Source organism: Enhydra lutris, unplaced genomic scaffold (genome assembly GCF_002288905.1).
Source record: "Enhydra lutris kenyoni isolate GAN:26980312 unplaced genomic scaffold, ASM228890v2 scaffoldscaffold95, whole genome shotgun sequence".
Classification (NCBI taxonomy): Eukaryota; Metazoa; Chordata; class Mammalia; order Carnivora; family Mustelidae; genus Enhydra; species Enhydra lutris.
In genome coordinates this window covers 2,110,466-2,180,225 of record NW_019154179.1, presented here as the reverse complement: position 1 = coordinate 2,180,225, position 69,760 = coordinate 2,110,466, and the positions used below count along the sequence as shown (strand labels likewise).

At 41.3% G+C, this 69,760-nt stretch overlaps 2 protein-coding genes across 5 annotated transcripts in view; both read left to right on the top strand.

Annotated features, from left to right (window-relative positions):
- Positions 1-25,347: 25,347 nt before the first annotated feature.
- Positions 25,348-37,791, top strand: LOC111139101 (AhpC/TSA antioxidant enzyme domain containing 1). Of its 2 annotated transcripts, none has more exons than XM_022491249.1 (6): positions 25,348-25,557; positions 25,984-26,052; positions 26,937-26,990; positions 27,152-27,257; positions 34,770-34,901; positions 37,221-37,537. In XM_022491249.1, exons 1-6 carry the CDS (start codon positions 25,348-25,350, stop codon positions 37,346-37,348), a joined length of 699 nt encoding a protein of 232 aa, XP_022346957.1. In that variant the 3' UTR covers positions 37,349-37,537. The 2 variants fall into 2 exon arrangements, with proteins under 2 accessions (XP_022346957.1, XP_022346956.1); XM_022491248.1 differs by lacking the exons at positions 25,348-25,557; positions 25,984-26,052; positions 26,937-26,990; positions 27,152-27,257 and adding exons at positions 29,007-29,216; positions 29,643-29,711; positions 30,596-30,649; positions 30,811-30,916 and having other exon boundaries at positions 37,221-37,791.
- A 24,307-nt stretch (positions 37,792-62,098) lies between these two features.
- Positions 62,099-69,760, top strand: part of LOC111139089 (cell division cycle 14B) — a 101,504-nt gene continuing 93,842 nt past the window's right edge. For 2 of the 3 annotated variants that reach the window (XM_022491231.1, XM_022491233.1), the window contains exon 1: positions 62,099-62,258. In XM_022491231.1, the coding sequence (XP_022346939.1) occupies positions 62,099-62,258 (160 nt within the window). Of the gene's footprint in view, positions 62,259-69,467; positions 69,495-69,760 lie in introns of all 3 variants that reach the window. The other variant, XM_022491237.1, reaches the window with a different exon arrangement.

The following is a 69,760-nucleotide window of genomic DNA, read 5'->3' as shown; positions in this document are numbered from 1 at the left end:
ATGGGGCGCCTGGGTGGCTCAGTGGGTAAGCCGCTGCCTTCGGCTCAGGTCATGATCTCAGGGTCCTGGGATCGAGTCCCGCATCGGGCTCTTTGCTCAGCAGGGAGCCTGCTTCCCTCTCTCCCTCTCTGCCTGCCTCTTTGTCTACTTGTGATCTCTCTCTGTCAAATAAATAAATAAAATCTTAAAAAAAAAAAAAGAGTATGAGATAATGGTGGAAGATTGGATCAGCTAAACTGATTAATATGGGCCCACTAAGAAAAGATCCCAGATTTAATATTGCTGCTCAAGGGGTTCAAAATACCTCCAATAGTATGTTTGGTTGTTTGGACCAAAAATATGATGAAAAATACCTCCAATAGTATGTTTGGTTGTTTGGATCAAAAATGCTAAATGAGATAAAAATACCAGAACTTCCTTGGTATACTTAGAGAAAGAAATCCAAAGCCTAAGGCAATTGGGGTGTTAGAGTACATTTATCATTTAAATCCGGCTCACCTACCCTGGGAGCATACAGAAGATATACACCTTTCACTATGAGAAATAAAATTTGTGAGAGGGAGCTCCAGCTCTTCTCTGTAGGTTAGAAATTACAGTAAGGAACTGCTACCACTAATTTGGGAAATCCAAAAGCAATGGGAGTATTGGATCCCGAGGGGGCAAGGATCAAATGGTGGCACTGAATCACCAAAGGCAAGGTAGGCATGGTTGCTGTAATGGACAACAGAGTCAAAGCAGCAATTGAAATACCCTGATCCGCAGAGACTCTGATCTGCAGAGACTTAATGGCATTAACTAGTTGACCATGGTGTCACTATACATGAAATAGATGGGCAATCTATTAAACTCTTACTTAGGCTGTATAAGTAAAAGTGTTCCAGGTCAAATGAAAAACAGCTTAATGGGAGTAGTCATGGTTCTTCAACCAATTCCCCAGACTTGAGCCAGTTTACTCAGAACCCCTTGAATGAAGAAGAGGCCAAGTCCCCTTCAGGAAGGACCTTAGTATACTGATAAAAATTTATACTGTTCATCTCTTTCCTGGCTTTCCTCAAAGAGGCCAGTGGCCTGTCTCCAGAGTGACTGCACTAGGAGAAAGGAAATAATCAGACTTTTTGTGGATTGGACACCAGCTCTAAACTTAAAATGATTCCAAGCGACCCAAAATATCTCTGTGGTGTACTACCTGGAGGTCAGGTGATTTTTAAAAAGTTTTTATTTTAATACTGGTTAGTTAACATACAGTGGTATATTAGTTTCAGGTGTACGATATAGTGATTCAACATCTCCATACATCACCTGGTGCTCATCACGACACCAGCAGTCCTTAATCCCCATCACATATTTCTTTTTTTTTTTAAAGACTTTTTAAAATTTATTTATTTGAGAGACAGAGATCACAAGTAGGCAGAGAAGCAGGCAGACAGAGAGAGGGGGAAGCAGGCTCCCTGCTGAGCAGAGAGCCTGATGCAGGGCTCCATCCCAGGACCCTAGGATCATGACCTGAGGCAAAGGCAGAGGCCTTAACCCACTGAGTCACCCAGGTTCCCTACATATTTCTTTTTTTTTTTTTTTTTAAGATTTTATTTATTTATTTGACAGAGAGACACAGCAAGAGAAGGAACACAGCAGGGGGGTGGGAGAGGGAAAAGCAGGCTTCCCACTGAGCAGGCAGCTTGATGCAGGACTCCTGGGATCATGACCTGAGTGGAAGGCAGCCCCTTAATGACTGAGCCACTCAGGTGCTCCCCTCCCCCATCACATATTTCATCCATCTACCCACCCACCTCCCCTGGTAATGATCAGTTTGTTCTTTATAGTTAAGAGTCTGTCTCTTGGTTTGTCTATCTCTCTTTGCTTGTTTGTTTTGTTTCTAAAACTCCAGATATGAGTGAAATCATATGGTATTTGTCTTCTCTGGTCAGCTTATTTTACTTAGCATTATACTCCCTAGCTCCGTCCGTGTTGTTAAAAGTGGCAAGATTTCATTCTTTTTATGGTTGAATAATATTCCATGGTATACATATACCTACCACATCTTCTTTATCTATTCATTAACCAATGGACACTTGGGCTGCTTCCATATCTTGACCATCATAAATAATGCTGCTATAAATATAAGGATGCATTTATCCCTTTGAATTAGTGTATTGTATTCTATTGAATAGTGTATTGTATTCTTTGGTTAAATATCCAGGAGTTCAATTGCTGGATCTTAGGGTAGTTCTATTTTTAACTTTTTGTGGAACCTCCATACTATTTTCCACAGTGGCTGTGCTGGTTTGCATTTCCAGCAACATTGCAAGGGGGTTCCTTTTTTTTTTTTTTTTTTTAAGTTTATGTATGTATGTATGTATTTACTTATGAGAGAGAGAGAGCACAAGCAGGGGAAAGGGGCAGAAGGAGAGGGAGAAGGGAAAACAGATTCCCAATTGAGCAGGGAGCTTGATGCAGGACTTGACCCCAGGACCCTGGGATCATGACCTGAACCAAAGGCAGATGCTTAACTGACTGAGCCACCCAGGTGCCCCAAAAGGATTCCTTCTTCTCCAGATCCTCATCAATACCTGCTGTTTCTTGTGGGAGATGATTAATGATGTTTTAGTTCAGGTTTGTCTAACTGCGTGGGTCATCAAAACAATGTTGTGGTTATTTTCCCATGTCCAGAATTCCTAATTGGAACAGACACACTTAGCGATTGGCAGAATTCCCACTTTGGTTCTCAGACCTGTGGAATGAGGTCCATGATGTTGGGAAAGGCAAGTGGAAACCACAAGAACTGTCTCTGCTTAGCAAAATGAAAACCCAAAGCAATACTGCTTTTCTGAAGGTATCACAGAGATTAATGCCAACACCACGGACTTCGAGCATGCAAGGATGGCGATTCTTACCACATTCTCATTCGACTCACATATTTGGCCTATGCAGAAAATATATGGATCCTGAAGAATGACAGTGAATTATCATGAACTTAACCAAAAGTGAGTCCAGATGCAACTGCTGTATGAGTTATGATTTCATGGCTTCAGCAAATTAATAAGTATATCCCTGTTACCTGCTATGCAGCTATTGATCTGGTAAATGCCTTTTTTCTCAGTACCTATTAGAAAAGACCACCAGAAGCAGTTTGCCTTCATCTGGCAAAGCCAACGATTTAACTTCAATGCTTCAATGTCTTACCTCAGGGATATGATAATTATCCAGCCCTGTGTCATGGTAGTCCACATGGGTCATGATTGCCTTTCCTTGCCATAAGACATCCCAGTGGTCCATCACACTGACATAAGGCTGATTGGATCCAGGGAGTGAGAAGTGGTAACTATCCTAGACTTATTGGTAGGACATTTGCATGTCAGAGCGTGGCGCAAAAAATCCAAAATTTACAGACCTTCTACCTCCTTGAAGTTCTAGGGGCTCAGTGATGTGGGGCATGTCATGATATCTCTTCCAAAATGGGGAATAAATTGTTGCATTTGGCCCCTCTTACAACCTAAAAAGAGGCACAACACCTGTGGGACTCTTTGGATTTCAGACAAAGCGTTTTCATCATTTGAGTGTGCTTTTCTGGACCCATTTACCAAGTAACTTGAAATCTACTGTTTTGAGTGGGGACTAGACAAGATAAGGCTTTGCAATAGATCCAGGCTGCTGTGTAAGTTGCTCTGCCACTTAGCCATGTGATCCAGGAGATCCAATGGTGCTTGAAGTGGTAGTGGCTAGTAGAGATGCTGTTGGGAGCCCTTAGCAGTTCTTTATAGGTGAATCGCAGTGCAGAATCTTAGGGTTTTGGAACAAAACCATACCTTCCACTGTGGTTAATTTTTCATTTTGAGAAACAGCTTTTGGCCTTTTGGTACCAGGCATTAGTGGAGACTGAACACTTAATCAGAGACCACCAAGTTACCATGCACCTGAGCTGCCCATCATGAACTTGATATTATTTGACCCACAAAGCCATAAAATTGGACACTCCAACAGCAAATGGAAGCAGCATATATGAGATTGGGCTTGCCCAGGCTCTGAAGGCACAAAAGTTACAAAAAGAAGTAGCCCAAATGTCCGTGGACCCCATTCCTGTTAGATAATCTTCTTCTATCTCCCAACCTACTCTGATGGACTCATGGGGAGTTCCCTACAATCAGGTGACAAAGGAAAAGAAAACTCAGGCCTGGTTTATGGTTGGTTTTGCCCAGTGTGTAGGCACCACCCAAGAAGTGGACAGCTGCAACACCACAGCCCCTTTCTGGAATATTCCTGAAAGACAGTGCTGAAGGGAAATCCTCCAGGGGCAGAACTTTGAGCAGTGCATCAGGTTGTTCATTTGCTTGTAAGGGAAAATGACAAGATGTGCAATTATATGAATGAATTATGCATGAATTATGCAATTCATGAACTCTGGCCAATGGTTTGATTAGATGGCCAGACTTGGAAGGCACATGATTGGAAAGTTGGTGTCAGGGGCACCTGGGTGGCTTGGTGGGTTAAGCCTCTGCCTTTGGCTCAGGTAATGATGGAGCCCCGCATCAGGCTCTCTGCTTGGGAGCCTGTTTCCCCCTCTCTCTCTGCCTGCCTCTCTGCCTATTTGTGATCTCTCTCTCTGTCAAAAAAAGAAAGAAAAGAAGGAAGGAAGGAAGGAAGGAAGGAAGGAAGGAAGGAAGGAAGATAGAGGTGTCAAGAAGGTCTAAGGGGCACCTGGGTGGCTCAGTTGGTTAAGCATCCAATTTTGGCTCATGTCTTGATCTTAGGATCATGAGATTGAGCCCCACATCGGGCTCCACACTAGGCATGGAGTCTGCTTAAGACTCTCTCTCTCCCTCTCCCTCTGCCCCTCCCTGCTACCCTCTCTCTTTCTTAAAAAAAAAAAAAATCTAAGGAAGAGTAAGTGGACTCACCTCTCTGGATGATTAACAAAGATATTTGTGTCCCATGCAAATACTCACCAAAGAGTGACCTCAACAGAGGACGATTTTAACATTCAAGCAAATATAATGACCTCTTTTGTGGACCACTCTGCCTCTTTTCCCAGCCACACCTGTTATTGCTCAATGAGCTCATGAAAAAAGTGGCTATGGTGACAGAGTGGAAGATCATGCATGAGCTCAGCAATAGTCACCATGGCTGACCTGCTTACAGCCACCACTGGAGTGCCCAATTTGCCAGCAGCAGAGACCAACTCTGAGCCCCCAATATGGCACCACTTTCCACTTTGATCAGCTAGCTTCATAGTGGCAGGTTGATTACATTGCACCACTTCTATTGTGGAAACAAAAGCACTTTGTTCTTACTAAAATAAACTCCTATTCTGGATATAGATTTCCTTTCCTTGCATGCAGTGCTTCTGCCAAAACTATCATCCATGGACTTACAGACTACTTTATTTACCATCATGGTATTCCACACAGTATTATTTCTGACCAGGGAGCTTAGTTTACAGAAAATGAAGTGTGCTAACGGGCTGATTCTCATGGACTTGCCATGTTCCACCCTACCTTTAAAGCCGCTGGTTTCACAGAATAGTAGAATGACGTTTTGAAAATCTAATTACAAGAAGAAGAAGAAGAAAAGGAAGGAGGAGGAGGAGGAGAAGAGGAAGAAGGCAGAGGGGGAGGAGGAAAGGAAATCTAATTACAATGCCAGTTAGAGGGCAATACTTTGCAGAGCTGGGGCAAGGTTTTCCAGGAGACTGTATATGTCCTAAATCAGCATCCAACATGTGGTCTTTCTCCCATAGCCATCACCCATCATCAAGGGGTGGAAACAGGCGTGGCACTAACTCACTATTACCCCTTGCAGGCCCACTAGCATAATTTTTGCTCCATCCCCATGACCTTATGGTCTGCTAGTCTAAAAGGAAGAATACTTCCACCAGGAGACACAACAGTAATTCCACTGAATGGGAATTTAAGAGTGCCAGCTGGTTATTTTAAGCTCCTGATGCCTCTGAAACAACAGGTAAAGAAGGGAGTTATTGTTTTGGCTGGACTGATTAGTTCTGATTATCAAGAAGAAATTGTGCTGCTTTTCCACAATGGAAGTAAGGCAGAGTATATGTGGAATATAGGAGATTTCTTAGGGCATCTAAAAAGAAAATTATTTTTTTCTCTACTCACACTTCTGACACCAAATGCATGGATTTTCCACACAAAACAATACTGACACTAACTACCCACAGTTAGTGCAGACCCCACAGATTAAACTCAGTCACACAAGACCATCCCCCACACACATTCAGATGCCAGTTTTAAGTCCCAGGTTGTTTCCTATTCTTTTGACCAACTGAATATAAGTCAAGGATTCCTAAAACACCCTCCTCCTCAGTTTTGATAATTTGCTAGAACAGCTCACAGAACTTAGTAAAACAGGTCACTTACTACTGCTGGTTTATTATAAAGGAAACAACTCAGGAACAGTCAAATGGAAGAGATGCATAGGGCAAGGTATGGGTGTGGGGGTGGGTAGTGCACTACCTGCCATCTCCAAAAGTATCACCCTCCCAGTACCTCAATGCATTCATTTACCCAGAAGCTCTCCAAGCCCTGTTGTATAGGGGTTTTTGGAGTTTCCACTACATAAGCATTATGAAGTCATTGGCCACTGGTGATTATCTCAATCTCAAGCCCCTCCCCCTTTCCAGAGGTGGAGGGTTGGGGCCAAAACTTCTAACCCCCAATCACAGGGTTGGTTCCTCTGGTTACCAGCCCCCATCCTCCAGGAGTCACTTCATTAGCATAAACTGAATATGCTCATGTTATGCTGTATTACAAACTGTTTCAAAGGGGCTTATTATGAACAAAAAAAAAAGATGCTCCTCTCTTATCATGCAGGAAATTACAAGGGTTTTAGTATCTCTATGCCAGGAATCAAAAATAAAAACCAAAACATTATTATTTATTTATTTCACAATATCACAGTGTCTCTAAGTCTTACCATGCCCTGTGACTGTGTCAATAGAAAACTATAACATCCCAATTCAGATGAGCCACTAATGGCCCAGACCCTTTAGAAATTAAGGTTTCATTTATCCCACCTGATAAAGAGCTACAACAAGCTGCTGAGGATAAAAGGAATATGAAATGTGTAGTGAAAGGAGGTATTTGTAAAGGCCAGCTACAAACAGTGACAGCTTGTAGAAATGAGGATGGTAGTTGTTATAACTATCTTCTTTATTCTGTTATCAATGTTTGTGTGTATGTATATAAGAGTAAGTGTGTATGTGTATACATATATGTATGTGTATATCTCTTTGTTTTCTTCCCTCTCTTATCCCCTTAGCATTAATTTTACATAACAGTGTTAAAGGCACAGATATCAAAGAAGAGAGTGAATATCACCCAAGGATGTTGCATTCTTTTCTGGGGAAAGGGTTAGTTTGTTTTCAGCTGTAGATAGAATAATTGTATCATGTTTGGCAGAAGTTTGACTTTGTTAGTGTCTTTATTTGGAGATTAAATATGGTTCCAGGGGAGGTGTACAGGTGCCAAGTCAACAAGAGATAAACTGTGATAGTTGATTTTGTGTGTGAGTTTGGCTAGGCTATGATACCCAGCCACGTGGTCAAATACTAGTCTCAGTGTTGTTTTAAAAGGTATTTTTTAGATATGATTAACACTGAAATTAGCACACTTTGAGTAAACCAGAAACTGTTCATAATGTAGATGGGCCTCATTCAATCAGTTGAAGGCCTTAAGAACAAAGATAGGTTATTTGAAGAAGAAGCACTTCTCCTCAAGACTACAAGATAGACACTCTGCTTGCGTTTCCAGCCTCCTATCCTGCAAAATTCAATTTCAAGACTGCAATATTAACTCTTACCTGAGTTTGCAGTCTGCTGGCATATCTTAAAGATTTCATACTTGCCACCCCCATAATCATGCGTCCATTTATTAAAATAAATCTCTAATTCTTAATATATACAATATATTGATTAATACATTTTAAAAGTTAATGAATCATTCATACCAGCATTATTCACAATAGCCAAAAGGTGAAAGCAACCTAATGTTTATCAACAGATAACTGGATAAATAAAATGTGATATATACATACAATGGAATATCACTTAGACTTAAAAAAGAAAGAAGTCCCATCATATGCTATGACATGGATAAACCTTGAAGAAATTTTGCTAAATGAAATAAGCCAGTCACAAAAGGACAAATACTGTATGATTCCACTTACATGAGAAACCTAGAGTAGTCAAACTCATACAGAAAGTAGAATGGTGGTTGTCAAGGCGCTGGTGAGGGGAGAATGGGGAGTTACTGGTTCACGGGTACAGAGTTTCAGTTTGGGAAGATGAAAAAATCTTGAATGGTGGTGATGGCTGCACAACAATGCAAACATACTTAATGCCATTGAACTCTATACTTAAAAATGTTTTAAACCTTGCATTCAGTGTATTTACAATTTTTAGTAAGGAGAAAAATTAAGGAATTAAAAAATAATTTACACATCCTTTGTGTCATCCCCTTGGAGCTTTATTCTGGGCAATTGAATCTACACTTGGATTTGTCAGAGGATATTTTGGGGCAGGAGGCTTTTCTAGGGCAACAAAATGGTTCATTCTGGTAACCCTATCCACATGCAGCACCGTTTTCCAATTCGTGTTTTTTGGTTCATTTAAAACCATGGACACATGAAGAGCATTTTTCTTAGTTATACCACCATTCTTAAATAACAAGACAGAAATGACAATAGTTCATATTTACACTTCCTTGATCATAGTCTCTAAGGCATTGTGTTAGTCTGGGCCCAATAAGGAGATTGAAACCACAATGTACGTTAAACAGTGGAAGTTTACTATAAAGAAATTATTCAGCTCTGATGAACGTGTGACTAGAAAATATAAGGAAAACATGGCTGAACGATAGTACCCAAGGAAGACACACTTGGAATGGGCCCCTTCCCCAAATCCAGGGCTCAGACCTCCTTGGAGAAGATGCAGTCCAGCCTAGGCTGGGTGTCAGAGGATGTCAGAGATAGCAGGGATATCCAGCACGCTGGATAACAGGGAAAGAAGTTGTCTAGCTCCCCTAGGCCAGTCAACGCCTAAGGTCTGCAGCCCAGGGGCAAGCAGGAAGCAACCCTCCAGAGGACAGGTGGGGCACAGGTGACAATCTGAGACATGAGTGTGCAGGGGTGGCCAGGGCTGCTGGGACCCATGTGCAGGTCTGCAGAAAGAATGGAGACAGGAAAGACAGGAGCTGCCTGTGGTGCAGGTGAGGAATGGGGCCACTGGCGGAGGCAGAAGGGCCTTGGGGCAGTTTCCACATCAGGCACAGTGCAGGAAGGTTATTGCTAGGTCAGGGCATGACTGCAAGATTGCTGAAGCGATGCACACCCTGGGCGCATGACTGGGAAGAGAGCTACACAGTGTCCTCACTGACCCAACAAGCAGCAGCTGGAAACAGCATGAGAACCCCTTCCTCCTGCAACTGCACCCCTCCGCTCCACCCTCTACCGAAGACGCTGAACGTCGTGCTCACCGAAAATGAGAGATGCTAGAAGGAAATCTGTCCAGTATCACAAATCATATATTGAAGGATGGATTTGGAGCTGGGAGACAATAAATTTGTAACTGTCACAGGTGCTTTATCCTTGAGTCTCTAATTCATTCAGTCATGTTCTGATGCTCCCTCCACAATCCTTTCTAACATGGCTACTATCCCTGCTACAGAATTACTTTTTAATGATGTCTGAGTTTATTGTTCTGCTAAAATAACAATGACTAAATCATATGTCTCTTTATATTTGAAAATTAAATTGTCTAATCTGTATTTCTTAATTCTTATCAAATACAACCATAAGAGCAATAATGTCAAAGCAAACTTTAAATCTATTTTTTTTAAGATTTTATTTATTTATTTGACAGAGAGAGTGAGAGCGAGAGAGGGAACACAAGCAGGGGAACTGGGAGAGGGAGAAGTAGGCTTCTTGCTGAGCAGGGAGCCCGATGCAGGGCTCTATCCCAGGACCCTGGGATTGCAACCTGAGCCGAAGGCAGACACTTAACGACTGAGCCACCCAGGTGCCCCTAAATCTATTGATATCAGTAATTAATTAGAATTGTCAAAATAGGGGCACCTGGGTGGCTCAGTCATTAAGCCTTTGCCTTCTGCTTAGGTCATGGTTCCTGGGATCGAGCCCTGCATCAGGCTGCCTGCTCCTCGGGAAGCCTGCTTCTCCCTTTCCCACGATCCCTGCTTGTGTTCCCTTTCCTGTTGTGTCTCTCTCTGTCTAATAAATAAATAAAATATTAAAAAAAAAAATAACTGTCGGGGCACCAGGGTGGCTCAGATCCAGCTCGGGTCCTGATCCTGGGATCGAGGCCCGCATCGGGCTCTCTGCTCAGCAGGGAGCCTGCTTCCTTCTCTCTCTCTGCCTGCCTCTCTGCCTACTTATGATCTCTATCTGTCAAATAAATAAATAAAATCTTTTAAAAAAGCAACAATTTAAAAAAAAAATTGTCAAATAGGAGCAACAGTTTTCTTGTTTGCACATCTATGTCTGCTTACCAGAACACTGCTAGTAATAAATGCACTCACGTCTTTCTCTGGCAACTTTCCTATTGTCAGTGCTATCCTTCAGCCTTTTATTCTCCTCAGGTCATATAGTTAGTACCAGAAATTCAAGCAGCTTCCTCTCTTATAGGCCAGAGGCTTTTGGTACTGAATTCTTCCTGGCTAAAGGTCTTCAATGTAAACATACATTCTCTTTCCTTGATGTCTCAAATTGATGACTCCAAAACAAGAAAGAAGTTGGAGACATCAATTTTAAATCCCACATAAGCCCCAAAGGGAATTAGAAGCTTACAAATAACATGACTCTTCATGAACATTTTAAGTTATTTTAATTTAGTTATTAATTGAGTAATAATGCTGGCTGAGAGGATGGGGAAATAGGAACTCAAGACCACCTCTGCCATGATAAACTTGGCAATAATCTTCATGTAAAATGAGCACATCCTCTCATTCAGAAATTCCACTTCCAGCAATTGATCCTGGACATATACTCTCCCAATTTAAAACTGGTGTTTGCAAAAGGATGTGATCCAAATTGTATTTATTTATTTATTTATTTATTTATTTATTTGGCAGAGTGAGAGCAAGAGAGAGCGAGTGAGCACATAAGCAGGGCAGTGGCAGGCAGAGGGAGAGGGAGAAGCAGGCTCCCTACTGAGCAGAGCACCCTACATGGGGCTCGATCCTAGGACCCTGGGATCATGACCTGAACTGAAGACAGATGTTTAACCTACTGAGCCATCGAGGCACCCCTCAACTGTTATTTCTAATAGCCAAAAGAGAGAGAGAGAGAAAGAAAGAAAAGAGGGAGAAAGAAAGAAAGAAGAAAAAGGAAAGGAAAGGAAAAGAAAGGAAAGGAAAGGAAAGGAAAAAAGGAAGGTAGGAAGGAAGGAAGGGAAAACCACCTACATCTTTAGGAAACCAGTTAACTATATTTCATTTAAGACTGAGGACAAACTATGCAGCAATATTTTAAACTATTATTTTTTTAAAGGTTTATTTATTTCAGAGAAAGCATGTTCAAAGAGGGTAGAGGGAAAGGGAGAGAAGCAGACTCTCCAGGGAATATGGAGCCTGTCTCCGGGCTCGATCTCACAACCCTGAAATCGTGACCAGAGCCAAAATTAAGAGTCGAGCTTAACCAACTGAGCCACCCAGGCACCCAAGTATACAAAATAAAAGAAAGAATAGTATAATGAATCCACATTTAGCCATCATGCACCTTCAAAAATTATCACTATGTAACTGAACCAACACGAATTCATTCACTCTTTGTAAGTCAGAAACTGCACCGGCTAAGTTGTCGCTCAAAGAAAACTTCATTTGCAGCAAATGAGGAGATCACAGGGACTGGCTTCCAAAGCCATGACTCCCCAGGCAAGGGTGGATGCATTCCTTTTATTTAAGGTTAGGATGAATACTTGAATAGGAAAGCCTTGTCATCATATACAGAGGTGAGCATAAGGTCACACATGTGCCTTGAGGAAACAGGGAAACATGCCTATACACACATTGTATGTTATGTAAATGAGGCTTGTGCTCCTCCTTGGGTGGAGATTTTAGTATTACAATGAGATAAATGTAGTTGGCAGTCATTCCAGAGGTCACTCCATTGTCCATCTGTACAAGCATGAGAGAGGGGTTAAGCTCAAACTGATCTGGGTGGTCTGGGCTGCCTGGAGGTCTTGTCAGGGCAGTTGCTACAGCTCGAGGGGCAGTTTCCATTTCCATTTCCCTGAGCTAAGGGATAAACTGGAAAGAAGAGCTTAAGGAAAAATGTAGGACAAGGGTAGTAAGTACCAGCAGGTGGGCAGTAGAGGTCAGTCTTGGGGTCTAGTTGGTTACAGCTAATCATGTTTCATCTTCTCTTTCTTCTTTTCTTTTGGTGGGGGCCTAAAATAGTTTGAAGCAAATAGCAAATTACACCATTATATTGTTTTATCTCTGAACAGTATGATCTCCAACAGAAAAGGACCTTTCAAAACACATAATAACATTGACATTATCACATCTAACAACGGTTACAATAATTCATTGATACCACCTGAAACCCAGTGTATGGTTTCCAGTCGTCTAAAAAATATGGGTTTTTAAAGTTAAATATATTTCACATATAACAATGTGTGAATTGAAGGTATACAGCATGTTGATTGATAGATTTATTATGGCATGATGACTGCCAATGTAATGATAGCTGGTACATCTATCACCTCACATAATGATCACTTCTTCTTTGTGGTAATTGGAATAATTGAGACCTAGTCTCTTAGCAAGTTTGGTGTTTATAATACAATATTGTTATCTATAATCATTATACTGTGCTTTATATCTCTAAGACTTATTTATCAGGGTTATACTCTTAAACAGTCTTTCCCATCTCCATTCTCCAGGCCTTGGTAACTGATGGAACAGGCATTTAGCTATGTAAAAGCAGGGAACAATTGCTTTTGAACAAATGAAAAGGACAGAAATTAAGTTCCAAACAGCCAGGATAGGCTCTGGAAAATATGCGTGCAGTCTTCCCTGTAACAGCTGCCCTACAGTAACCTATAGCTTCATTACAATACATTTACATTGCAATTTTGACCCTCCTACCTCTTTGGGAGAAGGCTGCCATGACAGTTCCAATGAGGACCATTGGAGGGCCAAAAGCTCCCCTCAGATAACTGGAGGCAACGACAGTCAGAGACCACCCTAGCTATAACCTATAACTCATGCAAATATAAAAAAAAACCAAGGTAGCCTTGACTCCCAGTGGAGTTGCCACCTCTGGCCTGCCTGCTCTCCCATCTTGAGAGTATTCTTTCTCTTTAAATATCTTTTGTTTAAGGTTTATTTATTTTAAACAGAGAGAAAGATCATGCACAAGAGTGGAGAGATGGGTAGAAGGAGAGGGAGAGAATCTCAAGCAGACCCCACGCTAACCACAGAGCCTGATGCGGGCCTGGATCTCATAATTGCGCCAACACCAAGAGTCAGATGCTCAACCAACTGAGACACTCATGTGCCCCAAGAGTGTTCTTTCTCTTTAACTCTATTAAACTCTTCCTTACTTGAGAGTTTGACTCCGAATTCTTTCTTTGCTAAATTCTGGAACTGAGGTTGGTGCAGAAGCAGGGAGGGAGCTACAGATGACAATGACCACCATTTTACTCTCTGTTTCTACAAGTTTAGCATTTTTTAGGTTCCACTTATAAGTGATATACAAAATTTATCTTTCTCTATGTGACTTACCTCACTTAGCATAATATCCTCAAGGTCCATCCATGTTGTCACAATGGCAGCATTTCCTTCTTTCTCATGGCTGAATAATACCTCACTGTATGTATATATATATAATATTTTTATCCATTCATCCATTGATGGACATTTAGGTTGTTTCCATATCTTGGCAATTGTAAATAATGGTACAATAAATGTGAAATATCCTGTTTTCATTTTCTTTAGTCATATACCAGAAGTGGAATTGCTGGATCTTATGATAATTCTATTTTTAAATTTTTTAAGGAACCTCCATAACACTTTTTAGAGTGGCTGTGCTAATTTACATTCCCACCAACAGTGATCAGGTGTTCCTCACCAACAGTTGTTATTTCTTGTTTTCTTGATGATATCCATTCTAATGGATGTGAGATGATAGGCTTTGATTTGCATTTCTCTGATGATTAGTGATGTTGAGCATCTTTTCTTGGTGGCCATTTGGATGTCTTCTTTGGAAAACTATTTAGTTCCTCTGCCTATTGGTTTTTAATTGGATTGTCATTTGTTCATGAGTTCTGAGTCCTTTATATATTTTGGATATTTACCCCTTATCCAACATATAGTTTGCAAATATTTTCTCCCATTCTATAGATTGCCTTTTCATTTTGTTGTTTCTATTGCTTTTAAGTTTGATGGAGTCCCACTTACTGATTTTTGCTTTTGTTGTTTGAATCAAGGTTTTCCGTTACTTGAAACCAAAAACATTGTAAATGATAAGTTCTCACTATACTTATTCATATTTCTGCCAAATTATTTATTGCTCTTCATCACAACTATTTTGAGTTTATCTTCCCACCTAGACTATTAGCTCATTGCCTTAGATTTGTCTTGTTTATCTTAATCTTTCTAGTTTCTAACAGTGCCTGACACAGAGAAGTAAATATTTGTTGACTGTGTGATTAGTTCTGCCTGTTGTATCCTGAGCATAGGGATTAAGAACCTTATATGAAATACAGTTTGGGGGCACCTGGGTGGCTCAGTCAGTTAAAGCAGCTACCTTCAGATCTGGTCCTGCGTTGGGCTCCCTGCTCAGCAGGGAGCCTGCTTCTCCTTCTCCCTCTGTCCCCCACTTGTGCATGTGTTCTCTCTCTCTTAAATAAATAAATAAAATCATAAAGGAAAAAAAAGAAACACAGTTTGTATCCTTAAAATGTAAAGGAAACTACTTTGCAGTTAATACTTTGAAAAAAGAAATACATTTGAGAGTAACCACATGAAACATCCAAACCAGAATAAGACATATTCTGCGGTGATCATCTGTGGTTGTATCCAGACTTTTTCCCTGATCACTTAGACTCTAGAATATTTTTTAAGACTTTTCGTTTTGGGATGCCTGGGTGGCTTGGTCAGTTAAGTGTCTGCCTTCGGCTCAGATCATGATTTCAGGGTCCTGGGATCATGTCCCACATTGGGCTCCCTTCAGCGGAGCGCCTGCTTCTCCCTCTGCCTGCCTCTCCCAAATAAATAAATAAAATTTTAAAAAAATAAATAAAACTTGTTTTTATCTAATTTTAGATGTACAGATGAATTGCAAAAACAGTACAGAGTTCCTATTAACCTTTACTCACCTCTGTTAACATCTTACATGACTATGATAAATTTGTTGAAACTAAAATATTAACATTGGTAAAATGCAACTCATTAAACTACAGACTTTATTTGGATTTTCTGTTTTTCTACTAATATCCTCCTTCTGTTCTAGGATCCATTTCAAGATATCATGTTGTCTTTAGCTGTCCTGATTCCTAATCTCTCATCTATGATGGTTTCTTGATCTTTGGCTTTTATGACTTTTAACACCTTTGAAGCATATTGGTCAGGTATTTACGAATGTCCCTCAATTCTTGTTTATCCAGAGATTTATTATTTCAGTTTTTTTCCTTTCCTTCCTGACATCTAAAACTTTCCAGAAATTCTTTTTTATTTTTTATTTTATTTATTTTATTATTTTTTAAAGATTTTATTCATTTATTTGAGAGGGAGAGCACGAGAGAGAGAAAGAGAGAGAGCACAAGCAGGGGGAGCAGCAGAGGCAGAGGGAGAAGCAGACAACCCACTGAGCAGGGAGCCTGATATTGGGCTCTATCCCAGGACCCTGAGGTCAAGACCTGAGCCAAAGGCAGCTGTTTAGCCAACTGAGCCACCCAGGTGCCCCTCAGAGATAGCTTTTTATTGTACTTTCCTCTTTCTTAGAGGCATATAGAAAAAGGAAGCAAAATAAAGCCCTTTACCTTTGCCTTTCTCTGGGCAAGGTCCTCTTCAAAAGGCCAATGGGGTATATTGGCACCAACTTGTCCCATCAGCCTAAATTACTTCTTTTTCTTTCTTTCTTTCTTTCTTTTTTTTTTTAAGATTTTAAAGATTTTATTTATTTGACAGAGAGAGATCACAAGTGGACAGAGAGGCAAGCAGAGAGAGAGAGAGAGAGAGAGAGAGGAGGAAACAGGCTCCCCACGGAGCAGAGAGCCCGATGCGGGACTCGATCCCAGGACCCTGAGATCATGACCCGAGCTGAAAGCAGTGGCTTAACCCACTGAGCCACCCAGGTGCCCCTTTTTTAAGATTTTATTTATTCATTTGTCAGAGAGAGAGAGAGAGAGAGGGAGAACAAGCAGGGGGAGCAATAGACAGAGGGAGAAGCAGGCTCGCTGCTGACCAAGGAGCCTGATGCGGGACGCAATCCCAGGGGTCTGGGATCATGACTTGAGCCAAAGGCAGATGCTTAACTGGCTGAGACACCCAGGCATCCCTCTTTTTTCTTTTTTAAAGTTTTGTGTGTGTGTGTGTCGTTGTTGTTGTTTCGGTAATTTCTACACCCAACATAGGGCTCAAACCAATGACCCCAAAATCAAGAGTTGCAGGCTCTTCCAACTGAGCCAGCCAGGCGCCCCCTGCCTAAGTTACTTCTTAATGAATTAACCTCTTGGGAGCTACGTTCCTTGTTTCTGGAAACCAAGGTGCATTAGTGACAGCAGCAGAGATGAATAAACCAGTAATGCACTATTTTCAGACCAAGGTACAGTTACAGAACTCAGCCAGCTATGTTTGGGGAGAAGAGAGAAGGGAGGCTAGGGAAAGGGGAGAATAGGTATAGGGAGAAGTTAAGTACAAGGGGAAAGCTTAAGGACAAGCAAAAAGAAGTTCACCCATTCATGAATATTTATTGGGTACTTTCTATGTGTAAGGTTTTATAGGAGAGATAAACACGACACCAAGCGAGGTAGGCACAAGGCAAGATTTATTAAAGGCGCCCTCGGGCTAGGTTCCACGACTCCAGAGAGGAGAGTCGGGTTAGTTGTGCTGGGAGGGGGTAGAGTGGGTCTTTTATCTGGGTTAAGACAGGGAATAGGTTCACAGCCATATAAGGTACGGTATTCGGGGATTGGAGGGTTGGGGGAGTCCTGACGTTCTGGTTTCTTGCATAGGTATCGGGTTACTTGTGGAGCCGTGACCTGGGCATACATCCTTATGGCGGGAGAGTCAAGGGTTAGGAAGTGGGGGGGGGCTGGAAGATGGAGGCCCTGTGGTCATTTCTGTTGTTTCTCCTGTATTCCTGGAGCCGCCTACCCAACACTATGTATCAGGCTCTGCGATAGGTTTTGGAGATACACAGAACAGGGTAGACATGGACTTTGTTGTCAGGGAGTTAATAGTCTTCGTAAGAAATGGACAAGAGGGCACCTGGGTGGCTCAGTGGGTTAAGCCTCTGCCTTCCCCTCAGGTCATGATCTCAGGGTCCTGGGATAGAGGCCCGCATCAGGCTCTCTGCTCAGGAGGGAGCCTGCTTCCCCATCTCTCTGCCTGCCTCTCTGCCTATTTGTGATCTTTGTCTCTCTCTCTCTGTCAAATAAATAAAATCTTTAAAAAAAAAAAAAAAAGGAAAGAAATGGACAAGAGGGGTGCCTGGGTGGCTTAGGCCATTAAGCATCTGCTTTGGCTCAGGTCAAGATCCCAGGCTCCTGGGATCAAGTCACACACGGGACTCCTTGCTCAGCGGGGAGCCTGCTTCTCTCTCTGCCTACCACTCCCCCTACTTGGGCACTCATGCTCTCTCTCTTTGACAAATAAATAAAATCTTTTTAAAAAATGGACAAGAGAGGGGCACCTGGGTGGCTTAGTGGATTAAGCCGCTGCCTTCGGCTCAGGTCATGATCTCAGGGTCCTGGGATCGAGTCCCACATCGGGCTCTCTGCTCAGCAGGATGCCTGCTTCCCTCTCTCTCTCTCTCTGCCTGCCTCTCCGTCTACTTGTGATCTCTCTCTGTCAAATAAATAAATAAAATCTTTAAAAAAAAATGGACAAGAGACAAATAATTATTTAATCATAATTGTAACAAATGCTTAAAAATAAAGTGTGCAGTGTACCAAAGAATCAGAAGGTAGCAGGACAGTGCTCTCCAGCTGGGCTAGAATAGTAGCTAATGAATTATTAACAGACCCCTGGGTTCAAACATGCAGTTCTAGAGAGTTTTGACTAGCTGTTGGGAGACCACTGGGAAAACTGTAGTCAGAGTCAGTGGTTAGAAACAAAGCCAAGGAAATCTGAAATTCTACAATTGAGTGAGGCTTGTCTCTGGAATAATCTGAATGGGAATAGAACTGGCTGGGTGTTAGGTCGACGGGTTTCTGTGGACTGGCCAGCCTGCAGTCGGACGTGTCTTCTGAGCTCTGTCCTGCCTGTTTCAACCAGTGGGCTGCCGCTGTCCGGTGAAGCACTCCCACTGCCTGCTCCCATTCATACGGGATCCAGGCTGGCTGTTGAGCACTGTCCCAGCACCACCATTCCTCTCCCATGTATTCCCCAATCAGACACTCTTCACAGAGGCCCAGCATGTGGCAGGCCTCCTACCAGTCTGGGAAGACAGCACAGGGCTGCACAAAGGGAAGGAGCGTACTAGCTCACTTAGAGCTTCCCTAACATTCTCCATTCACAGCACCCTTAGGCCCAAAGAAATCCCTATCTCCCTTTGTTTAGAAGTTAGGTCCATGAGTATTTATATCTGAACAATGTCATAGTTTTCTGGAGATATACCTATAAATTAAAAGAAAATGTCATATTTTTATTTCACTCTAGGATGTGTGTGCCTGCTGGGCACCACACAACTTCTCAAGCCTTGAAATCAGGTTGGACAGCACCCCTCATTTCCTATTCCACAGTGATTTTTGTGTGGTTCTAGCTTTTTATCGCAACTGTTGAAAACCCAGCTTGGCAATGATATGTAGGAGAAAGAAATGTCAAATCTTGAATTATCTCTGCTCACCGATAAGATGTCAGACAGATGAGCTGTTCCCTCAAATATTTAAAATATGCTACTGTAGCTATCCCATAAGGGCACTGTGGTACCCCAACACCCATATCTTGATTTAGTAACACATCTCTGCTTTCAAATGTTCAAACCCACCACAGGGCTTCTCAAACAGCGAGCACTTAAATATGTGTCCAATAACGTATATACCTCCTTGTGCATTTCATGCCAGACGTGAGTCACATGTACTTCCCCAGCACTCTGCCTCTGATGTGGGTGACTCTAAAGGGTTTCAACTAGACAAATACGACAGAGGATCATATTTTCTGAACTGCAAATCCAGATACAAAGGCGGGTGAACTTATAAAGATGAAGACTGTTACAGGGCCCTGCCCTAGGAGTTCTGGACCCCTGGTCACCACCCAAGAAAAACCCAGCACAGCACTTAACCTCCAAGTCCAGAGCCAGCTAGATCTCCTAGAGGCTGCAGAAATTCCTGATTTCCCCCATGCCTGCCGGCAGCCTGCCTTAGGAGAAATTAAGATGGAACCAGAAGCATGCCTAAAAGACTACCTGGCATCAACCTCAAAAATAAAACCAGCAGGGCGCCTGGGTGGCTCAGTGGGTTAAAGCCTCTGCCTTCGGCTCGGGTCATGATCTCAGGGTCCTGGGATCGAACCCCGCGTCCCGGGGAGCCTGCTTCCCTTCCTCTCTCTCTGCCTGCCTCTCTGCCTGCTTGTGATCTCTGTCTGTCAAATAAATAAAATCTAAAAAAAAAATAAATAAATAAAATAAAATAAAACCAGCAGTTATTTTACCAGCAAAGCGAGTTTACTTGGCAATAGCAGAGGAATTGCAATTTGGTACAAATTATGGCAAACCACAGGCAAGTCTAAAGAAACAAAGGGAAGTTCAGCTTTTATTAGGTTTTAGGGAAAATTGGGGAGGTTTGTTTTGAACAAAAGTTCACTGGAGAAGCATTGGGGGTTTGTCATTGGCCTCAAGCCATGGCTAGCACATCGGAAGGGCAGAGAGGGATCTTCCTTTGTCTTAAAAGCTGGAGATAAACTCCTCTGTGAAAAGTGTCCTCTCCTGTCAAGATAATTTTTATCGTCCTTCTTCCTGCAGGTTATACGGGCTTCAAGGAATGGTACCAGCAGGAAAGCTTTCCCTTTCGGGCTTCTGGACTTCATTTTAAATGAGGTGTCCTTTGTAGAGACTTCTACAAAACTCCATTGTCCCTCCCAGGCCACCTTTGACACACACAGGTAATTTATCTCTCTTAAGGAATCTGGCAAATAGCTTTGTTAAAAAACATCTTGGCGGGGGGCGCCTGGGTGGCTCAGTGGGTTAAAGCCTCTGCCTTCGGCTTGGGTCATGATTCCAGGATCCTGGGATCGAGCCCCGCATGGGGCTCTCTGCTCGGTGGGGAGCCTGCTTCCTCCTCTCTCTCTCTCTCTCTCTCTGCTTCTCTGCCTACTTGTGATCTCTGTCTGTCAAAATAAATCAATAAAATCTTAAAAAACAAACAAACAAACAAAAAAAATCTTGGGGGGTGGGGGTAGGGTGCCTGGGTGGCTCAGCCATTAAGAGTCTGTCTTCAGCTCAGGTCATGATCCCAGAGTCCTGGAATCGAGTCCCACATCAGGCTCCCTGCTCTGTGGGAACCCTGCTTCTCCTCCCACTCCCCCTGCTTGTGTTCCCTCTTTCGCTGTGTCTGTCAAATAAATAAATAAAATCTTGGAAAAAAAACCATCTGGGGGAGGGGCGCCTGGGTGCCTCAGTGGGGTAAGCATCTGCTTTTGGCTCAGGTCATGGTCTTAGGGTCCTGGGATCCAGCCCTTCATCTGGCTCTCTTCTCTGCAGGGAGCCTGCTTCCCCCTCTCTCTCTGCCTGCCTCTCTGCCTACTTGTGATCTCTATCTGTCAAATAAATAAAATCTTAAAAAAAAATATATCGGGGAGGGGCACCTAGGAGGCTCCGTTGGTTAAGCATCTGCCTTCAACTCAGGTCATGATCCCAGAGTCCTGGGATTGGGTGGCATCAGGCTCTGTGCTCAGTGGAAAGTCTGCTTCTCTCTCTACCCCCTGCCCCCTCTACCCTGCTCGTGCTCTCTCTCTTGGTCTCTCTCTCTGAAATGAATAAATAAAATATTTTTTAAAATTGGGGGGTGTAGACTCTTGAAACACTTTAGTACATTTCTAAAATAGGTTTATTTATATATTTTAAGTAGGCTCCACACCCAACATGGAGCCCGACATGGGGCTTGGCCTCACGACCCTGCGATCAAGACCTGAGCTGAGATCAAGGGTCTTAAGGTCAACTGACTGAGCCACCCAGGTGCCTCTATAATAGTTTTATTATACTGACTCTTGAAAAATGGAACTGTTAAGCATCCAACTCTTGACTTCATCGCAGGTCATGATCTCAGATTTATGAGATTGAGCCCTACATTGGGGCACGGGGTGGTCCATGCTCAGCAAAGAGTCTGCTTGAGATTCTCTCTCTCCCTCTGCCCCTCCCCCCCTTTCTAATATAAATAAATAAATCTTTAAAAAAATAGAAGTGGAACTGAAGTTGGAAGCAACCTGAGTTCATCAATAGGCAAATGGACGAGGAAAGATGAGGTACACACACACACACACACACACACACACACACACACACACACATGAATATTATGCAGCCATAAAAAAGGAGATCATGCCATTTATGACAACACATAAAGAGTATTGTGCTAAATGAAACAAGTCAGACTAAGACAAATATCATATGATTTTATTCATATGTAGAATCTAAAAAAAATAAAACAATTAGGCAAATAAAAAAGCGGAACCAGACCTGTAAACACAGAGAACAAACTCATGGTTTCCAGAGGGGGTAGGGAGTAGATGGGCAAAATGGGTGAAGGGGAGTGGGAGATACAGGTCTCCAGCTATGAAATGAATAAGTCACAGAAATAAAAGGCGCCACATAAGGAATACAGTCAGTGATATTATAATAGTGTAGTAAGGTGACAGATGGTAGCCACACTTGTGAACACAGCATCTTTAAATTTGTTGAATCACTATGTTGTATACCTGAAACGAGTGTAATATTGTGTGCCAATACAACACTCAAAAACAAAAATTAATAATAAAAAGTTTCATTGTCTTGCCCAAAGAGGTTGAAATTATGCATCTTAGCTTCTTGTTGTCTGTGATACTTCACAAACTGCTGCATTCCTACCTTGTTCTAAGGCTTAATACAAAAATATTTAAATCACTGTCTCTCTCTCTCTCTCTCTGTCTCTCAAACACACACAGAGTGGAACTAAAGGAGTTTTCTTTAGTGATGAAAATGTCCCCTATTTTCTTGAGATGTGAATAACAGAGATGGACAATCAGGAAAAACTCACTCAACTGTGGAGAAATGCATCGAAAAATGACAGAGTAAAAATTATCAGTAGAAACAAAATGGTCAATACCAGAGTGCTCACTGTACAATTCTTTCTATTTGGGGGCATGTTTAAAAATGTCCGATGAGCGCCCGGCTAGCTCAGTCGGTAGAGCACATGAGACTCTTAAAAATGTCCGATGATATGTACACCTGAAACTAATCTAACTACTGGAATTAAAATTAACAACTAAAAAATAAAATGAAAAATAAAAACTCCTTGCTTACTCAAGGTAAAAAAAAAATGCACATCCAGTGACCCATTCATTATTCTCTTGGGCATATACTCAACAGCAATGCATAAACATAAGTCAAGAGACATGTATTTTAGGGGCGCCTGGGTGGCTCAGTGGGTTAAGCCTCTGCCTTCAGCTCAGGTCATGATCCCAAGGTTCTGGGATCTAGCCCCGCATCAGGCTCTCTGCTCAGCAGGGAGCCTGCCTCCACCTCTTTCTCTGCCTGCCTCTCTGCCTACTTGTGATCTCTGTCTGTCAAATAAATAAATAAAATCTTTAAAAAAAAAAAGAGAGACATGTATTTTAAATCTTACAGTGGCATTGTTCATAGTAAGCAGAATTCTATTGGCAAAATGAGTAATAGTTATTCACAGATATAAGAATTGGGAGGAAAAGCTCACTCATATTCTTAAGAAATAAGTGTTAAAGATAATTTTGCTTTTTATGTTTAATAATTGCATATCAAATTATGTAATATTTATGTTTTGATCATTTCCCAATTGAGAAGGAGAGAAATTTTTTTTAAATGTTTATTTATTTATTTGACAGACAGAGATCACAAGGAGGCAGAGGCAGGCAGAGAGAGAGAGGAGGAAGCAGGCTCCCTGCTGAGAAGAGAGCCTGATGTGGGGCTTGATCCCAGGACCCTGGGATCATGACCTGAGCTGAAGGCAGAGGCTTTAACCCACTGAGCCACCCAGGTGCCCCGAGAAGGAGAGAAATTTTTTAAATAAAAAAGTAAAATGTCCATGATAAAATGTTAGAAATTTTTAAATTAAAAAATTAAAGATTTTCAAAATAAAGTTTAACTTTAGCGCCTGGGTGGCTCAATTAAGCCTCTGACTCCTGATTTCAGCTCAGGTCTGGGGTTGGTGAGTGTTAGGTCCGTTATTAAATGAAACGAGACTGAGACAAAGTGAAAGTTATTTAAAGCTTTATTTTATGCCAAGTATTAGAAATCAGACTGATTGGCCAGGGGAACGAGACTGAGACAAGGTGAAAGTTATGCAAAGCTCTATTCTACGCTAAGCATTAGAAGTCAGACTGACCGGCCAGGGCCGTCTCCAAAGAGAGCGACCACCCCCAGCTTACAGGCTCAAGAACTGACTGACTGACTGGTCAGGGCCGCCTCCGAAGACGGTGACCCCTCCCCATCTTACAGACTACCTTTTATAGAGCAAAAGTCTGGCCACACATAGGTGGCCAATGAGATTATAGTCATGTTAGGTCACACACAGGTGGCCAATTGAATTACAATTTACCCTATAGTAGCTGTTTGACCCAACCTATTACTCTGGTCAGAATTAGTGCTCAAGGTTGGCGCCCAAACGGCGGGGTTTACATTCTTTGGTGGTTAGGAAAAAAGTATGTGTGTTTCTTACTGATTGGATGTCTCCACCTGGCCTGACTCGTCCTTGTATTCTGGGCTCTGTTATCAGGAACTGGCCGACCTGGCCTTGTATTCTGGGCTCTGTTATTAGGAACTAGCTGACCATATTTTACTGATTTCCCAGACTTGCTTCTAAGTAAGTTTCTCTGGGGGGGGGGGGGGAGGGTCAGTTTAAGTTTTACTGCACAAACAACAAAATGGCTTTTAACCAAGATGGAGTCGCTCTGGCTAAATGGGTCCTTACAGTGAGTTCAAGCCCTGCATGATGCTGGGGGTGGAGACTACTTTAAAAAAAAAAAAAGTCTGCTACTAGGATGCCAATCCCGGGACCCTGAGATCATGATCTGAGCCAAAGGCAGTCGCTTAAGGACTAAGCCACCCTGGTGTCTGTCCCCCAAAAAGCCTTTTTAAAATTAAACTTTTATTTACTTATTTGAAAGACAGAGAACGCTCACTTGGCCAATGGGAGAGGAAAAGGGGGAGGGAGCGAAAGTCCGAAGTAGACTGTGCTCACGGATTGCTGAGGAGGGGCTCAAACTCACCACCCAGAGATCAGGACCACAGGGAAAATCAAGAATCCAACGTGCTTAGCGGAATGTGCCACCCAGAGCCCCCACCACCACCAAAAAAAGTCTTAAAAATAAATAAATAAATAAATAAAAGTTAATTCCACACGTAAGATGTACATCAACGTTACCTCAAACAAAACAAAAACAAAACAGACCTAAGGAGGGGATGGGTTAAAAACGGAATAGAAGAAAATACAACAAATCTGTTAGCTCACTGATTTGTTTGTTCTGAACACACCCAACCTCTGCGCAGCTGGACGTGTCCCGTCCCGTCCTGTCCCCTCTGTCCCCGCACTGCCCCGACTGCCAGCACCCAGGACCCCGCGCCCCAGCTGCATCAAACCCAGCGAGGTAACGTCCCTTGTCCTCCGCCATGCGCTCCCTTCCCGCCCCTCCCAGGACGGGCTCCACCCCGCCCCTCCCAGGACGGGCTCCACCCCGCCCCTCCCAGGACGGGCTCCGCCCCTCCCGGGTTGCGCCCCACCCCTCCGAGAGGAAGCTCGTCCGGGTCCCTAGGGACCCCACGTAGCCCCGCCCCCTGCATCCCGCCCCGCTCCGCCCTCCGCTCCGCCCCGCCCTGCGTCCAGTGCTCCTCCCGGATTGCTCCGCCCTGAGCCCCGTTCGGCCAACCCGGCTCGCCTAACTTGTGCTGTCGGCTTTGGGGACGGTGGGCTCGTACCCGGGCGCGCAGATGCAGGGCGCAGAGGTCGACCCCGCCCTCGCCGCAGTCACGCGGCAGGTCAGCGGTCATGCCGCCCCAGCCACAGTCCCGAGCGGCCCAGAGTGCGGGCAGCCCCTGGCCGCAGCGGTGGCCGAGCTGCCCGTGCTGGACGCCTCTGGGAGGCAGGTGCCTTTCGGCGCGCTGTTTCGGGAGCGTCGGGCTGTCGTAGTCTTCGTGAGGGTGAGCGCAGACAACGGGGCGGCCCGGAGTAGGGACTTGGCCGGCAGGCTGGGATGGAGGTGGCTTCTACAGCTTCGGCTGGGGGGACATCGGGTTCTTCGAGAGGTTCAAGGCCCGAGAGCGCGGTCCCGCTGGGCCCTGGCCCTTCCCGTCCACTAGAGGCTTCCGGAATGCGAACCGTTTCTCTCGCTTCCTTTATTAGAATGGAAAACCAGCCCTCCAAGCCAAGTCCCTTTTCCCAGCAAACGAGAAGGCCTAGGGGAGTGGGTGCGGCCCAATATTAACGCCTCTCGGGCGCCCTTTGCGCCTTTTTCTACCCGCTGTGAGTAGCGTTAATTAGCGTCACGCGTAACGAAGTACTTGGTCTTTTCTGAATCCTGAGATATTAGTTGCTAACTTGTCCTTTTTGCCGTTTTGGGATTTCAGCATTTCCTGTGTTACATTTGCAAGGAATACGTAGAAGATCTGGCCAAAATCCCCAAGAGTTTTTTACAAGTAAGTTTCCTGAGACTGAGCAGCAGCGTACCTGCTTCAGGGCGACCTTGTCAAAGTCACCTGTCATTTCTAAGAAGCTGGGTGGGGTGAGGTGCAGAGGACAACACCTCTCCAGAACAGACCCCCTTGCAAGCCCAGATTATCACCTTCCCAAACATCTCTCCAACACTTTGAAAAAAAGAGAGACGTTAGAGATCTATTTCTGTCCTGCTTTATTCGCTACTGCCTGCTTATAAATATACTAACTGTAATAATTTCGTTGTTAGTAACCTGTTGGCAAATGTTGATAATGACCAGAAGCACAAACGCTAGAAATTATTTTACTTCCCTTATTTTTTAAGTAAGAACACTCCAAATAGTTCATTACAGGAAAATACAAATATAGCTTAAGGGTTGAAATTTGTATTTGTTAGGATGTGCCTCCCACGTTCCTGTGACAACCACATACATATGTTCTTTGTCAGGCACATATACATTTGTCCCCAGGTGAGCTTTTCAGTGAAGGAATTGGACAACCTTTGTAAAACTAAGATCTGTTTTCATCAGGTGTTATGAATAGGGATGTGAAAAAATAAAACTGTCTGATTAGCCCTACTTCAATAATTTTTATTCTTGTTTAGTGTACGCCTTTGGAGGGAGCATAGATTTTTTTTGAGAATTATTGAGTATATTATTTTGAAGTTCTTAGCAAGAGATTGACTGAATTAACTGAACATTTTAGCATACATTGCTTTGCTTTGACTCACACAATTTTGCTGTTTATTCCATTCTTCTATAAGCCTGTAGGTGGCATTAGAATGGAGCAAAAGAGTTGGACAGGGGGAGGTTTTATAAAACATATATAATTTCTGGTAATATGTACTTGTCCCTTTCCTCTCCTGAAGGAAGCAGATGTCACTCTAATAGTGATTGGACAGTCATCCTATCATCATATTGAGGTAAATATATCAGAAATTGAGAAACTAACAAATCTGTTTCAGACATAAAAATTATTTTATTTGAAACATTAAGTGTAGGTTAAATTTGCTAAAATAAAGGTAGGTTGTCATTACTTTTCTCTCATTTTTACCTAAACAAATTCCAAATACCTTTTTTTTAGCCTTTCTGCAAACTGACTGGGTATTCTCATGAAATCTATGTTGACCCTGAGAGAGAAATTTATAAAAAATTGGGAATGAAAAGGGGTGAAGAAATTGCCTCCTCAGGTAAGACATGACGCGTCTCATCAGAAAACACTGATGGTGCATTTGCACATTTCTGTATGTATGCATAGGGAAACAAATGGTTAATTCATAAATCAGGCTGCTTTTTATGATTCTGGTAAGTGGGCCAGGATACACCAAGCTCTCAAAGATTTATTTCCTGGGTGTAATGACATAGAAATCTATTTGTGAAGTACTAAATGCGTGAAAAAAGCAAGTTGCAGAACAGTGTTTTAGATATGATTCTATTTTTGTGGAAATAAAAATCATTTTCATAAAGATTGAGAGTACATGTGTGTGTAATGAACAAGGTTTTAGAAGATATTGCCATGCTTACCCCAGGTATGGAAGTTAGGAAAGTGGCCTTTGTATTTTTAACAAGTTGTGGCTAATTCAGGCACAGTCTGGGGTGACATGCCAAGGAATTTGGATTTGTTCTGGAGGAGTGGGGATGTCATACAAGCATTTGAAGTGGCGAAATGATAATCCTGTGTCCAATGTAGATGAGTAATTGGAACTCGCCAAATCAGAGCTAGTATACGGTTGTAGTAGGTTGTAGTAATAGGCTAGAAAGAAATGTCAGCAGAGATGGAGAGAAGGGGATGGGTCAGGAGCTATTTATGACATAGAGTTGACATGATCCCTTTACTGATGTTTTTAAGGAAAGCAGCCTAAACTTTATTAAAACTAATGAGCTAGCATAAACACACCGAGTGTGCTCTTTTCTTTTTCTTCCTGGTATAGGAAATTGCAATGTATACTTTGTGAACCTTATTTAATGGTAGACGGTTTCCGTGTTCTAACAGTCCCAGCATGTGCAAGTTGTTTATCATTTAACACTTTAGATCTAAACTGCGAGTTTCACCTTAGTAACACTTCACAGTTCATCGGCTCAATAAAAATACAGAATTGCAAAGAAAACAGTTGAATTCTAAACAAAATATATGCTTATAATTATTAGAGATGGTATAGTCAGATCTTTTAAACTCCTGTGACCTGTGTTCAAGGGCTGTATTTCCAACCAGAAAATATTATTCTCTCATAAAATCATCTTTTAAAAGTTTCTCTCTGGGGCACCTGGGTGGCTCAGTGGGTTAAATCCTCTGCCTTCTGCTCAGGTCATGATCTCAGGGTCTTGGGATCGAGCCCTGCATGGGGCTCTCTGCTCAGCGGGGAGCTTGCTTCTCCCTCTCCCTCTGCCTGCCTCTCTGCCTACTTATGATCTCTCTGTCAAATAAAAAATAAATAAATAATTTTGAAAAAAATAAATAATAAAATAAAAGTTCCTCTCTGAAAGAGCAGAAATTTCAGAATCAGTCTCAGAATAGTCCTACTTAAAAATTAAGACTCTAGGGGCGCCTGGGTGGCTCAGTGGGTTAAGCCTCTGCCTTCAGCTCAGGTCATGATCTCAGGGTCCTGGGATCGAGTCCCTCATCGGGCTCTCTGCCCGCCCCTCCCAGGACGGGCTCCACCCCGCCCCTCCCAGGACGGGCTCCACCCCGCCCCTCCCAGGACGGGCTCCGCCCCTCCCGGGTTGCGCCCCACCCCTCCGAGAGGAAGCTCGTCCGGGTCCCTAGGGACCCCACGTAGCCCCGCCCCCTGCATCCCGCCCCGCTCCGCCCTCCGCTCCGCCCCGCCCTGCGTCCAGTGCTCCTCCCGGATTGCTCCGCCCTGAGCCCCGTTCGGCCAACCCGGCTCGCCTAACTTGTGCTGTCGGCTTTGGGGACGGTGGGCTCGTACCCGGGCGCGCAGATGCAGGGCGCAGAGGTCGACCCCGCCCTCGCCGCAGTCACGCGGCAGGTCAGCGGTCATGCCGCCCCAGCCACAGTCCCGAGCGGCCCAGAGTGCGGGCAGCCCCTGGCCGCAGCGGTGGCCGAGCTGCCCGTGCTGGACGCCTCTGGGAGGCAGGTGCCTTTCGGCGCGCTGTTTCGGGAGCGTCGGGCTGTCGTAGTCTTCGTGAGGGTGAGCGCAGACAACGGGGCGGCCCGGAGTAGGGACTTGGCCGGCAGGCTGGGATGGAGGTGGCTTCTACAGCTTCGGCTGGGGGGACATCGGGTTCTTCGAGAGGTTCAAGGCCCGAGAGCGCGGTCCCGCTGGGCCCTGGCCCTTCCCGTCCACTAGAGGCTTCCGGAATGCGAACCGTTTCTCTCGCTTCCTTTATTAGAATGGAAAACCAGCCCTCCAAGCCAAGTCCCTTTTCCCAGCAAACGAGAAGGCCTAGGGGAGTGGGTGCGGCCCAATATTAACGCCTCTCGGGCGCCCTTTGCGCCTTTTTCTACCCGCTGTGAGTAGCGTTAATTAGCGTCACGCGTAACGAAGTACTTGGTCTTTTCTGAATCCTGAGATATTAGTTGCTAACTTGTCCTTTTTGCCGTTTTGGGATTTCAGCATTTCCTGTGTTACATTTGCAAGGAATACGTAGAAGATCTGGCCAAAATCCCCAAGAGTTTTTTACAAGTAAGTTTCCTGAGACTGAGCAGCAGCGTACCTGCTTCAGGGCGACCTTGTCAAAGTCACCTGTCATTTCTAAGAAGCTGGGTGGGGTGAGGTGCAGAGGACAACACCTCTCCAGAACAGACCCCCTTGCAAGCCCAGATTATCACCTTCCCAAACATCTCTCCAACACTTTGAAAAAAAGAGAGACGTTAGAGATCTATTTCTGTCCTGCTTTATTCGCTACTGCCTGCTTATAAATATACTAACTGTAATAATTTCGTTGTTAGTAACCTGTTGGCAAATGTTGATAATGACCAGAAGCACAAACGCTAGAAATTATTTTACTTCCCTTATTTTTTAAGTAAGAACACTCCAAATAGTTCATTACAGGAAAATACAAATATAGCTTAAGGGTTGAAATTTGTATTTGTTAGGATGTGCCTCCCACGTTCCTGTGACAACCACATACATATGTTCTTTGTCAGGCACATATACATTTGTCCCCAGGTGAGCTTTTCAGTGAAGGAATTGGACAACCTTTGTAAAACTAAGATCTGTTTTCATCAGGTGTTATGAATAGGGATGTGAAAAAATAAAACTGTCTGATTAGCCCTACTTCAATAATTTTTATTCTTGTTTAGTGTACGCCTTTGGAGGGAGCATAGATTTTTTTTGAGAATTATTGAGTATATTATTTTGAAGTTCTTAGCAAGAGATTGACTGAATTAACTGAACATTTTAGCATACATTGCTTTGCTTTGACTCACACAATTTTGCTGTTTATTCCATTCTTCTATAAGCCTGTAGGTGGCATTAGAATGGAGCAAAAGAGTTGGACAGGGGGAGGTTTTATAAAACATATATAATTTCTGGTAATATGTACTTGTCCCTTTCCTCTCCTGAAGGAAGCAGATGTCACTCTAATAGTGATTGGACAGTCATCCTATCATCATATTGAGGTAAATATATCAGAAATTGAGAAACTAACAAATCTGTTTCAGACATAAAAATTATTTTATTTGAAACATTAAGTGTAGGTTAAATTTGCTAAAATAAAGGTAGGTTGTCATTACTTTTCTCTCATTTTTACCTAAACAAATTCCAAATACCTTTTTTTTAGCCTTTCTGCAAACTGACTGGGTATTCTCATGAAATCTATGTTGACCCTGAGAGAGAAATTTATAAAAAATTGGGAATGAAAAGGGGTGAAGAAATTGCCTCCTCAGGTAAGACATGACGCGTCTCATCAGAAAACACTGATGGTGCATTTGCACATTTCTGTATGTATGCATAGGGAAACAAATGGTTAATTCATAAATCAGGCTGCTTTTTATGATTCTGGTAAGTGGGCCAGGATACACCAAGCTCTCAAAGATTTATTTCCTGGGTGTAATGACATAGAAATCTATTTGTGAAGTACTAAATGCGTGAAAAAAGCAAGTTGCAGAACAGTGTTTTAGATATGATTCTATTTTTGTGGAAATAAAAATCATTTTCATAAAGATTGAGAGTACATGTGTGTGTAATGAACAAGGTTTTAGAAGATATTGCCATGCTTACCCCAGGTATGGAAGTTAGGAAAGTGGCCTTTGTATTTTTAACAAGTTGTGGCTAATTCAGGCACAGTCTGGGGTGACATGCCAAGGAATTTGGATTTGTTCTGGAGGAGTGGGGATGTCATACAAGCATTTGAAGTGGCGAAATGATAATCCTGTGTCCAATGTAGATGAGTAATTGGAACTCGCCAAATCAGAGCTAGTATACGGTTGTAGTAGGTTGTAGTAATAGGCTAGAAAGAAATGTCAGCAGAGATGGAGAGAAGGGGATGGGTCAGGAGCTATTTATGACATAGAGTTGACATGATCCCTTTACTGATGTTTTTAAGGAAAGCAGCCTAAACTTTATTAAAACTAATGAGCTAGCATAAACACACCGAGTGTGCTCTTTTCTTTTTCTTCCTGGTATAGGAAATTGCAATGTATACTTTGTGAACCTTATTTAATGGTAGACGGTTTCCGTGTTCTAACAGTCCCAGCATGTGCAAGTTGTTTATCATTTAACACTTTAGATCTAAACTGCGAGTTTCACCTTAGTAACACTTCACAGTTCATCGGCTCAATAAAAATACAGAATTGCAAAGAAAACAGTTGAATTCTAAACAAAATATATGCTTATAATTATTAGAGATGGTATAGTCAGATCTTTTAAACTCCTGTGACCTGTGTTCAAGGGCTGTATTTCCAACCAGAAAATATTATTCTCTCATAAAATCATCTTTTAAAAGTTTCTCTCTGGGGCACCTGGGTGGCTCAGTGGGTTAAATCCTCTGCCTTCTGCTCAGGTCATGATCTCAGGGTCTTGGGATCGAGCCCTGCATGGGGCTCTCTGCTCAGCGGGGAGCTTGCTTCTCCCTCTCCCTCTGCCTGCCTCTCTGCCTACTTATGATCTCTCTGTCAAATAAAAAATAAATAAATAATTTTGAAAAAAATAAATAATAAAATAAAAGTTCCTCTCTGAAAGAGCAGAAATTTCAGAATCAGTCTCAGAATAGTCCTACTTAAAAATTAAGACTCTAGGGGCGCCTGGGTGGCTCAGTGGGTTAAGCCTCTGCCTTCAGCTCAGGTCATGATCTCAGGGTCCTGGGATCGAGTCCCTCATCGGGCTCTCTGCTCAGCGGGGAGCCTGCTTCCTCCTCTCTCTCTGTCTGCCTCTCTGCCTACTTGTGATCCCTGTCTGTCAAATAAATAAATAAAATCTTAAAAAAAAAAAGAAAATTAAGACTCTAAAAAATATAATAATGATTTTAAATTAGTGGACGTTTTATAAAAACAAAGAATAAGAAAATAAAGCCCGTAAATGCCAGGGAGTAATGTGTTTGTAGAAGACTGAAAAACAGGAGTTATAGACATAAGAACTAAATTCAAATGGGCAAAATTAGATTGTGTTTGAAGCAAAGATTGTTAAATTCTAGGTCATGGAATCTCCAATTGAATTTCTAAAATTTTAGAAATATTAAATGACCTCTTTTTTGGATATGAAGAGATAGTTTGGGTTTCTGAATATTTATTTGAGACACAGAATCTTAGAAAACAGGAAAATTTAGTTTTTTACTCATGTCTGTAAGGTAACAGGCCTGTATTTGTTCCTTGGTCAGATAAATGTCCATCATGATAGAAACATGAGAAAAATAGAAGAGAGGAAGGGAAATGATAGGTATCTGGAAATACTAAGGATTCAGGCAGGTTAAAGGCCCCATAACCATCAAAACAAAAAGCCGAAAGCAAGACATAAAAGGCAGGGATAGGAGAAAGATAAGTTACAAGAAGGGTAAAGAGAGTGGGTCCCTTTGCTCAGAGGGAGCAGAAGTGAAGTATTAGTCACTGTGGGAAAGAAGGTGGAAAAACTGACAGCCGAGGAAGATGGACAGGCAGCTGGAGTAGCCGTTGTCACAGACAACTCCCAAAGTCTCAGTGGCACAGCACGGTAGAGGTTAGTTCTTTTTCTGTTCAAGATGGGTGTATCTATTCAGATGTCTTTCCTCCGAGTAGCAGTCCAGGTAGGGACACAGTGGGAAGGACCCAGGCCCCTTTCATCTTGTTGCTCTGTCATTTTCAGCCTAGGGCTTCCAAGAATGTAGAAGGAACATGGAGGTCATAAGAAGCAGGCCTGGAAGTGGCCTGTATCGTTTTACTCACGTGTTAGAACATAGTCACATGGCCATAACAAATTGCCAGGAGGACTGGAAATATAGGTTAGCTGTGGGCCCAGAAAGAGGAAATGGGTTTTGATGAGCATATATTAGTCTGTGCTGCAGTGGCTCTTGAAATAGTTGAAACTAATAGTTACCTATTAGTAGGTGAGAGATTAAACAGATAAATGATGTATTAAAAGGGAAAGCATTAAGGGCACCTGGCTAACTCAGTCAGTACAGCATGTGACTTTTGATCTTGGGGTTGTAAGTTCAAGCCTCGTGTTGGTTATGGAGAGGACTTAAAAATATTAAAAAAAAAAAAGTGGGGCACCTGGGTGGCTCAGTCACTTGGGCCTCTCCCTTCAGCTAAGGTCATGATCCCAGAGTCCTGGGATTGAGTCCCACATTGGGCTTCTTGCTCCACAGGGAGACTGCTTGTCCCTCAGCCTCTGCCTCTCTCTCTCTCTCTCTCTCTCATGAATAAATAAATAAGATCTTTAAAAAAGAAAAAGGTGGGACGCCTGGGTGGCTCAGTTGGTTAAGCGGCTGCCTTCGGCTCAGGTCATGATCCCAGCGTCCTGGGATCGAGTCCCACATCAGGCTCTTTGCTCAGCGGGGAGCCTGCTTCTCCCTCTGCCTCTGCCTGCCACTCTGTCTGCCTGTGCTCACTCTCTCTGACAAATAAGTAAACAAAATTTAAAAAAATAAAAATAAAAATAAAAAAGAAAAAGGTGGGGGAAAGCCCTATCAGTTTGAGAAGTCTGTAGCGGACATTTTTCTGTGGCAGATGATTGGGGTATATCATCACTTTAAAGTAGTGGTTCTCCAGTAGGGTACATTTGGTGTTATCTGGAGACCTTTTTGGTTTGTGACAACTTGGTGAAGCTACTGTGGCATCTGGTGGGTATGCAGGACGGTGATGCTGCTCACCACCCTGCAGTGCACTGGCTGAAGACTTATGTGGTCCAAAATGTCAGTTGTGAAAGGCTGAGAAACCTCTCTTTGAAGGGAGAAAAGAAGACAAGTTAACACAGGATAACACAAGAAAGAAACTTTCAAGGGGAATGGGCAAAAATGGGTAAAGGGAAGTGGGAGGTACAGGCTTCCAGTTATGGAATGATTAGGTCATAGAGATGACAGGTACAGAATAGGGAATGTGGTCCGTGTTACTGTAAGAGCATCGTATGGTGACAGGTGGCAGCTCTGCTTGTAGTGAGCCTAGCCCAAGTACAGAGCTGGGGCATCACCACGTTATACACCCAAAACCAATGTATGTTCTGTGTCTACTTAAAAAAAAAAAAGAATGTTTTATAGAAGCACTACCTTATCTTCTGATATCTAATTGAATATAAAATGATAATATCTAAAGACAGTTCTCAATATTTCAGGAAACAGTCCCCACATAAAGTCGAATATACTCTCAGGAAGCATTCGGAGTCTGTGGAGGGCAGTGACTGGCCCTCTTTTTGATTTTCAAGGAGACCCTGCTCAGCAAGGTGGAACCCTCATCTTAGGTCCAGGTAAACATCAAAGCCCGGGTCCAGTGGCACACTTTTTGTGCCTTTTAGAAGTTAGGAGGCCACACTGTTTCTTCATGAAATAGATTCCATGTAAAAATGGCAATTTGGCATTGTAACAGTCATGATTCTGTGCTTGTAGGGGTTACCTTTGTTTGCTAAGGCTTCGGTGTATTTTGGTGCCCGTTTACTGGATATAATGTGCCCATTACTCTGTGCCTGAGTGATTTCAGGTATTTGGGATGGGAAAGTCAGTGGTGGTTGGGTGAAGTGTATGTGTCAATAAAACTTTAAAAAGTTCATGGAAGAGGGGCGCCTGCATGGGTCAGCCGCTTGTATGCCATGTACTTGATTTCAATGCAGGTCATGATCTCAGGGTCCTGAGATTGAGCCCTGTGTGGGCTGCACTCAGCAGGGAGTTTGCTTGAGATCTCTCTTTCTTTCCCTTCCCACCCCCGCCCCCACACTCACATGCTCTCTCTCTAAAATAAATCTTTTTTTTTAAAAGTTCACAGAAGTGAACATTTCTACATAGAACAAACCATCACCCCTTTTATTTCCTTTTTTTTTTTTTTTCCTCAACAGAAGAATCAGTCCAGTCACTTATATCTAACAAGGCTGGAAGACTTATTCAGTGTCAGAAAACAGGTCAGCTGCAGGGACAACTCACTCAGTAACAATTACTATAAGCAATGTAGTTTTAATAGCTTTATTGATCAGTTTGGACCACCTGAAATTTCTTTAGCTCCACGCTGCTAAATGGTTGAGTGTTGGATCTCTACCATGGTCAAGTGTTACAGTCAGGGACAGGCACTCACATATAACAGTGTAAATCCCTAAGTTGTAAATTGATTTTCTTGGTTGTTCTTCTTCTTTAAAATTGTCCGCATAAGCGAGCATAGCTCCTAAGAGTTATAAAATTAACATTTGCTTTAATAAACTCCACATGTCTAAAAGTCTTTAGAAGGAGGCTTTTGACCAAGCATTGTGGCTTTTTGGCTTTCTGCAGCTGGAGCACTTTAGCTAGCTAAAACCTGTAATTTAAATCTCTCTTTCCCTCTCTTGTGAATTTACACCAGTTAAACTAGAAAAAAAAAAAAGACAATCCTTGTTTTATGAGAATGAGTCCTCTAGATTAGCCCTGAATGACCTTGAGCCATAGTTTTGGATGGCTTGTTTCCATCTTCAGACGGTTTTGAGTCCCTAATCTCCATGTCTCAGCATCATTTGACTACATGTTCAGGTGTGTAAGAGTGACAAGCACACAGAGAGCATCATTTGTGTGCCAAGCTGAGAACATACTCAATAAGGAGAATATTTTATACTACCTGCTGGAGGAAATGTAGCTTCTCTAAGGAGAGAGCTGGGTGTACTTATTTACAGAAACTTTCATAGTTAAACCTGTATTTCATTTCACCTTATTTGATAATAAGCCAATTTATGATATTAAATCTACAGTGATTACTGTAGACAGCACGTAAGTACAATGCAGAAAACATGCCTCTTTTTTTAAAATTAAGATTTTATTTATTTGACAGAGAGAGAGAGCACAAGCACGGTGAGCGGCAAGCAGAGGGAAAAGCTGGCTCCCTGCAGAGCAGGGAGCCAGATATGGTGCTCAATCCCCCAGGACCCTGGGATCATGACCTGAGCCAAAGGCAGATGCTTAACTAACTGAGCCACCCAGCACCCAAAAACATGCCTCTTATAATATTTAATCTTATGTTTTAAGTTAAAATTCTGGTCTTGAATCAAAGTAAAAAAGACCCTAGACCTATAAATTATGACCTTTCAATTTGAGCGGATAAAAGGATTGTGAATGTCTAAGTGTGTTGTAACTGACTGTATCAATGCCCTGATTTTTCAGCCTCTTTCGGTCTATGGTTATAATGCAGAGGCTATTAAATCAGTGTTTGGCAGTGAATTTTTTTTTTGAAGCAAGCAATTTATTCCATTATTACATTTAAGAAACAGATGTGATTTTCCAGCTTTGATATTTATGCTAGTTCCATATTCTGCCTGTCTGACAGGACATTTTATTTAATTACATCTAATAAAACCTAACAGAGGTTATAATTTAAGAATCTTTCCCCTTGGATCTCATAAAACATTAAGTATCACTTTTATTTAACCATAATTCTTGTCATGCTTTATTACTTTAATTAAAAATTATTAGGGCATTATATAGAGAATATTATGAACTCCAGGCAATTAATTTTTCCCTTTAGACTAATTAAAAGTTGAAAAGATTCCTGGTTCTAATAAGCAATAAATCTAATGAATAATACTGTATGCCAACCATTGCCTTTTATTCTCTCCTAGGTAACAACATCCATTTTATACACCGTGATAAAAATAGGTTGGATCACAAACCCATCAACTCTGTTTTACAGCTTGTAGGAGTTCGGCACGTGGACTTTACACGCAGACCTTCGGTTATCCATGTGTGATGGTATAGACTGTGGACACTTGGAATATGACCTGAAATGTTCAGAGTATGGTATCCTTGTGCAATGTCTAGCTTTTTGGCTTTTCCCAGCCTTTGAGGAGTTATGAAAACAGAAGAGACTGTGTACCAGTTATTTTGTGCTGGGAGGCATCAGTTGTCAAAAATGTGATATATATTTATAATTCTGTAGCTTTTAAAATTTTATGTAAAATTAAAGTTTGTTTATATAAAACTTTAAAAGCTATAAAATTAGAAATACTATTCTTTATTTTACATTATGGTATATCCATTAAATGAAAGTTTCTGTTGGCCATTAAAATAATAAATTCTTTTGGAGAACATATAAATGGAAAGGTAAGCAACTCACCACCATTTTATCCAGTAAAAAAAGCAGGATATTAAATTCTATAAATAATATAATCATTTTTTTAAATTAACATATAATGTATTATTAGCCCCAGGGGTACAGTCTGTGAATATAATCATTTTTATATGTTTATATTTTTGTATGCTTAGGAAAAAAGAGAAAAACACCAGAATATTGCCAGGAGGTACCTCTATGTGGTAGGATTACAGGTGTCTTTATTTTCTTTTCCATACTTTTATCTCTGAACTATTCTATAATGAGCATGATTCATTTTTTTGGCCAGGAAAAGTTCTTTAAAAATTATATGAAGAGGGACGCCTGGGTGGCTCAGTTGGTTAAGCGGCTGCCTTCGGCTCAGGTCATGATCCCAGCGTCCTGGGATCGAGTCCCACATCGGGCTCCTTGCTCAGCGGGGAGCCTGCTTCTCCCTCTGCCTCTGCCTACCACTCTGTCTGCCTGTGCTCATGCTCTCTCTCTCTCTCTCTCTCTAACAAATAAAAAAAAAAAAAAACTAAAAAAAAAAAAATTATATGAAGAATATATTCCTACATAACAAGTTCCACAAAGTTGCATTTATATGGGCCGCTGTCCACATGTTTCTATCCTTATTGCTTTACTCAAAGGAAATATAGCAGACCAAGCCTTCTGCATAGCCTATGTTCAGAGCACCTTGCACACCCATTTCCCATTTCACTAGGATTTTTGCGGGGAGGAGTGAAAGGAGAAAAAAATTTCTTACGTATTTAAGATATGCTTCATTATGCTTTTTGAAAGAATTCTAAGAATTGTTTAAACTAAAAAAACTTTATAGCTTAAATGTACACTGGTTTGGCTGCCAGATTGCTTTTATTTAGTGTATTGTTGTCATCTTTTATAGGTTTAGTTGGGAAGAAATTCTTTTGAAAAGTACAGTAAGATCAAAATCTTGGTAATTATTAGCAAGTATGTACTGCTTTGAACTTAGAAGCTTTTATATCAGGCATATGAGGTCACACACAAATATATTTCAAGTATCCAAATATTTTAATGTATGTTTGTAAAAAGTCATGTTTTTAATCAATAAAAATGAAATTTCTCATGACATTTAAAATTAAGCAATTTTGTGCTGTTTTTTATAGTAAGGAAGGACTGGTGACCCAGATCCATTTGCTGATTTTAGGCTTAAAACTACTGAATCATAGCTTACACAAAACGTTATGTATTTATAAATGTATAGCACATTTTCCTAAGATCCATAAATGTTCTTTATGTGGCTTCAGGGAGATATGGGGAGATACAGGGAGATACAAACAGTGCAGTGGTAAATCACCAACCCAAACAAACATATTTAACGCAAAAAATCTTTTTTTGTTGTTAAGATTTTTTTTTTTTTTTTTTTTTTTTTTTGGTTGGGGAGAGGAGCAGAGGGAGAGGGATAAGTAGATTCTGCTCTGAGCACAGAGCCAGAGATCCCACAACCCCGAGATCGTGACCTGAGCAGAAACCTAGAGTTGGATGCCTGACTGACTGAGCTACCCAGGCACCCTGATACAAAAATTATTTCTCCTAGGTACTGTGAAATACATAAACATGCGCTGTACCAAATAATGTACTAGACTCAAAATTTTGAAAAACCTTCCTACAATAAATACATAGAAATACTATTAGAAGAATGCTATCTATGACTTCCATGGTGCTGATTATTTGCCAGGTAGTATTCCAAGTGCTTAACATTCATTAGCTCTAAAGAACTGACATGGTCATCATGCCCATTTCACAGAGAAGAAACTTTTTTTTTTTTTAAGCCGAACTTTTAATAAAAAAGTGAGGAAATGACCAGGGCCAAAAGCAGAAGTAGAAACAATGCTGATGACCATGCCCTGAAGCTGTGGGCTGCTCTGTGGTTTGTGCTCATCCCAGGAATGTTCCTTGGCCAACTGAAAGGCCTTGTGCAGAAGAGGGTTAAAACTAAGACCACAGCCTAAAGTATGGCCTGTGACCTATGCCTGCAACTTGAGACTTCCTGGAGCTTCTAAGAGCTACAACTGCACCGCAGTCAGATCCATCCATAGACCAAGGAGCCCAGTGAGGAAGTGTTGTAAGACTTCTACAATGAATCAGAGGCAACAAAAATTTTAATAAAATGAAAGTGCATGTTTAATTTAAAAAGTAAATATTTTTGTTTTTCAAGAAGATTGATGATAAGCTAGTAATCTGCATAAAATTTTTATTTATATTACCATCTACCACTGGGGCCAGAGTGATAACATGTGAAACTTAGGGACAAACTTTCTAAAGAAGCAGTATCATCTACTCTGAAGATATTAGTTATTTTTTAAAAAGTGTTCCAGAAAATAATTAAAGATATGCAGTTGCAGAAGGTATATTTACATATCATTCTGTGAAAAATTAGTTTTGGTTTATTTAAATAGCCTCCATGCCCAAAATGGGGCTTGAACTCATGACCCTGAGATCAAGAGTCACATGCTCTACTGACTGAGCCAGACAGGCACCCCTAGTTTTCATTTAGAACAGAGTTCTTTTAAATTAATTTTGCTCATTTTCAGTTCCAAGTTTTCTTGTACCCATATAAAAAGTGGAGTGGCAGCTATTCTTATGCTGGCTCTGTTAGCAGAAAACTTTGAAAATAGGTACAAGAAGCCAGTTTTATATTTCTATTATATAAATTTGAATGATTACCTATTGTATAAGAATAATGTCCATACTAAAATAAGAAACCTATAGAGCAGAGTATTCTTGGAATTTGTTGTGTATACATATAAAGTATAATTGTGTCCAAGCTGTCAGTCAAAATAGATATTATAATTGTTAAAATTTAACACATTTTTAAAAACTTTTTTTATTGTGGTAAAATACACATTACAAAAATTTACCATTTTAACCATTTTTAAGTGTACAGTTCAGTAACATTAAGTATATTCATAGTATTATGCAACCATCACCACTATCCATCTCCAGAATTTTGTCATTATGTCTTACTGACACTCTGTACCCATTAAATAATACCTCTCATGGCAATCACTGTTCTAACTTTCTGCTTCTATAAACTTGATGACTCTAGGAACCTCATATAAGTGGAGTCATATAATATTTATCTGTTTGTATCTGTGTGATTTCACTTAGCACGAAGTCCTCAAGGTTCATCTGTGTTGTATTATGTACCAAAATTTCATTCCTTTTTAAGGCTAAATTATATTCCATTGTACGTGTATATATATTTTATTTATCCATTCATCCCTCAATGGACATTTAGATTATTTCTACCTTTGGGATACTGTGAATAATGTTACTGTCAACCTTGGTGTACATGTATCTGTTTGATTCCCTGCTTTCAGTTCTTTTGTGTATATACCCAGAAGTGGAACTGCTGGATAATACCGGCATTCCGTGTTTAAGGAACCACCAGACTGTTTGTTTCCCAGAGCAGCTGCATCATTTTATGTCCTGCCAGCCGTGTACAAGGGTTCCAATTTATATTCTCACCAACTTGTTTCTATTTTTTTAGATGTTTATTTGTTTAAGGAATCTCTACATCCAACCTGGGGCTCAAACTCACAACCTGGAGATCAAAGAGTTGTATGCTTGACTGAGCCAGCCAGGTACCCATATTATTATTACCTTTTTTTTATATATATATATAATGGCCATTCTAATGGGTGTGAAGTGATACCTTACTGCAGTTTTGACAAAATTTATCAATTTTTAAGCATGTATACACAATAACCAAAGGAAAAAAAAATCTATGATTTTTTTTAAAGTAAGCTCCATGCCCAGTGTGGAGCCCCATGCAGGGCTTAATCTCACAACCCTGAGATTGAGACCTGAGCCAAAACCAAGAGTCAGACACTTAACCAACTGAGCCACCCAGGCACCTCAAAAGTATCCTCCATTTAACAAAATTTTTCCTGAGCTTAACAAGTACCTCAGTACCTGAAGAGACAGAACATTTTCCATTTGAAATGTGGACTACGGGGTGCCTGGGTGGCTTAGTTGTTAAGCTTCTGCCTTCAGCTCAGGTCATAATCCTGGGGTCCTGGGATCGAGTCCCGCATGGGGCTCCCTGCTCAGCTGGAAGCCTGCTTGTCCCTCTCCTGCTCCCCCTGCTTGTGTCCCCTCTCTCGCTGTGTCTCTCTGTGTCAAATAAATAAAATCTTTAAATAAAATGTGGACTACAGAGAAAAATCAAATGAAGAGGTCTACAATTCCAAGTCAATTAACTACAAAATGCAATGTTAGAGAAGGTTAAAGGTAATTTTATTTAAAGTAAATTAAAAATAATTTCAATTAATATAAACTACCACAACTGAATCAGGAAGAAATAGAAAACCTGAACAGACCCATAACCAGTAAGGAGATTGAAACAATCATCAAAAATCTCCAAACAAACAAGAGCCCAGGGCCAGAAGGCTTCCCAGGGGAATTCTACCAAACATTTAAAGAAGAATTAATTCCTATTCTCCTGAAACTGTTGCAAAAAATACAAAAGGAAGGAAAACTTCCAAACTCATTTTATGAGGCTAGCATCACCTTGATCCCCAAACCAGACAAGGATCCCATCAAAAAAGAGAACTACAGACCAATATCCTTGATGAACACAGATGCGAAAATTCTCACCAAAATACTAGCCAATAGGATCCAACAGTATGTTAAAAGGATTATTCACCACAACCACGTGGGATTTATTCCAGGACTGCAAGGTTGGTTCAACATCTGCAAATCAATCAATGTGATACAATACATTAATAAAATAAAGAACAAGAACCATATGATACTCTCAATAGATGCTGAAAAAGCATTTGACAAAGTACAGCATCCCTTCTTGATCAAAACTCTTAAAAGTGTAGGGATAGAGGGCACATGCCTCAATAGCTTCAAAGCCATCTATGAAAAACCCACCACAAATATCATTCTCGATGGAGAAAAACTGAGAGCTTTTCTGCTAAGGTCAGGAACACAGCAGGGATGTCCATTATCACCACTGCTATTCAACATAGTACTAGAAGTCCTAGCCTCAGCAATCAGACAATGAAAAGAAATTAAAGGCATCTAAATCAGCAAAGAAGAGGGGCGCCTGGGTGGCTCAGTGGGTAAAGCCGCTGCCTTCGGCTCAGGTCGTGATCTCAGGGTCCTGGGATCGAGCCCCGCATCGGGCTCTCTGCTCAGCAGGGAGCCTGCTTCCTCCTCTCTCTCTGCCTGCCTCTGTGCCTGCTTGTGATCTCTGTCTGTCAAATAAATAAAATCTTAAAAAAAATAAATAAATAAATCAGCAAAGAAGAAATCAAACTATCACTTTGCAGATGCTATGATACTTTATGTGCAAAACCCAAAGACTCCACTCCAAATCTGCTAGAACTCATACAGGAATTCAGAAAAGTGTCAGGATATAAAATCAATGCACAGAAAGCAGTTGCATTTCTTTACACCACCAACAAGACAGAGGAAAGAAAAATTAAGGAGTCAATCCCATTTACAATTGCACCCAAAACCATAAGATACCTAGGAATAAACCTAACCAAAGAGGCAAAAAAATTTATACTCAGAAAACTATAACATACTCATGAAAGAAATTGAGGAAGACACAAAGAAATGGAAAAATGTTCCACGCTCCTGGACTGAAAGAACAAATATTGTGAAAATGTCTATGCTACCTAAAGCAATCTACACATTTAATGCAATCCCTATCAAAATACCATCCATTTTTTTCAAAGAAATGGAACAAATAATCCTAAAATTTATATGGAACCAGAAAAGACCTCGAAAGCCAGAGGAATATTGAAAAAGAAAGCCAAAGTTGGTGGTATCACAATTCCAGACTTCAAGCTCTATTACAAAGCTGTCATTATCAAGACAGTATGGTACTGGCACAAAAACAGACCCACAGATCAATGGAACAGAATAGAGAGCCCAGAAATAGACCCTCAACTCTGTGGTCAACTAATCTTCGACAAAGCAGGAAAGAATGTCCAATGGAAAAAAGACAGCCTCTTCAACAAGTGGTGTTGGGAAAATTGGACAGCCACATGCAGAAGAATGAAACTGGACCATTTCCTTACACCACACACAAAAATAGACTCAAAATGGATGAAGGACCTCAAGGTGAGAAAGGAATCCATCAAAATCCTTGAGGAGAACACAGGCAGCAACCTCTTCCACCTCAGCTGCAGCAACTTCTTCCTAGGAACATCACCAAAGGCAAGGGAAGCAAGAGAGCAAAAATGAACTATTGGGACTTCATCAAGATCAAAAGCTTTTGCACAGCAAAGGAAACAGTTAACAAAACCAAAGACAACTGACAGAATGGGAGAAGATATTTGCAAACGACATATCAGATAAAGGGCTAGTATCCAAAATCTATAAAGAGCTTATCAAACTCAACACCCAAAGAACAAATAATCCAATCAAGAAATGGGCAGAGGACATGAACAGACATTTCTGCAAAGAAGACATCCAGAAGCCCAACAGACACATGAAAAAGTGCTCCACATCACTCGGCATCAGGGAAATACCAATCAAAACCACGATGAGATACCACCTCACACCAGTCAGAATGGCTAAAATTAACAAGTCAGGGAATGACAGATGCTGGCAAGGATGCGAAGAAAGGCGAACCCTCCTATACTATTGGTGGGAATGCAAGCTGGTGCAACCACTCTGGAAAACAGCATAGCGGTTCCTCAAAAAGTTGAAAATAGAGCTACCCTATGACCCAGCAATTGCACTACTGGGTATTTACCCTAAAGATACAAACGTAGTGATCCGAAGGGGCACAGGTTTATAGCAGCAATGTCCACAATAGCCAAACTATGGAAAGAACCTAGATGTCCATCATCAGATGAATGGATAAAGAAGATGTGGTATATACACACACACACACGTGCACGCACGCACACACACACACACACCCACATATACATACAATGGAATACTATGCGGCCATCAAAAGAAATAAAATCTTGCCATTTGCGACAACGTGGATGGAACTAGAGGGTATTTCGCTTAGCGAAATAAGTCAATCGAAGAAAGACAACTATTATATGATCTCCCTGATATGAGAAAGTAGAGATGCAATGTTGGGGGGCTGGGGGGTAAGAAAAGAATAAATGAAACAAGAATGGGATCGGGAGGGAGACAAACCATAAGAGACTGTTAATCTCACAAGACAAACTGAGGGTTGCCAGTGGGAGGTAGGGAGAGGGTGGTTGGGTTATGGACATGGGGAGGGTATGTGCTATGATGAGTGCTGTGAAGTGTGTAAACCTGTAAACCTGGCGATTCACAGACCTGTACCTCTGGGGCTAATAATATATGATTATAAAAAAATAAAAAAATTGTTAAAAAAATAATAATTTCAATTAAAAATAATAAAACTGGCGTGCCTGTCTGGCTCAGTCAGTTAAGCATCTGTGTTCAGCTCAGGTCATGATCTCGGGGTCCTGGGATCAAGCCCCAAATCAGGCTCTCTGCTCAGCAGGGGGACTGCTTCCTTCCCCCTTTCTCTCTGCCTGCTTCTCTGCCTGCTTGTGATCTCTCTGTCTCTGTCAAATAAATAAAATCTTAAAAAAAAAAAAAAAGAGCAAAAGCTAAGACATTCCTGAAGAACAAGAGGCAAGAGGGGACACGTTCTATGAGAAATCAAAATGCAGGATAGAGCCATAACAATGAAGATGGTGTGAAATTGGCAGGGCATGTGTATATATAGAGAGTAATGGAATAGAGTAGAAAGCTCAGAAACGGACAAACACATATAGACACACCTAACATACGCTGCAGATAACTGGAGAAAGGATCGAGTATTAATTAGTAAGTGGTGCTGGGATAGTTAATTATCCACAAGAAAAGACAAATACATGAGTGTAATATTTGTAAACCACTATTTTTCAATCACAGTATCATCATTCTGTCTGGCATGACCTCAGGCAAGTCCACTCCTATCAGGAGTGACATTCCAAGAGTTTAGGGATTATCTCTAAAAAGCTAAGGGCAAAGGCCAGACCTCTTTTGAGGGAAGACCACATTCTTTGGTACACAACTATAAATTCATAGGGAAAAATCTCAGAAGTGGCTAATAAACATGGAAAAATGTCCAACCTCACTAGTAATTAAGACTTGCAAACTAAAACCACAGTGATAAACTATTTTATACTCGGGAGTTTGGCAAAAAATAAAAAGTATGATGAAAACAAGTGTTGAGGATAGAGTCATGGGTATTCTCACACACTCATAGAACATAAACTAGAGAAACAATTTGCAGAGCCAATTTAACAATACCTAGTAAAATAGAAAACATGTATAGCTCTAGAGTCAGTCTTATATAAAGTAGTTGAAATGCAGAAAAATATCCACAACGACATTGTTTGTCATCACTATAAACTGTAGACATCCTAAATGTCTATTACCAGGAGAATAGATGAATTAACTGTGGCATAAAGTTTTAAGAAGTATATATTGTTTATAGATACCTACATATGTCTTACAGTTTTAAAGAAATGCAAACAGTGGTAAACAGCTAATGAAGGAAAATGAAAATCTTCAGGGGAATGAAGGGGGAGGTGATTAGTGTGCACAGAAAGGGGGTTTGGCTGGGTTGGCAAAATTTCATTTCTTAAGTGATGTAGTTGGGTACGGGGATATCTGTTGCATTATTCTTTGTACCTTTTGTATGTATGTATGTATGTATATATGTATGTATGTATGTATGTATATATGTATGTATGTATGTATTTGAGAAGGAGAGAAAGCATGAGTGGCGGGGGGCAGGGGTAGAGGGAGAGGAAGCAGCAGGCTCTCCATTGAGTAGGGATCCTGACATGGGGCTCAATCTCATGACCCCAGGATCATGACCTGAGCCAAAGGCAGATGCTTAACTGCCTGAGCCACCTAGGAACCCCAGTACCTTTTGTAGTCTTAAATGGTGTATAGTACTTTGAAATTGACTATATATGTCTCTGTGTATATATATACGTATATATATATATACACACACATGTATATATATATATATATATATATGCATACACATATACACACATATGAATATATCATAGCCTGTTTTGTAGATGTATTAATCAGGTTGTACCTTATTGTCCAATAATTGCCTTTACAGCACAAATGTTGAAAAAGAAGGCAGTCCACAATTTTACATTTTTTTATAAGATTTTATTTATTTGAGAGTGAGAGCGAGAGCAAGAGAGAGGGAGAGAGAGAGAGAGCGCGAGAGCGAGCACAAGCCGGGGAGGGGGGTCAGAGGGGGAAGGCAGAGGGAGAGGGAGAAGCAGGCTCTCTGTTGAGCAGGGAACCCACCTCTGGGCTTGATACCAGGACTCCGGGATTGCGACCTGAGCTGAAGGCAGACGCTTAACTGACGGAACCACCCAGGCACCCTGACGGTTTTACATTTATACATGGAAAGTGGAAAAGCAATTTTTACACCTTTAAAACATGTAGGTTTACTAAGCTGTACATTCAGTGCCTGCCTAGAACGGCAACACAGGGGTGTCTTTCTTGTTTGGGATCTGGGCTGCAGTGCTGCCTTACAGGTGATATGGTTTGATAGGGAGAAGATGTTTTCCAGGGCCAATTACGTTAGGTATTATGGGAGATTTAAAGGACAGATACGGCAGAATCTTTGCCTTTAATCATTCAGAATATATTTAGGGAAGGCAGGAAGAGTATCAGGGCAACTAGTAAAATGGGGTAGTAAATGATAAACAGTGCAGAAAACCTCCCAGTGATTTGAAGGTCTTGGAGGGGAAGGCCGGAGATTGGAGTGCTCGGAGGTTGGCACATGAATTTTTTTTTTTTTAAAGATTTTTATTTATTCATTTGACAGACAGAGATCACAAGTAGGCAGAGAGGCAGGCAGAGAGAGAGGAAGGAAAGCAGGCTCCCTGCCGAGCAGAGAGCCCGATGAGGGGCTCAATCCCAGGACCCTGAGATCATGACCTGAGCCAAAGGCAGAAGCTTTAACCCACTGAGCCACCCAGGCGCCCCCCTCCAATGCATTTTTGAAAGCATTTCTTTGCTTTGTTTTCCTTTTGTGTGGCATACAGCATTAATTCACAGGAGCCCCTCATACTGGCCAATACAGATATGAACAACAAAATATCAAAATATGAGCTTTCAGTCTAGAAAAATGGAGAGAAAAGTATACTGGTTTAAGCAGAAAGAATGATGAATGTCCTGCTTATGAGAGATTTTTGCATGTTTTTGGAATTGTGAAGCTATTCTTTGTTTACGTCAACTTAGTAAATACATTCACATGTAGCATTTTAAGTCTTTAGGAGTCAAAGTCTGGAAATGTCAGTGATTACAGGCTGCTCTCAGAGTAAAGTTAAATAATAGAGCTGGAGTGATTTTCTTTTTCTTTTTCTTTTTTTTTGGAGTGATTTCTAAAGAAATCTTAAAAATTCTCTGAGTGCTTACCTCTTTTTAAAAAGGGTATAGAAGATTGGCATAATATTAAAAATAATTTTTTAGAAACAAGTTTTACTTCCATAAGAGCTTTGATCAAATACCTCATCATGATGAATAAGGCTAATTACACTTGTGGTTCTTGTGAGCTGCTTTTAAAAATTCATGTGCCGGGGCACCTGGGTGGCTCAGTGGTTTAAAGCCTCTGCCTTTGGCTCAGGTCATGATCTCAGGGTCCTGGGATTGAGCCCCTCATCGGGCTCTCTGCTCAGCAGGGAGCCTGCTTCCTCCTCTCTCTCTGCCTGCCTCTCTGCCTACCTGTGATCTCTGTCTGTCAAATAAATAAATAAAATCTTTTTAAAAAATGCAATGGAGGATTAACGACTCAGGAACAATCAATGTTGGTGAGGATGTGGAGAATTACTACCTCTCACAGTGTTGGTGGGAATGTAAACTGATGCAGTCACTCTGGAAAACAGTATGGAGGCTCCTCAAAACATTAAAAATAGGGCTACCCTATGACCCAGCAATTGCACTACTATTTATCCAAAGGATATAAAAATAGTGATTTGAAGGGGCACATGCATCCTAATGTTTGTAGCAGGACTATCCACAATAGCCAAAAGAGCCTATTGACTGATGAATGGATAAAGAAGATGTGGTATCTATATACAATGGAATATCATTCAGCCATCAAAAAGTATGAAATCTTGCCATCTGCAACAACATGAATGGAGCTAGAGAGTATAATGCTAAGTGAAATAAATTAGAGACAGACAAATACCATATGATCTCACTCATATGTGGAATTTAAGAACAAAACAAATGAACATAGGGGAAGGGAAGGAAAAATAAAATAGAATAAAAACAGAGAGGGAGACAAACTGTAAGAGACTAGGGAATAAACTGAGGGTTGCTAGAGGGGAGGTGGGGGGAGTATGGGGTAACTGGGTGATGGGGATTAAGTAGAGCACTTGTTATTATTGAGCACAGGGTGTTATACACAAGTGATAAATCACTAAATTCTACCCCTGAAACTAATAGTAAAACAAAACAACAAAAACAAACAAAAAAATGTATTGGAGGGGTGCCTGGCTGGCTCGTTGGTAGACCATGTGACTCTTGATCTCAAGCTTGTAAGCCTGAACACCATGTTGGATGTAGAGATTACGTAAAAGCAAAATTGAAATAATAATAATAATAGGGGCATCTGGGTGGCTCAGTGGGTTAAGCCTCTGCCTTCAGCTCAGGTCATGATCTCAGGGTCCTGGGATCAAGCCCCACATCTGGGCTCTCTGCTCAGCAGGGAGCCTGCTTCCCCCACTATCTCTCTGCCTACCTCTCTGCTTACTTGTGATCTCTTTCTCTGTCAAATAAATAAAAAAAAAAAACCTTTAAAAAATTAAAAAAAAAATAATAAGTATATTGCAGAATATATTTTTCCAAAGAGAAATAGATGGAAAATGGGTACATGAAGAGATGATCAATATCACCTATCATCAGGGAGATGGAAATCAAAACCACAATGAGATATCACCTCACACCTGTCAGAATGGCTAAAATAAAAAGGACAAGAAGTAACAGTGTTGGCAAGGATGTGGAGAAAAGGGATCTCTCAAGTACTTGGTGAGAATGTAATTGGTGCAGCCACTATGAAAAAGAGTATGGAGGTTCTTCAAAAAACTGAAAGTAGATCCAGCAATTATACTTCTGATTATTTACCCCCCCCAAAAAAAAAAGAAAACACAAACTCAAAAAGATATCTGTACTTTCGTATACATTGTAGCATGATTTACAATAGTCAAGACATGGAAGGAACCTAAAGTGTCCATCAAAGGATGAATGGATAAAGAAAATGCATCTAGTGTGTGTGTGTGTGTGTGTGTGTGTGTGTGTGTGTGTATGTGTGTGTATATATATACACACATATACATGCACATACTCAATGGAATATTACTTAGCCAAAGAAAGAATGAAATGCATCTAGTGTGTGTATGTGTGTATATATATATACACACCTATATATATATATATATACACACAGGTATATATATATATATATATATATATATATATATATATACACACACAAACACACATATACATACACATACTCAATGGAATATTACTCAGCCAAAGAAAGAATGAAATCTTGCTATTTGCTGTTTACATGGATGGAACTTGAGGGCATTATACTAAGTGAAATAGGTTAGATAAAAAGAGATAAATACTTCATTCTCTCACCTATATGTAAAATTTAAAAACAAAACAAAACAAAACCAAGTTCAGGGCACCTGGTTGACTCAGTCCGGTTAATGTCTGCCTTCAGCTCAGGTCATAGTCCTGGGGTCCTGGGGTCGTGGGATCGAGCCCCACACTGGGTTCCCTGCTCAGCGGAGAGTCTGCTTCTCTCCCTCCTTCCCGCTCTTGCTCCTTCTCACTATCTCTGTCTCTCTCAAATAAATATTTTTTTTTTAAAGATTTTTTATTTATTTATTTGACAGAGAGAGATCACAAGTAGACAGAGAGGCAGGCAGAGAGAGGGAGGGAAGCAGGCTCCCCGCTGAGCAGAGAGCCCGATGTGGGACTCGATCCCAGGACCCCGAGATCATGACCCGAGCCGAAGGCAGCGGCCTAAACCACTGAGCCACCCAGGCGCCCTAAATAAAATATTTTTAAAAACCAAAAAAAAAACCAAAAACGAAGTTCATGAATACAGAGAGCAGACAGTTGGTTGCCTGTGGCATGGGTAGGCAAAATGGGTGAAATGGGTCAAAAAGTACAATTTCCAGTTTTAAAGTAAATAAGTCATAGGAATGTAATGCATAGATGAGTGTAGTTAATAATACTTTACTGTGGAGTACCTGGGTGGCTCAGTCTCTTGAGTGCCGGACTCTTGATTTAGGCTCAGGTTATGATTTCCATCAGGGGATCGAGCCCTGTGCCAGTTCCATGCTCAGTGTGGAGCCTCCTTGTCCCTCTCCCTCCCTGCCACTCTGCCCTTCCCTCCACTCCCCTCCCTACCCCCCTCCTCCCCAACTCTCTTGCTCTAAAATAATGAATAAAGAAAATCTTTAAATAATACCTTACTGCATTTTTTTTTAAGAGAGGGAGAGAGAGAAGGGGGGAGGGGCGGAGGGAGAAGGAGAGAGAGAGCCGCAGGCTCCACACCCAGGGCAGAGCCCAATGAAGGGCTGGATGTGGGGCTCCATGTGGAGCTTGATTCTCCACCTAACAACCTGAGATTGTGACCCAAGCTGCAATCAGGAGTTGGTACTTAACCAACTGAGCCACCCAGGCACCCCACCTTACTGCATATTTGACAAGAGCGGAGAGTGGATCTTGAAAATTCTCATCATAAGAAAATCAAGTTTTATAACTATGTATGGTAATAGTGTTAACTGGACTGATTATGATGATCATTTTGCAATATATACAAATATCAAATCATTATATTATATACCTGAAACTAATATAATGTTATGTCAGTTATACTTTAATAAAAAACATACTGGAAACCATGATCCATGTATGTTGTATAATTAGGAAAATAAAATATAGTATTAGAACCATTCTGGCAAAGAGACCTTTGACCAAAGAGAAATAATTTAAGCATCTTTCCGCTACTTTGAGGAAAGAAAACATATTCATTTACTAATATTGATAAATTATTCTTTTTTTAAAAAGATTTTATTTGAGAGAGAGTGAGTGAGAGAGACAGAGAGAAGGAGCAGGGAGAAGGGCAGAGGAAGCAGACTCCTCACTGAGCAGGGAGCCTCATGTGGGGCTTGATGGTGGGGGGCTGAATCCCTGGTTCCAGGATCATGACCTGAGCCAAAGGCAGACGCCAAATGAGCCACCCAGGCACCCCATTGAGAAATTATTCTAATATTTACTTAGAATCTATATGCTACAGTGTAATCAAACACATCTCCATTAAAAATTATAAAATTCATTATGTAAGTTTGCTTATGTTATTTTGTTTTAAGATATAAAAGTGAACCACTCATAGGGTATATAATTACAGATGTGAGACTATACCTGGATACAAAAATACTGAATTTTGAGCCAGGTGGATGTATTATCTACTTAATAAATAGTTATTTTTATAAGTAATAATCAAATTGTCATTACATTACAACCTTCTCTACATTAGTTGATACTTACAGAAGACTCAACTAAAAACCCAGTGCAGCAAAGACTATCAATCAACCTCATTGCTTTATAATGCCAGTTCTCCTGTCCTCTTGAACAGTATTATTTTCTATTTCCCACACAGAAAGCAAATAGGCTCACACCAGTAATCGGGCAAATGTAAATCAGAACAATGAGATGGGCAGCGCATGTGACTCGATCTCAGGGTTCTGAGTTTGAGCCTCCATGTTGGGTGTAGAGATTATTTTAAAAGAAAAGAAAAAAGAAAAGAAAAGAAAGGAAAAGAAAAGATACTTAGAAACAAAACAAAAACGAGATGCTATTTTCCTTATCATGTGAGAGGGGGTTACAGAGTACGTGCTGTCAGCAGCACAGGTCAGGTGGGATTCTGAGGTGGTCAGAGAACATCACACAGCAGTTAATACTTGAATAGTTGTGAAAAAGAGTAAGAAAAGTGTAAGAAAAGTGGTGGCAAGAGCCTCCAGAAAGAGGGCACAGAAAGTGCAAGATTAGAGAGGAGCACAGCCCTTTGGGCACTCTGGGAAGGTATGTGGCTGTGCATACAAGGCAGGGAAGGAATCGCAGGAGAAGTTGTAGATGAGGCCAGAGTCAGGTCTCAGAGACCTTGAATGCTTTCTAAATACCATGATCTCAGTGGAGAAAGCCAGACCTTCCTAAAGGAATAACTGATTCCAGGGTGGAGTCAAGGAAAGGACAAGTTAAACCTGGAACATCTTGTGCCAGAAAGTAAGAACACATTAAAAAATTGATGGGGACATGTCAACAGGACAAAGAAACTAATATGAAGTGCCATCCACTAGTCAAATCTGGGACAATTTGAGCATCAAAATATATAATGACACTACGGGATTATAACCCATTATAGAAAACAGGATATGAATAATTAATAATCCACCAATCCATCCATATGTATACATACATTGTACATACATATAAACAAAAAAGCACTCCTCTTCCCAAAGAATGCCAATTAATAAATGTAGAACATAATTAGAAAGTCACCAGTCTGTACCATTATAGTAACAACTGATTCAGAATCATCAATGTATACTAAATCACTGGGTGAAAGTTTGTGGTCTTAAAGTATTTCCCCACAAATTATTAATTACAAGAGGAAAAGGTATACCTTTTTAGTGGAAAAAACTGGCAGGTAACACCTTAATTAAGGTAACACCTTAATGAACCCGGTGATCAAAGTTCATAATTATCCAGAAAAAGGCAAACTTCATCTTGGGTCTCCTAACCTGACACATCGAGAATACACCATCAGGGCTGGAAACTGCAAAAATGAACACCCTTGGGCTAATTGTTAGGAAAAAGACTGCTTCCTGGGTCAGGGAGAAAAATGCTCAAAAGGACATTATTGGGATAATTGGTGAATTGTGAAGATGGACCATGAAATATTTGATAACTGTACTGTAGGAATGTTAAACTTCCTGAATTTGACAATAACATTATGGTTATGTAGGAAAATGTCCCCATTCTTAGGGGAGCAGTAATGATGTCTGGAACATTTTCTCAAATGTTTCAGATATTAAGCTTTTCCCCCCTAAATTAACTTATAGTTTTGAAATTTTCAAACTGAACTAAAATAATAATAACAATGACCTCATAGAAATGTGTAGGATGGCCCAGAAGATAAATTCAAGACTCTCTAAATGGGGCAGGGAGCTATTAGAACATTTTAGTTGATAAAATGATATGATTAGATTTGCCATTTTGAAAGTTTACTATGGAACAGCATGGAGCATGGGCCAGGAAATGGACATGCTGGCCAAAGGACAAGTTTGATCTGCAAACTCTTCACTTATAAACATATCGTACTGTTATTTTGGCAGCTAGATTAAAGTCAGAAACATGTTCTTTTTTATATAATATTTAGTAGTACATAAGCTAAAAGGATTACATTAATACATTAAACATGAAAACATAATTGCTTTTCTTTCCATAAATATTATTAAATGACAATTCACTTTTATGGACGATTTCTAGAAGCTGACTGCCTATTTCAGTCATTTCAGCTTTCTGTTTTTGTCTTTTGCATAGCCCCTAACTGGATAAAACAATTGACTGCTCAGTTGAATCTGCATTTAAAAATGAAATTAGGGGCGCCTAGGTGTTGCAGTCAGTTAAGCACAGGACTCTTGGTTTCGGCTCAGGTCGTGATCTCAGGGTCCTGATCTCAGAGTCATGAGCTCAAGCCCTGTGTTTCAGGGAGTCGGCCTGAAACTCTCCCTCCCCCTACTCTCAAATAAATAAATAAATCTTAAAAAATGAAATTGATGGAGAATCCAACTTAATTTGTCCATTTGTGCCTTGGTATTATTGAATAAGGGGGAAAAAAAGATAGTAAAAACCTCCCACCAAATAAGAATGTGCATTTTAATCTTTACTGTCCTCCCTATTCCTATGGAAAATAGTGGGTGAGAGGGAAAAACAAGACTGGGCTAGGATCTCTTCATAGACAAGAAAATTTGTAACAAAAAGACAGAAAAAACACTGAATATATTGGAATTGCTGGCTAGTTCTCTTCCAAATTCTTTTCAGGGAATATTCTCCCAGCCACAACAGGAGATAAAGAATAAATTGCTTTTACACTTCTGCAGCTACAGAAGTGACTTGAAATTGATGCCTTTAATTTACTTCTAACTGTGTGGATAAGGGCAGAGTCAGACAAGGGATGTCTTTCTTGTCCTGCAACAATTGGAAAGACAAATGTGTGTAGTGAAGGTGAAGGAGGCCATTAGCTACTTCACATTACCTGATTATCTCTGTTGATTACTACCCACAGCCCACTCAGTTCTACCACTCTCAAGCCCCATGGGAGGAGGTCTGGTGGAGTGGGGCCGGCAGCTAGGGCCAAAATGCAGGGACAATTTGCTTTGACCCACCAACTTGGGTCTGCAACAAATCTGTAGCTCAGTGCCGTCTGAGGAAGAGGACCAAGATCCCAGCAAGGACAGCCTATCCCATTCAGTCAGGGTGAGTGGGAGGGAATGTTCTGAAGCTGAGGTATGGTGCCAAAGGGGTGTCAGGGGTGAGATGGAGGGCAGCAAGCAGGGACAAAGGAAGGGTGGCAGATGGATTGGAATGGCAAGGGGGATGGTCTGGGCTTGGGTTTGGCATAGGACTCATGCTTACGTTTGCATGGATAGTATTTCTGTAAGGACCACTGATTCTGTATGTTATTTTGGGTGGTGGTTGCACAGGTGCATATAATTTTAAAACCCACTGAACTAACATCCAGATCTTAGCTTCTACTGCATGTTAATTATATCTGACTTATTTAAAAGCCCATTGGAAGTAAATACAGCAGGAAATTACTGTAGCTGAAATCACAATCTTATGGTGCCCTAGAGCTTACAAAATGAGGTAATGAGAGACTGCACTGCCCCAAACTCCAGACTAAAATACAGAAAAGAGTTAGTTTAGTTTAGTTCCAAAGTTCTGTTGGGCCTTGGTGTAAATGAAAGTGTCCCAGATGTAGTAGATTCTGCTTTGGTCAGCCAGTAATAGGTGTAATTTCTTTTGCCCCAGTAGGCCTCTGGGCCTTGTAAGAAGCGAAGAGGTAGAACTGAAATTAGTCTGGACAGTAATTTAAAATACTATCTCCCTTGTGAACAAAAGAAGCTGAGAAGTCTATGTTTAATGAAAATTCTTCGCATTCCTATGAATTTAGGCCATACTGTCTTCTAGTAACAGTGGTAGGATCAAAGAACAATACAAAAAATCATGTTCATAATAAGCCTATGATGGTTTACTTATTGAAGTAAGAAAGGACTTAAATAAATTCAAAGATAGACTTTTCCCTTACCAGTCAGGGGAGTCTGTGACTCTTGATCTCTTGGTTATTAGCTCAAGCCCCACAGTGGGTGGAGACATTACTTAAAAATAAAATCTTGAAAAAAAAATCTTAAAAAAAAGGACTGGTTGAATTGATCAGACATTAAAACACATAAAACTTTAGTAGTAACATGAATACAGTAACATGCTCAGCTTTACTAGTGATCAGAGAAATACAATGAAAATTACAATAAGCTATTACTTTTTCTTCTCAAACTTAAAAATATTGGTTATATTTAGTGATCACAAGGGTGTACAAAAACAGGTACTCTAAAATATTATTGGTGTCCAGCAAAATTTAAAAAACGGATACTCTTCAATCCAGCAATTCCACCTTCTGTGGATATACGTATGTTAGGATATTCAATGCAGGACTGTTTGTAATAGTGCCCCCACCGAATACAACCTGAGTGTCCATCCATAGGAAAATAAATTATGGAAAAACATAAAAGGGAAATCCATTCAGCCATTAGAGTGAATGAAGTTGGCTATAAAGACTGCCAAGGAAAATGTTCAGGATCCAGTATTAAGTAAAACAAACAAAAAACCCCCCCAAAAAACCCCACTTCACAGAATATGCATACTATGAAACAATTTATTTAAAAAATCTTTTAAATCTAAATACAGACTGTTTATTTTTATTTGATTTATATGAGAGAGAGAGAGAAAGCAAGAGACAGAGCATGAGCGGGGAAAGGGGCAGAAGGTGAGGAAGAGGGAGAAGCAGACTCCCCACTGAGCAGGGAGCCCAAGGAACACAGGGCTCAATCCAAGGATCCTGGGATCATGACCTGAGCCAAAGGCAGACACTTAAAAAACTGAACCACCCAGGCACCCCTGAATACAGACTGTTAAAGGTAGTTATTTATGAGGATAGGATTGGGGTATAGGGGTGAAGGAGAACTTTTTTGGTATACACACACACACATATGTAATATATATTAAATATTTACACATATATATAAATAAATATAAAATATATTTGATTTTTATTTACATTTCTAAAAAATACAGACACATTCATGCATTATTTAGTCATTTGGGATAAAAACAAAGAAAAAGAAAAATCCGCTACTCAAGAATCTTTGAGTTAAAAAGCCACTATCACAAAGTTATACCTACATTTAAGAAGCTACTGATGAGGGGGATGAGCATGTATATTCAGTCTTGGTAGAAACATTTAGCCAAGGACAGCCTCCTGATCCTCATGCATGCTTTTCCATTTCTCCCAGGTTACTAAATTCTACTGTACTGATACACTGAACATCTGACAATAAGTCAGATGTGTGTTAGCATTTTTCAAAAGGTGAAGTGAGAATGAGCTAGGTGCTGCTCGCTCGGTGCCCCAGGCACAGGCCTAGGCTTTGGGGTGAAAGCATTCTTAGTCATTCTCTAATCTCAAGACTCAGTATAACCAGAATCCTCACCATTCTCTAGCCCCTTCCATCCCAGCATTCCATTATTATAATTATTGTTGTTGTGTGAGAGGAAGTGTACCTAACCCCAAATCCCAAATTAATATCAGGAATATTGTTTTAAAAATCTGCAGTGTTATGGGACACCCGGGTGGCTTTGTTGGTTAAGCATCTACCTTTGGCTGGGGTCATGATCCCGGGGTTCTGGAATTGAGTCTGTTTCAGGTTTCTTGCCTGGCGGGGAGCCTGCTTCTCTCTCTGCTTGCCCCCCCCCTGCCCCCCCGCTTGTGCTTTTTCTCTCTCTTTCCCTTTCTCTGACCAAAAAAAAAAAAACCAACTTAAAAAAAAAAAAAAACCTACAATGTTAACATGTGATCTGAGGTCCAAAAAAAAAAAAAATCATTAAACTGTATAACATTTACACAACTATACAGGTTATTTCAGAAATGGACCTACAAGGAAAGGTCCCTTCAAACCCTGTCCTTAACCTGTGAAGAATGGTGCTGACCCCAGGAAAGAGCCACGGTTTTCCAAACCAAACTCACTGTAGGACCTAGGATAACTGGCTTGCCCTGACAAATGAGGGATTCCTCACCTACAAAATAAAAACGATAATATTTAACAGGGCATTTGTGTGAAGCCCCTATCGCCTGTGTACAGAATGTGGTGATAGCTTAATAAAATATCCATTTTCTCCCCTATTTACAATTCTAAGAGATTTTCAATCTCAGGGTCAGGAACATGGGGGATTTCAGATTAATGCTGAGAATACCAGAATATCCAATGAAATAAAACCAACTCTTTTTTTAAATTTTATTTTTAAGTAATCTCTACATTCAACTTGGGGCTCGAGCTTAACAACCCTGAGATCAAGAATTGCATGCTCTACAGACTAAGCCAGCCATGTGCCTCCAAACCAACTTAAAAAAAAAATGTTAGTGAAGATTTTAGTGTGTGTCCTTTCCCCCACACACCTGCTACCCAAACCCTCTAGGTTTATGGAAATTTGACCTTATGTAAATTATTTATCTTCATATCATTAAGCCATAATTTACTTATCATTTGAAATTGAAACTTAGTATCATTAAAAAAATTTTTTAAAGATTTTTATTTTTAAGTAATCTCTACACCCAACATGGGATCAAACTTAAAACCCTGAGATCAAGAGTTACATGTTCTACCCGCTGAGCCAGCCAGGTGCCCTCATCATTGGAAATTTTTTTTTAAGATTTTTAAAAAAATTTATTCATTTGAGAGAGAGTTAGAGAGAGAGCAGCAAGCAGAGGGAAGGAGGAGAAGCAGACTCCCCACTGAGCTGGAAGCCTGATGTTGGGCTTAGTCCCAGGACCTGGAGATCATGACCTGAGCTGAAGGCAGAGGCTTAACCATCTGAGCTACCCAGGTACCTGGAGAAGCCTTGAAATTTTAACATAATGTATCTATGGACCGGTTTCTCCTCATTTTAGGGTAAGATTTCAAACTTTCAGAGTATGACTTATCTTTAAATATACATATCAGAAAATGTTCCAAAAAAAAAAGAAAAGAAAAGAAAAGAAAAGTAAATGTTCCATAACTGAATTCTTTTCAGGGTGAATTTACCTGGGAGAAAGGAATATAGAGAATCCCTTCCCTCCTTGTTTTGTTTTTCACCATGCTGCCCATAATGCTGAGGATCACAACCAGATGCATCTGTTCTCTAAGCTCAGACAGGCTGGGGAAAGACAAGCTGGAATCTTGAAGACAGTGTTTAGGTTCTCACTCCAGCCCTGCCCTTGTCACTTCTGTGGATCCCCATATCCTCACCGTGAAAGGGAAGCCTTGGACCAAATATTGTGTAAAGTGCCTTCTAGCTCTAAAATTTTATGATCCATGGTCAAACAGTGAACAACGAACTAACCAATCAACCAAGCGAACTAAACTACATTTCCCATGGCCAATTTCTGAGCCCAGAGATTGTCTTATTGAACATCAGGAAGACTCAAATCGCTCAAGTGAACACACAAATATCAGTAAGAAATACCACTTTTCTACCACTCCCTAAACATGACCTAAAAACAAAATACAAATAGGGTCTAAAATTTTGATGTGTGTACTTGCATATGAACTTCCTAGTCCCAAGAATGTAAGACATTCTGGCAAAATTACCAACTGTAATTATATATTTTCTCTCTTAATGATGTTATAGTAACAAAACCATAAAATTCCGTTTCTAAAACATGAAAATACTTATAGCATAATTATTTGTATTTATTATATTTTCTCTTTTATTGGAATGATAGACATTTTGTTAGAATTTCCAGCCTTAACACTTAAGTTTGAAGGAGAAAATGAACTGCTGTAAGTGAACTTACTGGCACTTCAATCTTAGTTTGACAGTTAGATAAGTCACCCTCAAATAAATAGAATATCATGGGGTATTTGAATTTCTTTCATGCTAGGGATCAAGAAGATTCTCATGGATTATCTATTCAAAACAAGACCTACTCAATGTTAACTAGACTTGCTGTGGTGATCATTTTGCAATATATACAAATCAAAGCATTATGTTTACACCTGAACTTAATATAACATTATATATCAATTATACCTCAGTAAACAAAACAAAACAAAAGACTTCTGCAAAATCCCAGATAGTATGGGAAAAGGTGGCCTTTCTACTGCTGAGCCCCTAAGGCCAGAAAGGCCTCCTATTTCCGGTCAAAGCAGAGGACCTGGGAGGATAAGTTTCTGTTGAATTTCGACTCATTTGCATAGCATTCCACAAGCTCCCAATTCTTTCCCTTCATCGCTGCCCCTGAAGACAAACAGGTAAACCATTTTAAATTTAAGGCCTTCACTGATTTCCTTAGGGGCAAAAGGGGATGAAAGAACATGATTACTAAGCTTCTGGTCTAAGTTGCTGATCTGTAGTTCCAGACTGTTCAGCTGAGTCAGTGATGCAGAACCTTCTTTCCCCAGCCCCCTTTCCTCAATTAGCAGCGCTAAAGGGTAAAGGCCTTCAACAATAGAAGTCAAATAGCCCCCCACCCGAGAAGTACTCCATCAAAATTTGCATTTCTGAGACGCTTCTAGGGGGACTGACTCAAACTCATCTTTCTTTTCTAGAGGCTGGCAGTGATTGCGGACCTGCAGGATAAAACGTTAAAATGCTGGTGAAAAATTAGGAACAGCTTGCAAGACGTAAAGTTCGGGGCTATGAAATCTAAAGATTGTCCTCCACTCTATTCACCTTCTTAGATGCTACCATGCAAATTTGTTTAAAGTCCCTCCAAAATGAGAGTTTTGGTTAAGTTCCAGAAATATCAGCCATTATTTTAACCCAGAAGAAAAAGATATGACTCCAGTTTGCAGGATGAAAGTTCAAGAATTAAATTCGCCACTTGCTTCAATACTTCAGTAATTGGATCTGTAGACACCTTAGGTAAGAAAAACTCAGCAACTGGTGTATAAAATTACTGAGTTAAATGCGGGTACTGGATTCTAAGAGGAACTACGAGACAAACCGTACGGTATATCATGTTTCCATGGTAGGTTTATCGACGCCCTAAGACGCCCTGACTTAGTCTTTTTCAATGCTGGGCATACCATAGGTCGGTAGAGTGTAGGTGATTTGGATCGTGGGTCGGTTGTGGTATCACCTTTACCTTAAGTCTACAGAGCGGCGGACAATTTAATCAGTCTATACTCTTTTCCAAGCCAGCAGCCTTGGCAAGAATCCTTCTCACTTGGCGCGATTACAAGGAAAACCCTGAAATACTTTTAAAAATACACATGCCAAAGAACTGGAGTCAAGTTACTAGGGTGGGGCTGTGTACAGCTTCGGCGACTCACTAAAGGAAGTTGGGACCTGGGGTCTCGGCACCGGAGGAACATAGAAAAAAGCAAAAGTTGGGGGCTGGCGGAGGGTCGCGAGCACACTTTTAGATTTGATTGGCGGAACCACTCAGACTTTTCTTTATGGCGTCACCGGGTACCTGCCTGTAGAAAGGCCCCGTCTCCGTGACGTCACGCATCACTGACCAATGAAAAGCCCCATTCTGCGGGCCCCGAGGAGGGTTGTGGGACCTTTTTTGTGAATGAAGCTCCACGGAACAGCCCTCCTGGGGTCCCGGGGAGCCGCGGCCGACTGTGCTTCGGCGCTTCGGCAGCAGCGTCCGCGGCTGCGGTGGGCGCGCGCGGTTACCCCGGGCAGCCCCAGCCGCCCGCGGCAGCACCGTCGCCTCGGCCGCCCCAGCGGGCTGCAGGCACCTAGGGGCGGGCTGGGGGGCGCCGGCGGCGGCAGGAGGCGCTGTAGCCAGGGCTGCGGCGCGGGTCCCTTGGCGGCCGCAGGAGGGAGCGGGGCAGGCGCGGTGGGCCCGGCCCCTCCTCCGACTCCTGCGCCGCCGCCTCCCGCCGGGCTCGACCGGCGCCCGCCGTCCCCGCAGCGCCGTTCCGCGCCCGCCGCCCCGAGCGCCCGCGCGCGGGGCCGGCGGGGGCCTCGGCGGGCGAGCGGACGCGCGGGGCCATGGTCGTGGCCCCTTGACGGACCGCGGCCGCCTCCATGAAGCGGAAGAGCGAGCGGCGGCCGAGCTGGGCCGCCGCGCCCCCCTGCTCGCGGCGCTGCTCGGCGTCCTCGCAGGGAGTGAAGAAGAGCCGCAGCTCCACGTCGCAGGAACTGCACCGCCTGGACCACCAGGACGACCTGTACCTAGACATCACCGGTGAGCCGGCGAGCGAGCGCGTGGCGGGCGCCGCAGACACGCGGCACCCCGCGCGGGGGTCCTAGCCCACCCTCCCAGGCAGTGGAGGCGCCTCCCTGGGCCCGGCTGACACGCCTCCACCCCCACTCCCAAAAAAGCCCCACCGGCCACACCCCCTTCAGCAGCCCGACTCCCTGGGAGCGCCCCCCTACCCCGACTTTCCATCTGCGGGTGTTAGCGAGCTGTAACTTTATCCGTTTTGCGCTCTCCTACCCTGGCAAGATGGGCCGAGGGTCACCTTTCTAAATTGCTGGCGTCAGCTCGGCGCCTCGGGCTTTTTCTGAGTTCGGGTTGATAGCGCCACCCGGGGCTGCAAGCTCGGTTGGCCCTCACAGGAGTCTGAGCCTCTGAATCACCCCGGAGGATTCCCCGAGCGCGCGGAACGCGCCGGCACGGGAGCAGCTGCCCTGTCGGCTGGGCGTTCGCCCAACCTCGGCTGCTGTGGAGGAAATGGAGTCCCGCCTCGTGCGGCGTTCCCACGTCCTCCCGCGGGTCCGCTCCGCGCTCGCCCCCTCCCCAGCGCGCGCGCGAGCACACCCGGACCTAGTAGGGCTAGCTCCTCTCCCTCGCTTCCACAAGGAATGTATCACACTGGTGGCCTGGGAGCCGCTCTGCGTGCCGAATGCCCAGAGGTGTCACTTCTGAGAAATCGCAGCCAGCCGGAGCAGGTAGAAAAGCAGCCCTTTGATAGCGGTTTTATTAATTAGTGCTGACTCTACAGTTCTTGAAGACTAAAAAATCCAGTTTGGCAGCTGTTGGATTTGCCAGGATTGACACTAAAGCCTGTGAAGGCATGAACGTGATGATGTATGTGGAAAGGCTTTGTAAACAGCATCGCTGTCTACGGTTTTGAGGGAATTCGCAGTCCGCTTTCTGTGGCGCGGCATGTGTGAGCCTTGGCGTGTGGGATTTTTATAAACAGTTTCCCGTCCTTAGCCATTGATAAGCCAGGTGAGCTGGAGTGGTCAGAATATTTATTTAGAAAGTGTACAGACAAAACACAAATTTAGTAGAACTTGTTTTCTAGGTTGATGGACGGTTGGAAACTTAAGGTCCATATTAATAAAGCTGCGAGTGGAGGGGAAGGTTTCTTGGCGCGGGGTGGATGGACCCCTGGGAACTGTGGAGGGAGGAAGAGGTTGCCTTACGTGGGTGGCCGGCTGGCAGCTGCCCGGGTCCCCCGTAGCGCGCTCTCTGAGGCCGAGACCGGGTCCCACCAGGCTGTGTAGTCCCAGGGAGATAACCTCGCCAAGGAGGGCTCGGGATGGGTGACGACACTACACATTCCTTACGCCTTTGTTCTTTATACCTCTTAAAAGGCATTTTGCTTCATAGCATTTAGTTTTAGGGCAAGTAACACACGGCTCGTTACAAAGGTGCCAGGAGTTTATAGTGAAAAGTTGGTCGCAGCCACTTGGTGGCCTTCCCTAGAGGCAACTAAAGTTTCCTATGAATCCTTCCAGAAAGAGATGTATGTGTATAAACTGGTGTATTCTCTATCATACGCAAGCATGGTAGCTTACATGTTGTTTTGCACATTGTTTATTCTTCGCGGTATTCTCTTCTTAGAACGGTTAGTACATGCAAAACTGCTTCATTCGGTTTTAATTACTGCTAGGCCAAAGTAGATAGGGTTTTAGAAAATAAAACTATAAAGTACATGTGGATTTAAAATATGTTTAAGATTTCATTGTATTTGTTTATTTTTAAGTAATTTCTATAGTCAGCCTGGGGCTGGAACTCAACCCCGAGATCAAGAATCACATGCTCTACAGACTGAGCCAGCCAGGAGCACCCTAAATACATGTGTTTTATAATTTGTTTAGACAGCTCCCTATGGATAAGCATTTAGGTTGTCTCCATCAAAAAGGAAGTTTTGTAAAGTCAAGTCATTGGGCTAGATCTTCTTCCTCCTTCATGGAGGGCTTTCCTGAATCACAAGAGTGATTTAATTTCAGAAAATATTGCTAAGCCGAATATTGAGGAAGGAGTTGGTGCATTATATAAAATAAAAAATGCTGTTATTTAGATTACAAGCCCAGATAATGGAAGAGTCCCATCTCAGTGTAAGAGGGGAAGTAAGGGAGTCAACTTTGCCTGGAATTTTTCCAGGTATCACTTAGTGACAGTCTTGGCTTCTTAGAAAAATGATACTGAATCAGTCTGTTTCAAGGTGATAAATAAGACAAATTAACTTTGGGGTAATGGGGTGAAAAAAAAATAAAGTAACTTTGGATACAGGGTACAGATTACTTTTTATTGGGCTTGGAGGGAAGGCTTGAAACCTCATCCTCAGCAAGTGGCAACCTGGTCCCGTCCTCCCCAACTTGTTTTTCTCTCAGTTTTTCTTCTTAATATTTTTCCAGTTGAGCATTAGGAAGGGAGATATATAAATATAGTTTGTCTCTTCAGTAATATTTGCTTTCTTTTTTTCTGTGCATACTTAAGTTTCTATAAATTGTGCCATACCAACAGGGAGAGTCCCCTTTTAATGGCTATATGGTATTGCACTGTATGGCTGAATCGTGATTTATATAATGGTAATAAATAAATGGTTATGTGGGGGGTTTTCAGTCCCTGCAAATGGCAGCAGTAGCATCATTGTATATATCTACATACATGTATGATTGTATCTGCAGAGTAAAGTAGAAGTGAAGGGGCCAGGCCAAAATATATATAGGTTTATCCATTCATTGGTGGACTTTTTTGGTGATTATGAATAATGCTGCTGTGAACATTGATGTACCAGTTTTTGCATGGAGTTGTTTTCGGTTACTTTGCGTATATACACCTAGGAGTAGAATTGCAGGGTTGCATGGTAATGCCATGTTTAACCTGCCAGACTTTTCCAAAGCTGCTGTACCAGCAGCATTTTCCACCAGAAATTTATTCCACATCCTCACCAACACTTGTTACGGGATTGTGAAGATTCTTTCCCACTGGGGTTGGTTTGTAAAAATTAACGCACATTATCACTTTTGCCCACTCTGTCCTTAAATACATTAATTTTTTTTTTTTTACTTTAGTCCCTTATTATTTTTATTACAACTATTTCATCTGTTAAGTCAAATTCCATTCCCATAGATTGCAGTGTATTTCATGGTGGGGGTACACATTTTTTTTTTTAAAGATTGATTGATTTTAGAGAGAGAGATTAAGAGAGAGTTCTAGTGCCTGCAGGGGTGGGGAGAGGGAGAGAGAGAGAGAGATGTCAAGCAGACTCCCCAGCTAGCACAGAACCCATTGGGGCTCCACTCCAACTGCAATCAAGAGTCAATCTCTTAACTGACTGAGCCATCCAGGCACCCCAGTGTATATATTTAATACAGGATGCTTAATGCCTGTTTTTTTCCCTGTAGTCCTTTGTTATGTGGTCACAATTTTTTTTAGTGTGCAGCCAACCATCTGGCCAAACTAGCCATTTACTAGGAGCTGACCGATGTTTATTCCCATGTGGACCCCATCCACCTCTCATTGGCCATTCACTCAGCTCTTGCCCTGTGCAATGACGTGGATTTTTACATAAGCTGTATTCCTGCTGCAGTTCCAGTGTATTATGTTTAAAAAAGATAATAAAACTGTAACCTGTATACATTAATGTGAAAGAGATACTGAGTAAAGTTATAATCAGAATGAGTTGTGATCGATCAGGGAAGCTGGGGAAGAAGGGAAGAGAAGAGGGTTTCTGATTGGCTTTGGAATTAGATCTCTCCCAAGATGGGAGAAGTACCAAAGGAAAAATGTTGGACATAGATTTTTGATTTTCCTATGAAACTCCTTGCAGTCAGAAGTCTGAATCTTTTTATTCTTATTCCTTAAATAGGGCCATAAATGACAGTGTACGTTCTCCTTTCCTTTTCATTAATATAGAAAAAAATATTAAAGATTATGAAATTACTGTATTATCCCTATGCTTGATAATTGATGGATTTAATAGTTGGTACAGAGCTTAAATTTATTTTACTTTATTTTTTAAAAATTTAATGACTAGTGAAAGTAATTGGTATTAACTATTGGCTAAAAAAGAATTTTAGTGGTTTAAAAAAATTTTTTTCAGTGTCATGATAGTCTATCTCTTTAAGACTGTCTATTATAAGTGTAAATAATTTTATTGGAGAAGCTCTAGTTGAGGTCAGGATTGTCATTTAAAAGCACCAATTAATGGTATATCAGATACTCATCAAATTAAACAGATATAGCACTGCCTCTACCCTGCCTTATTTTCTTTTTAGGATTTAAAAAATTCACACTAGACATTATTAGACAGAGAAAATTTATTCATTAATTCAAGAAGTATTTAATTGAATGCTTACTATGTAAAATAGTGCTGTATATTCATTGTTTGCTGTGATCAAAGTATATTTTTCTTGATTAAAAAAGGAATACAGTTACCTGGGGCACTGATTCAAGGAGGAAATTCATTTTTCTTCAAGACTATCACGTAGTAGATTATTTAGAGTTTTAATAATTGAAGCTCATCAAAGTATGTAGTGTTCATTTTCCTTCTTATGACTTAGTTCTAATTTATTTTCTTAATTTATGTGCTTAATTCTTCAACATCTTTTACTTCCAATGGTGTCATGTTAGTTACCTGTTTTAGGTCTAAATCCTTAGGCACTGGGGCACCATACGCAAAAACTTAACATAGTTGTGTTGTTACTGTTTCACTGGACAGAATGGTTGGGCACAGAGATGAAAGGAAAGTGGAGTAACTGGGTGACAAAGATGGTACTAATGCTAGGACTTGCCAGTCAGTGCACACTGTAATTTCTCTGCGCCTTTGAATAATGGGAATGAATTTCCCCAATTCCTATGGGGGAGAGCTGGAATGAAACCACACTGTGGATTTTTAGAATGGAAGGATGGCATTGCGTGTGTACCAGTGACATTTCCTGGAAGTTTGTGAGATAGTCTTTGGGGATCTCTGAATTGACAGGACAGGTATTTTGTTATTTGAAAGAATTTCAAGAGATCACCTTGAAATACCACAACCATCCACTTATCCCTCAGAACTTAACACAAGAGATAAGTAACTTTGGCCAAATTGATGCGCCTTCTTTTTGGCAAAGCTGTCCTACCTGTCTTTTATTCTTTCCAACAGATAAAGCTATTTCAGCAAAGTTTTGCATAAATGATTCATTGGCCATGTACTGTTTAGTCCTGTGTTTACATAGACTAATAGGTGATGTCCTAGTAGATACTCCGTAAGTTGTATCTGTAAAGTTGAATTTAGATAATTACCTAGTCAATTTGGAAATATGAGCAAACTACATACACAATTCAAGTCCTCCATTCATGCTGTTGTCCAAATTGGCTGTCATCACGGTCCAGATTTTCTAGATAGTTCATTCATTCAACCAAATTGTAATGAATACCTACTCTGCCAGGCTTTTTTCTTTTTCCCCTTCAAATGATAAAAATAGGTCACTGCTGGAGATAATCCCTGGTCTCATGGAGTTTGTTTTCTGTGCTGATTGAGAAAATGAAACTTGGAAGGTCTGTGGGTAAACTAGATTAAACTTGGAGGGTCTGAGAAATAACTAGCTTAGAGAGGGCTGAGCCATATCGTGGTTGAAATCCTTGGGGATGTAAAACTTTTCATAGGGTATTTGAACAGTTAATTCTAGTGGTTAGGCATGAGGATACCAGGGACAGCTAGTGCCGGCCTTTGGGGAGACTGAACACAGCTGGATTATTAATAACCTTTTGGAGCCTTTTTTCTTTCATCTGTTTGATAGTTAAAAGTGCACAGTGTTGTTGGAAGAACTGAAGCAGATGTATGTGAAGTGCTTGGCTTGGTGCCTCTTCGACAGCCGGGGCTCCATAAACGGTCTCTAGTATTAAAAGTGTGTGTGCAGTGGCCCAGGATACCAAGGGCAGACTGAGACAGTCACCATGGTTGGAAAGGTTTCTAGCTCTGAAGCAAACATTTCCCCCATATGTGTATGTACACAAAAGGTTCAGTGAATCAGCATAGTGAAAATGCAAGTGTGTTCCTTTCTCTGCTTCTAAGAGTGATCTTGAGGGCAGAAGCACTCCAGATGAGGCTGGTTCAGTATTTGTCAAAGCTCTGGAAGAGATTTAGCACTGCCTTGACAATCTTTTCTGCTTGGAAAAAACGTTGCCGTTTCTCTTTAAAGATTCCGTGTAAGAGGAAGAATAAACGAGCTGTTTCTAGTGACTAGTGAAAGTAATTGTAATTAAACAGATATGTTATGTATTTTTACTACACTGAAGAGTTTGTATATAGCCTTATATTAAATTGTAGCTAAGCTTATTGGGGGGTGTGTCTTTGTAAAGAGGAAAAGGCTTCATGGGAGAGCCTCAGGTAGAAGGTTATGGAAAATAAAACAAATACATTAAATTCTTTACTGGTAGAATATAAACTCTTCAGAGTGGTTAGTTTAAAGCATGACTATGCCCTAGAATATTGTTTTAAAAGAGTATTTCACAGATCCAAAAGATTTGATACTGGTGGTGTGTATTATAGGCAATAGGACATTTTTTTGGTTCTTATTTTGAGTAAAACAAAATTGCCTTTCAGTGGGCCTTTCCATGCTTAATTTGTGGCATGGAGACCCAATGTATTTGGAAAGGGTGGGAGTTAGACATAAATAAGAAATTACTTGTTTAAATCTTTTCCTTTAATTACACTGAGAACAAAATAATTTCAGTAGCCAGTATTTTATTTTCCTTTCCATACTAGCTACAGAGTATTTTTAATCTTAGTCCTTTAAGGTCTTTCACATTAAAATTACTTTTATATAATTATCTGTCAGTTGAATGAAAAACATGGATAGACTGGTTTCAAACATTTCAAAGCCATTCCTCACTTAGGACAGGCACCTTTATGAGTGAGGTAAGTAGGCACAGGGGTTGTGGGCAAAAAAGTGGTCAGATTGATACAGAGACATGGAAACTGTTTGGCAGCAGCTAATCAATCTTCAGGTATCATTTCTTTATATTATTTGATTTTTAGCTTCTGAGGTTAGTCACTTAATTTCTAGAAGTGCTGACTACCATATTAGACAGGGATTACATTAGAAAAATAAAATTGATTTTAATTTCCTAAATGCAAGGATATTTAACTGGAATGTGTGCGTCTCATCTGGATTCTCTAGTTTATATGAAAGTTTTACGCCCTTCTCTCTCTTTTTCTTTTTTCTATAGCTTTTCATGGATACTGCTCCAACAAAGGTATTCAGATCATTGACTCTACTTTGCAGTGCTTTCTGATGATTTTAAAATTGTAGATTTAATCTGTTAGTTGTCATTCTTGGTTCCGTCCCTTCCTGTTTGCTTGTCTTAAATTTAGTCTTGGGTAGCAGATTCAGTTTTCTATAACTGTAGAGTATCCTTTGTATGTTTATGACTTAAGTTGAAATTTGTCTTTATATGAAAAGTTTTGTTGGTTTCTGTGTATAGGTAATGCTGACAGTTGTTTGATATTTTACTGGGTTAAT

What these genes read in the sequence shown, in the direction of transcription:
- LOC111139101 (XM_022491248.1), top strand. Translation starts at nt 29,007, where the DNA reads ATGCAGGGCGCAGAGGTCGACCCCGCCCTCGCCGCAGTCACGCGGCAG. An exon ending in CATCCTATCATCATATTGAG is followed by an intron (nt 30,650 to 30,810) that starts GTAAATATATCA and finishes CCTTTTTTTTAG; the next exon opens with CCTTTCTGCAAACTGACTGG. An exon ending in AACCCTCATCTTAGGTCCAG is followed by an intron (nt 34,902 to 37,220) that starts GTAAACATCAAA and finishes ATTCTCTCCTAG; the next exon opens with GTAACAACATCCATTTTATA.